This window comes from Cervus elaphus, chromosome 9, assembly GCF_910594005.1.
Source record: "Cervus elaphus chromosome 9, mCerEla1.1, whole genome shotgun sequence".
NCBI lineage: Eukaryota > Metazoa > Chordata > Mammalia > Artiodactyla > Cervidae > Cervus > Cervus elaphus.
In genome coordinates this window covers 99707541-99779629 of record NC_057823.1, presented here as the reverse complement: position 1 = coordinate 99779629, position 72089 = coordinate 99707541, and the positions used below count along the sequence as shown (strand labels likewise).

General features: G+C 37.3%; 1 long non-coding RNA gene and 1 pseudogene across 1 annotated transcript; one reads left to right on the top strand and one right to left on the bottom strand.

The window, feature by feature from the left end:
* The first annotated feature begins 41954 nt into the window (after positions 1 to 41954).
* On the top strand, positions 41955 to 70224 carry LOC122701032. The gene is made up of 3 exons (XR_006342902.1): positions 41955 to 42059; positions 46987 to 47045; positions 70187 to 70224. It is a non-coding gene; the product is annotated as an uncharacterized LOC122701032 (long non-coding RNA).
* Positions 54943 to 55049, bottom strand: LOC122701148 (annotated as a pseudogene).
* Positions 70225 to 72089: the final 1865 nt, after the last annotated feature.

The window sequence follows — 72089 nt, the reverse complement described above, 5'->3', positions numbered from 1 at the left end:
CAGACTGTCCTCTTCTGAAAAATAGCTGATATCACTAATGACTAGCAAAAGAAGCGAAAGACAAAATAAACTACAGCTTTCTTTTGATTTCTAATTTTTAAAGGAATAGAATCTTTGAATTCAATGGAATCTGAAACATGAAACAATGAATACAGCAAAACAGAAACCGATCTATGGATATAAAGGGCAAACAGTGGTTACCAGTGGAGGGTGCAGAAGAGATAAGATAGGGGTAGGGGAAAGAGAGGTGCAAACTATTATGTGTAAAGTAAGCCACGAGAATATATGGCACAGGGAATATAGTCCTTATTTTATAGTACCTTTAAATGGAATATAATCTAGAAAATATTGAAACTCCATGTTGTACACTGAAACTCACCAACTATGTGTGCTAAGCCATTCAGTCGTGCCTGACTCTTTGTGACCCTTGGATTGTAGCTCACTAGCTCCTCTGTCCATGGGATTCTCCAGGCAAGAATACTGGAGTGTGTTGCCATTTTCTTCTCTATGGGGTCTTCCTGATCCAGGGATTGAACTTGAGTCTCCTGCGGCTCCTGCATTGCGGACCAGATTCTTTTACCACTGAGCACCATGGAAGCCAAAAGTTGGGGGCCACTGGTCTACAGGGTGCAAGACTGGATACTCCCTTACCTGTTTTTACTGTTTATTTTTCCTGCCTCATCATGTGGCCTGTGGGATCTTATAGTTCCCCCATCAGGGATTGAACCTGTGCCCCCTGCAATGGAAGTGCGCAGTCCTAACCACTAGACCTCCAGGGAATTCTCAATCAACTATACTTTGACTTTTAAAGACACTGAATGTATTACATTAGATAGCAAGGAATTTATTAACTAAATCAAGGAAAAGAGACAAGTGTGTCAACTTCTGGGTTTGTTTTTTTTTTTAATACTTTCAGCCTTGAAATTCATGAGTAGCCTAGCTGTTGAATCTGCCAAGTGTAGTAGGTAGCAGCAGAGAAGCTTCACTTTGGAGATTTCCAATCATTTTAAAACCAGTGACTGCCAAATCATAATTTGCTAATGGCAAACAAATAAGCTAAAGTGGACCATTAGAATGTGCTACGCATTGATCCATTGATGGGTTACAGACAGTGGTGAAGTCTCCAGAGAAAGTGTGAGGACATTTGAACCGTACTTTTCTACTTATAGCCTACTCAAGCAGGTCTGAGTCAAAGTCAGATTTCGCTTGTATATATACAATTATGACTTTAATAAAGTATTGTTACTAATGCTAATAAAGTACAGAAATTTATAAATGATTTTCATTTTGTAATAAAATATTAAAGCACAATAAATTATCCCTGCAAAATAATGACTTTATTGCCTCCAGTAAGTATTATTTTCCCAGTGACTTAGACTGAGTTAAGGAAAAAATTGGCACAGACCTTTAAAAATGTTGAAACAGAAGTCTTTGGTAAATAATGTTTGCTTTTCCTAGGTAGAGTTTATATATGATTATTTTCTTCATATCTTTCACTTGTTTTGCATCACATACTACATACTGAGGGCATTTTCCTCTTTATATTAATCTATTTTTGGTTGAAGCATAATTTACACTAGGTGAAATTTACATTGCTCAGCTCTTAAGTATAACTTTCAGAGAAGTTTCAACAAATACATATTAGGACACACTATTTCCACCTCATCAGAAAATTTCCTCCTGCCCTTTTCTCCCAAGCAAAAGCTACTACAGATCTTATTTCTATTAGCATTTATTAGTTTTGCATAATCTTGGATTTTATACTAATGGAATCATGTCATTTGGCTGACTCCTTGTATTCAGCATAATATTTTTTAGATTCATCCTATCATTGTGTGTTTCAGTACTTGCTCCTTCTTTTATTATTACTAAGTAGTAATATAACACTATGTTTATCTATTCTTCTATCAATGAATATTGAGATTATTTGTTATTTTTTAGCTATTACCAAAAAAAATAATTCTATGTATATTCCTTCCAAGCCTCCTGAGGACATTTATTTTTATTTATATTAAATAAATACCTCAGAGCAGAATTTCTGGACTACAGGGTATGCTTTCAAACTGTGGTGTTGGAAAAGACCCTTGAGAGTCCCTTGGACTGCAAGGAGAGCCAACCAGTCCATCCTAAAGGAGATCAGTCCTGGGTGTTCATTGGAAGGACTGATGCTGAAGCTGAAACTCCAATACTTTGGCCACCTGATGCTAAGTGCCAACTCATTGGAAAAGACCCTAATCCTGGGAAAGATTGAAGGCAGGAGGAGAAGAGGGCGACAGAGGATGAGATGGTTGGGTGACATCATTGACTCAAGGGACATGAGTTTGAGCAAACTCTGTGAGATAGTGAAGGACAGGGAAGCCTGCTGTGCTGCAGCTCCGGAGTCACAAAGAGCTGGATATGAATGACTGACTGAACAAGAGCAACAACAATGATTTTATATTTTCTTCATAAAGTTCTAGTAAAACAAATTGAAATAGAATGTAAAGCAGTTTTTTTTTTCTCATTAGATTACTCTAAATGGTTTCATTACTTTTGCTAATAAAGAGATTCTGATTTACATGGACTCAGAGACTACACTTTAGTTTGTCCCCCTTTTCCCTGATCTCAGAATGCCAACATAAATATCAATGTGGTATAGAAGTAAGCTTTCCATTCACAATAAATAGCATTTTTCTCTTTTCTCCCTGTCTTTTAGACTGCTGGCATCAAGAAAAAGCATTTAGAATATTGCACGTGGTCAGGAAAGTGTGTAATTTCCTTGGTTCTGTCTTGCCGCAGCAAAGATTTGAAATGGTGGCCCGGAGTTACAGCTCTGTCACAGCTCAGTTTTATTTGGCAAACAAGGGAAAGTACACCCTTGCCTCGAGGCGTGAAGGCGGGCTGACCTCAAAGGAAGGGCCTCGATCTGCCTTGGCTTCCCCCATTTATTCCTTTTCCCCCTCCCCCTGAGCCTGCCCTATGTAAATTGGACTAGCCAGGAGGGCTGTTTGTTTCACCTGAGGTTCTCACTCTGGTCCTTGGGTTTTCTTTTGTTCCATTTTTGCAGGCTTTTCCTTTGTTTTTGAGCCACTGCTATTTTGGACTCCTGTTTCCTATTCTAACTCCCTAACAGAATCCTTCATTTGGGGCTCAATATACACTCTGCACTTCTTAACTGTGCTTTCTGTCTAGGAAGCTGAGCTGTGTAAACTAGATCCTTGTCTTCTGCCTGAGTTCAAACATGATGAGCTCTGCCAGGAACTGCAAGAAGAGATAGTGAAGAGCAAGGTCAGGCCGCTGATTCCTTCAACTCTCCCAGCTTGTTTGCCTTGAGCAGTCTGTTACCTTACAGTGAGGTCTACAGTTCCTTCCACTGTGACCTGCTGCAGTTCTCTTTCCTTTCCCTGTCTAATAACTGTCCTTCCCCAGTCCCTTGATCTTGTATAGTTGCATTTTAAATTATCCCCAAAATCAGTAGTACAGAATAACTTGTTTGGTCCAGACAGGGCAAAGTAAGGTCGAGTTGTCTCTGATTTATGATGCCTGAGACATCTGATGAAAATTAAGAGTCAGGAATAGTAAATAACCAGGGACTGGAATTATCTGAAGGCTTTTATTTCATTCTTATGTCTGCTGTTTGAAACTGAATATCAGCTGGAAATTTGGCTGTGCACTGGAACACCTTCACAGAATTCTCCAAATAGCCTGGACTTCCTTTCATTATGAGTACTAAATTTAAAATGAGAGTGTTCTATTGTGAGATAGAGACAGAGAAGGACAGGGATTGAGAAGAAGGGACAGACAGAGGGAAACTAGACAGAAGCTCTGTCTCTTTTTAGGTTTACTCTGAAAGCCTAGGCCAGGTTTGGCCTCAGAAGTCTTGCAGCATCACTTTCGCCCCGTTTCTTGCTGAAGCAGTTACAAAGTCCTGCCCAGCTTCTAACTCTTTTAACGGGGGAGTGGCAAGATTCCTTAAACATTCATAGGACTCTCAGCTATTACCGTGGACATTTTGAGAGAACTTATTCAGCCACAAACCTAGGGGTGATGAGTGTCTGCCTACTACTAGTCCAAATTTCCAACACTACCCTTTGTGGTTTCAAATCTTCTGTAATAAACACTCTTTGAATCATGCCCAGCATTATTTTCTGTTTCTTGTTGGAACCCTAAATAATACAGTACCTTATTTAAATACTGATTGAAAGAGAAAAAGAACAATTTTTTAGAATATAGAAATAGTCATATTTATAATATACATATCAATGTTATTTTAATAGTTATTAAGTTCAATTATTTTTGTTACTCAGAAACTATATAGAAAGCAAGTAAATCAAAATAACGTATATTTATATGATCATGGAATTCCTAAGGGACAAGATAAAGAAACTGACTATCACAATGTTCTTACAATATTGTTTTACAATTTCTGGCTGATGTGATAGAAAAAAAATTTAGAGGAAAAAGATTACATAGATAAAGTTTTATGCATTTCTTGATGATATAATCAAATATATTCAAGGTCAAATATGCAATTCTAAATTACCTTCAAAAATTAAATACAGAGTTTTATAAGATGTGTCTGTTTTTACAACAATCATTTTTAAAAAGATAATTACCAAATAATACTTTTGTGGTAAACTGAATGTAGCAACCTCTATCAAAAATCTCCTTGTGTGTACTGCTTTGCAAGTTTGACTTTGTAGCCTTTCCCAAGAACAGAACCTGCCATGGTCTCCACTATCTCCCACTCCTTGAATCTGCTCTGTTGTGTGACTTTCACCAAATGAGTCTGGTGAGAAACGGACATTAGCCAGTTTAAATTCTAGGCACTGAGAAGTCTTTTGTGCTTTCATTTCTTATCTTTGAACCCAGCCTCCTTCATGAGAACACAGGCTAATCTCTAAGAGGATGAGAAACTGCACTCCTGGCCATGCTAGTCAACACCAAGGAACAGAGAGAAAACAAAGCAGCCGCTGATGTCAGAGCTATGAGAAAGATCTACTGATACCACAAAAAACAGCTAGACCCAGTCTAAATCGTCAGCTTTTGATTCAAGAATTGATAAAAGGCTTGTTTTTTTTTTAATCAGTTGAACTTTAGGGCAGTGTCAATCAGCAATTCACTGAGGCACCATTTATAAATGTTTCAGAAATATACAATATTTAGCAATAGTTTTAAGAGTATCTGTCAGCTCACACAAAATGTAAAAATATCAAAATATTTATTGTATTTACTATTTTAAATATCTTTATATACATGATGATAAGAATTTCACAGTAGATAGCATATTTAATAGGAAATATATATTTTATATTTAATGTTTATGTATATGGCATATTCAACAGGAGATATATATATATATATGCATTATATATAACATATAAATAAAATGAGGCTTGAAATATTGAAAAGTAATATTTTACTCTTGGATAGGAAAGTCACAAAAATTTCAGTTATTCACAATGTTCTATAATTTACATGCAGCTGCAATCAGAATCCTAAAGGAAATTTTGCTGCTGTGTTTTTACTTTTTATCCTTTTCTCCTTTTGAAATAGTCATATTCTTTTAAACTCATTCCTAAGAATATCCATGAAAAAATTTTAAAAGAACATAATAAAAGTAAAAACTAGTGGGTAGAGTAATCTTGTGCTGAATATTAAATGTTACTATATAATCACTATAATTTAAAAGACTGAATATCACAGAAAAATAAAAATAAATCTGCAAAACATGTGTCCATAAATAAAGTATTTATGAAAACTTAACATACAAATGAAGTAGACTGTCCTTCAATGCAGTGAGAAAAATATAGTTTAATTTTAATAACCAGGAGACTGCATTTGTCTAATTTCTCTAAGAAAAAAATCAAAGGGGAAAACCCCTTATGCTATTCAGTTCAGTTCAGTTCAGTCGCTCAGTCATGTCCAACTCTTTGTGACCCCATGGACTGCAGCACGCCAGGCCTCCCTGTCCATCACCAGCTCCCGGAATTGACTTAAACTCATGTCCATTGAGTCGGTGATGCCATCCAACCATCTTATCCTCTGTCATCCCCTTCTCCTCCTTCCCTCAACATCAGGGTCTTTTCCAATGAATCAGCTCTTCGCATCAGGTGGCCAAAGTATTGGAGCTTCAGCTTCAGCATCAGTCCTTCCAGTGAATATTCAGGACTGATTTCCTTCGGGATGGAATAGATGGCTGGATCTACTTGCAGTCCAAGGGACTCTCAAGAGTCTCCAACATCGCAGTTCAAAAGCATCAATTCTTCAGCACTCAGCTTTCTTTATAGTCCAAAATTCACATCTACATATGACTACTGGAAAAACCATAGCTTTGAATAGATGGACCTTTGTTGGCAAAGTAATGTCTCTGCTTTTTAATATTTTGTCTAGGTTGGTCATAACTTTTCTTCCAAGGAGCAAGCGTCTTTTAATTTCATGGCTGCAGTCACCTATCTGTAGTGATTTCGGAGCTTAAAAATATAAAGTCTGATACTATTTCCACTGTTTCCCCATCTATTTGCCATGAAGTGATGGGACCAGATACCATGATCTTAGTTTTCTGAATACTGAGTTTTAAGCCAACTTTTTCACTCTCCTCTTTCACTTTCAACAAGAGGTTCTTTAGTTCTTCACTTTCTGCCATAAGGGTGGTGTCATCTGCATATCTGAGTTTATTGATATTTCTCCTGGCAATCTTGATTCCAGCTTGTACTTCATCCATTCCAGCATTTATATTACTAACTTGTGCTATATCTAATATAAATCTAGAAAGATGAATAATTAAATTTAAAAATAAGACAATAAAGAGACTAGAGCAAAATATAAGAAAATGTACACCTAAAACTATTTTTGCCTTAAATTTTTAATAATAGTTTTGCTGGATGTAGGCTAATTTAATTTAATTTAATTTAATTTGCTGTACGTAGGCTAATTTAATACCTAACGTCCCTACAGAATGCCCATATTTTCACCAAGGTATCATCCACTTTGCCTGCTGAAATCTGGAAAATCTTCTATTCCTGAATGAGCTATGAAAATCGGCTATCTCATAACTTCCAGGTAGTCCTTTTTAGTTGTTATTTGCCTGGCCTCACAGTTTAGGATTGAGCCAAACATTTAAGTGACCATTATCTAAATTTCTGGGTATCATTCTATGGTCAGCTTCTTTCTCTCTGGCTGTTTGGCCTACAAATTCCAGTCACCTCAATCTCTCCAACCAACCGTTGTCTCTTCAATAGACAAAAATACCAAAATATATTTAGACCAACCTCTTCCATCCCTGGTAGAAAGTCTGTGTGTTCTCAGGCTTTGTATTCCTATTCCCTCTGAGGAATCAGGGCTTCCCAGGTGGCGCTAATGGTAAAGAATCTGCCTGCCAATGCAGGAGATGTCGGAGACTTTCCTGGATAAAGAAGATGCCCCATGGAGTAGGAAATGGCAACCTGCTCCAGTATTCTTGCTTGGAAAATCCCATGGACAGAGGAGCCAGGCAGGCTACAATCCTTGGAGTCATAAAGAGTCGGACATGACTGAGTGACTAGATACACACACATGCTGAGGAATCACGGCTACATGTTGTTGCACAGTTTCCAAAATCATTTTTTGCGACAGTTTGTTCAGTTTTCTAATCGATTTTATACAAAGGGCTTTGAGCAACAGATACTATACCACATCAGTGTCCAATTAATGTTTTTGTATCTGTATAGACACCATATATAATGAAGACAATGGACCAATAATAGACTCAAAAAAACTATTTGCAATATATATATAATAAAAAAGATCCCCAGTAGAATATCCCTAATATGCAAAGAACTCTTAGATCTGGTAAAAAAAAAAGAAAGAAAATGAAGAAAGAATCTGACAAAAAACAGGTAAAATATATATTTGGAAATTCAGAAAAGGGAATATATACACTGTAGAATGAAGTAGAAAATACTGTATTTCATTTGTGGTAAGAAAAATTAAAAAGTGAAAAAAAAAACTTTAAAAATCAGATCAGAAAAAAAAACACAAATATGAATATGAGTGAAAACATCCTACTTTTGAGGATGTTTGAAATAGATACTTGCATATATGGCTGATGGGAATGTATACTCCTATCACCCTTTTTATTAAGAGTAACCTAACTATATATTAACACTAAAACAATATATTCTTTCAGTCAGTGATGGTAACTACATGAGAATCTCTATTTTAGAAGCTGTGCCAACAACGAGGAAAGATACATGTACAGCAATATTTATTTCAAGAATTTTGACACTGGCTAAGATCTTGAAAGAATGTGAATGTACACCACATGGGCCATAGTTGAAGGGATTCTAATGCATGCATAACATATAATTATCTGAAGCTATTTAAATGAAGAAATATCCACTTATAATACTAATAGAGAAATTTGGGTTCAAAGCAATGTGCAAACGATGACAAAATCACCTATTTTGGTGTATAGTTTGTGAGATGGAGAATGATTTGAATTGACAGATACTATACCATGTCAGTGTCCAATTAATGTTTTTGATTTTTGTTACATTAAGAGATCATTAATTAAGTGTGAGTGCCAGGCTATTAATTTTTGAAAACATACTTTTTCTTTGTTTTCACTAGTCAGAATAAACTATCTTTGCAGAATTAAACAGGATCATAAATTCATATACAAATGAAAAATATAATATAAAGTATAAGGAGGAAAACCAGGCAGCAATTGAAAATATCTTGCTATTCTAAAAACAAATACCTCAGAGATCTCCTCTTACCTCAGTATGGTGTGTTAATTCCTCTAAACCTTAAGAGTAGGTTTCTTCTGAAGGTGTCAAATAAGCAGGCTGCATGACCAGGTGGTAAAATGAATGACTATAGATCTGTCCCTTTAAGTTCTAATACCGACTCTAGCACTTGCTAATTAGTTCCGCCTCAGAAATGTAACTTCTTTGAATATAGCATTCCTGATTCTTTGGAACAAACACAAAAATTGCAAAAAATGTGGAGAATGGTAAGAAGCTATTTCTAAGCTTTAAAAAGTACTTTGAATATATCTGAAGATAAATGGAGAAAATATTATAAATTTATGATCATAATGCTTTAGTAATTAGGATTTGAAAGCAAATTTATGTATTATAAAATTTTAATATTGGTAGAATTAATATTCTAATTTTTATATTTTTTCAAGTTCTAGTAATAAAACCTATCCAGTAAATGACCTGAAATTTCATCTTGGTTTATTGGTGCATTTATAGGAAAGCAAAGTGTGAGATGCTAACAGAAAAAGTTATTATTTGGTATTAGAAAGTCTGCACACATATGCATAAATACAAATAGGTTTATGAACATAGGACTAGAAACTTCCATTTCAACAGGTATATCATAAAAAACATACAAAAAAAAAACAGGTATATCATAAACTGCTTAATAAATGATAGTGGAGGGTTGATAATATTTTGCTGCCCTGCTTAACAGGAAAGAGATAAAATTGAAATTTGATAAATGTAATTCCTTTGCTCCTTCTCCTGAGACTCTGTGTGAGTGTTGAGGACATCCAAGGACAGTTATGATTGCTCCAGTGAAGCAGAGCTCCCTACCTTAGCCCCCATCTGAGAAACATTTTATTAAAGAACGGCCCACATATTATAAATCATTATTCCTGTTCATGCTCTGATAGGAAGGAAGAATGACAGTCCGATCAAAATGATACAAAGATCAGTGATTCCCTAAATCACAGTGAGACAACATAGAGTTCTCACAGTGAACTCTGGCCACTTCTCTTGCATTCATCCCTATCATATAATAAGCTGGGACCAGAAAAGTCATTATAGCCCAGAAACCTTTTTAAGTTGCGGCAAAATTGCACAAGTTAAAATATCCTTATTTTTCCAAGTTTTCATGAAGCACTTAAGCATAAAGGAACGCGATTTACTCTTTACCAATATGCTTAAAAAATAACCTCAACAAACATAAGATGCTAAATATCATTTTATATTTAGCAATATATTGTCAATGAAATTTTTATGTAACTTTTTCATACCCTAGGAATAATTACACTTTTGTTTTATATGTTTGTTAAAATAAGGAATTAACAGAAATATTCCTGACATATCAAATAAATTGGTCTCCAATTTTTCCAAATCATGTCATTTAGTTTCTGTTTTTGAGTTCTCTTTTCTCACAACAAAATTACCCAGGATGATACATGGTCTTTGATTATTTAATTCTATGAAAACATAGTAAATAAACCTTTGATTTTGTGAACACTTACAAATTATATAATCATGTTCCTATACCAAATCCCTTTAAAAAGGTGTACACTTTATTACCTTGCACAGATATATTCTAGTGCAATTTTACATATCAAATATATTGAACAAGTATTTATTGAAGAGCTACCATAGCCCAAAGTAAACAATCAGCAAAGATTGCCCTCCTTGGGCTTACTTTTTGGAGTGAATCTGGAGTTTAAGAGAGAGAGGTGGGTATTAATATGAATTTGGATATCATCACCAGATACACATGATATTTAAAGCCATGACACTAAATGAGTTCATAAGGGAAATGGGGCAGATTTTAAAGACAGAGAAAAATTCACAGGGACCAGGAGATGGGAGAAAGGGAAGAACTTTCAAGAAGCTTGGCATATACAAAGGGGTAGGAGGTAGAGTGTGGATTTGTAGTTCTGCAGGGAAATGGGTCAAATGTTAGGAAATAATGAGTGGCTGAGGTTTATAAAATCTATGTGTTGGAGGGCTTGCAGATATTGGTAAAGACAAGGTGTAGTTTATAGCCAGGCCAGTGAGGAGCTCAAATAATTAGACGCTAATATCACTGGAGGAGAGGTGTGGCCATTGGAAAGATGATCAAAATTTATACATTTGATTATCAAGAAGCAAGGTGCGAGAAGTCCTGAAATGAAAGGCAATGATCCAGGAGGTACACTCACTGAGAAATGAGGAAGCATGACTGAATTTTCATAGATGATGACACAAGGAGGGGAAGCAGTGCTCTAGTGCACTGACAAGTTTTAAAACCTGGATTTTTGGTTGGAGAGAAACAGGAGGGTTGGCAGGGGCCAATGAGGAGCCAGAACCACAAATCCTGTCCCTCCAAGCCCAGTGTTCCCAGAGCTGTGAGAAGACTTCAGGGAAAGCAAGGTGCCCAGTGGAGAGTCAATGTTCCCTCGGAGTAGAAAGAGAAAGGAAAAGTTTGGGACAAAGGTAGAAAACGTAGGAGCTTTTTCTGTTTATGGGCAATCATTTCCAGCAGACACAAAGGAAGCATTTGGAAAGCTGGGAACAAACAGAAAAGAGTTCTAAACAGACAGTGTGCTGAGGGTTACCAGTATTAGACCACACAGATGACCAGGTGGTGATCTGAGAGTCTGCAGTTTCTTGTGATGATTGACTATCTGAAACATAATGTCATTGGTCTTCGAGAACTCAAGGTACAGAGTGACAAGTGATAGCAGGGTTATGATTGTTAGGGGTAGGCAGGGCAGCTGCCAGTGAGGTGCAGTGAGGCACTGGTTCTTGTCAAACCTTAACCATGCAGGGCAAACATCATGGACAATGTCTTACATTAATCCCTTCATAGAGATTAGTTTTGATCCCTGCCCATGATGGGTGCATTTATTCCACATATGCAGTATTTCCTTTTTGATGGAGTTGAGAACTTGAAGATCATTTTATTATAAGTTCAGCTCTCACATGCCCCTTTTTGCTGCAAAGTAGATATCTTTAAGGTGAATGAAAAAAATATACACTATTCTCATTTCAAATGATAAGATTTTTTTTCCACATATGAAGGCCAAGTCCAGTTTTCTGACCACCAAAGAGGGGGCAAATATAATTCCTCTTTACTCATTGCTTCACATTTTGTTCACCAGATTACTTTAAGGACCTAATGTCTTTCCCATTAGGCCATTGTCACATGCCGAGACCAGGAATAATTTATTATATTCCCATTTGTGTTGTTCACAGAGGAGCAAGTCCCTCTTGTGGAGTCTTTATGGATTATTCCAACATGGCTGTGGAAATTACACTCAGAAAAGAACATGAAATTAAAACAATTTATTACACTTACATATGGCTTTCCATATGACTCAGTGGTAAAGAATACACCTGTCAATGCAGCACACACAGGTTCAATCCCTGGGTTGGAAGATCCCCTGGAGAAGAAAATGGCAACCCACTCCAGTATTCTTGCCTGGAAAATCCCACGGACAGAGGAGCCTGGTGGGCTACCATCCACAGGGTTGCAAAGAGTAGGACATGACTCAGCAACTGAGCATGAGAATGATCATACTCAGTGGTCCCAGAGGAGGGAGGCATAGCACACCATGCAAGGACCACATGGGAGAAGCATCAAGGGAATGGGAGCAGCCTAGGAGATGGGGAGTCAAGAAAGAGAGTGAGTACTCCTGGCTGAGGGCCTCCCTGGAGCATCAGGATGGAGTGCATAAGCAAACGGCAGGAGGGGATTTCACTGGTGGACCTGGCTGTCACCAGGCCCCAGTCAGAGGAGGGAAAAGAAGGGGGAATTGGGAGAAATCTGATTACATTGGTGCGCCTGATCACCTAGAGGATTGCACACAGCCTGTCTGTTGGCAGGTTCAGGCATCAGGAAAGGTGACTAACTTGTAGGTGGCAGTAAAATATTGTAGAAAAGAATTTCTTATACTTATTTAGTGGATGTGAATGGAGGCTGAGATTCTACCATTTTGCAAAAGCTCCCAGGTAATGCCTATGCCAGTTGTTCCTGGCCACACAAAGAATAGCTAATTCTAAGAAGCTAGGCATATATAAATTAAAGACTAATTATAATAGTTACTATCAGGTATAAAATGGCTACAATTTTGCTTCCTTTTAATCAAGAGAAATAGATTTTTTTTTTTCCATACAGGAGAGTCATCCTTTTTCATGTTAGAATTTTTTGTAAATTACTATTTTAAATAAAACATTTTCATGTTGTGCTACAGGTAAAATTATAGTCCACAGGAGGAAGAATTATCAAAGCAAGTCACAACAATGTATAAAAAGAACAGAGTGTAGGTGACCTGATCTCGAGTAGAATAATGTCCTCTGATCAAATATCCATTGTGATCAAGGGGCAGAGGGTGTCAGATGATCTCATCTAAGATGAATAAATTTTTATCCCTAGTTCATGGAACCCAGGACATCAGACTGGGTAGATACGACAGAAGAGGTTACAGGAGGACTTTAGCTTGGAGTAATAGTTACAATAATCTAACTTCTTGGACATTGTTTATTTAAATTCACAATACTTATCCTCATAAGACCACAGACCAAAAAATCCATTCACTGAATGCGCAGTAGTACTTCTGTGGTTATACTGTAAGGAACCAACCTTTGTGTTTGGAAGATTCTCTGGTAACAACAGCCTATGGACCCATATTCTAGGAGCACCCTGAGGACTGGGGCTTGCCAAGAGTGGGGAAGAAGATCGTTGCAACAGTGAGACCAGTTCTGACCTTAAGCCAAGGCTTGCTTGTAAATATTGTAGATGTTTATAACCTGAATATGGAGGATATACAAAAATAATTTCACTTGCATTAATTTCTTGAACTCAAGAGTCCCCTAATTATTCTGGCGCAAGTTAGAAAGAAGCAGAGGTGCTCAATCGCTCAGTCACCACGGGCTCTTTTGCAACCATGGACTGTAGCCCAGCAGGCTCCTCTATCCATGGATTGCCAAGGCAAGAAGAGTGGAATGGGTTGCCATTTCCTTCTCTTGGGGATCTTCCCAACCCAGGGATGGAACCCGAGTCTCCTGCATTGGCAAGCGGCTCTTTACCACTAAGCCACAAGGAAACCCTTAGAAAGAAGAAATGTCACAATTAAAATGTATAATATACTTGGTTTTTGTTAATGTCCAGGATTCTTTCTGTAGATTTTGAAATTTTATTTAGGGCTACATATAGTCCAGGGCAATAGACTGTAAAAGAAGAAAAATGCATGGACATTGAACTTATGCTTATGCAACATTGGAAGTTATTTAAAAACATTTTACAGAAATATTTATCTGCTGAGACATATGAAGCTATGAGAACTGCACCCAAAAAGGATCATAATACTGAGATTATATCTTTATAACTGTGTAATTATTTAATCATTATATATCCATTAGGATCTTAGGATTGCATATCCTTCATAATTTAATTGTTAAGCACCACAGTGTTTCTAGAGCCTCTTTGGGCTTTCACTTTGTGTTTATATGTCTCATTACAGTTTTACCTTTATTTAACAGAAAAATCTTAAAGCATCAGATATGAAGAAGTCATAAACTGATAATGGAAATCAAAGTTTTCTTTACTCACTTCTCTCAATTAAGTTTGATAGGTGGATTTCATAATCTATTTCATTCTGCAAGACTTCATCCTTTTTCAATATATAGCTTTCAAAATAAAGGTAGCTGTATATTTTATCTGCTCACAGAGAAGCAACTTTATGACAGTTAAGTAATGGCAAGTATTGACCTGGGTAAACTCTTTATAATTTATATTTCTATATTACACAATTTAAAGATATATAATTAAAATATATAAAACAAATTCATATTTAAATGTCTTTCAGTGATATTATTTAATAATACACTGAGGTTTAGTAGATAACACTAATTATAAAAGAAAAGCATGTTTTTACAATTTTTTTACTGTACTGAGGGAAATTGCACAGAAGAGTTATTTCTATATTCTACATAGAAAAATTGAAACAATATTACAGAATAAAATTAAAAATAAGTCTACCTAATATCACTCATCATTGCAAGAGACTTATTTAATATTCATTATCATAGTCATAACCAAACTCACACAATAGCAACACACATTTCATGCCTGTGTTCTCTCTCATGTCCTTCGTTTGTCTGTCTGTGTGTTTCAGTAATTCGAGAAAATGTATGTGGGTGGGGAAATGTTCTTGATGCTTTAGGCAAGAATTGTGCGATGTTCGATGGGCAGGTGGGTGGAAGTGACCAGTTCTCTTTGGAAGCTACATGTCGCTACATGTAGTCATTGATCGTAATGACTATCAACTTTTGATTTACCCAATCTTTGAGGAATGATATAGAAAACCAGTCCTCTTTTTCCAAGAAAATAACCCTATTTGCTCAGCTTCCTCTAGTTCAAATGTCTTCAAATTAGAACATGTGGGCTGAATTCAGTCTACTGCTTGATTTTTTTTTTTTTGGAACACATCAACACTCATTCACTTATATGTCATCTATGACTGCTTTTACTATCTGGGCTTCTATAAAAGAGTTGCTTCACTTCGGTTCTTATCTGTGTCTTGAAATCCAGCTCACCTCCCACTCTGTCCCCAAGCCCAAATCACTATCTTGCATCTGTTTGTTCATATAGAACATCTAGTCATAAATATGTATTCAACATTTGTTGCCTTTTTTTTCTATGTGTTAGTCTCCATCATCTAGCTGTGAATACATGCAGTTAATCTCCCTGTAGGTTGCTGGTAAAATATTGAGGGAATTTGTTAGAATAAGAATGTTAAATTACTTATTTATGGCACACACAAATATAAATAGTATTTCCTCTTCTTACCACTATTCAGTATGCCACATACAATTCTGCTTCATCTGCTCACCAAGTCATTTATATAACATTCCTCTATAATGTCAGGTCCTATACTACTGCATACTGGGACTATGGCATTGGATAAAACGTGTCTGCTTCATGAAGACCTTACAGTAGACAAGAGAGACAAGTGAGTGTATAGAGATTTTAAAGAGTTAATACAGTACGCTATTGACACCTTTACTTTGGCCACCTGATGTGAAGAGCTAACTCGTTGGAAAAGACCCTGATGCTGGGAAAGATTGAAGGCAGGAGGAGAAGGGGACAACAGAGGATGAGATGGTTGGATGGCATCACCGACTCGATGGACGTGAGTTTGAGCAAGCCCCGGGTGTTGGTGAGAGACAGAGAAGCCTGGTGTGCTGCAGTCCACGGGGACGCAAAGAATTGGACACGACTGAGCGACTGAACTGAACTGATTGACGCCCTTAGGAAAAGATGCGTAAATCAAGCTTTGAGCTTCTGATAATGACATATACATCAGAACTTTGTGAATGTAGGAGTCTGTTAAAGTTAACAATATAAAAGGAAATAGAAGAGGAAATGGCACTTTTCAGGCATCTGGGCAGGCCAGGAAGATTGTCAAATAAATAGGGAACTAGTGGTTTTAGCTGCAGCACACAGCGTGAGAGGGTGAGGGTCCAGGGCTTTGCCTGGACATACAGAAATCCGTAGGGTCGCAAAGAGCTGGACCTAGCTGCGTGCCTGAGCAGACGCCGCAGAGAGCCACAGCACAGAGAAGCGCGGCAAGCTGACTGGTCATCTAGCACAGGGTCAGACTGCCCGACTGCTCGGCGACTGAGCAGCCAGCCTGCATTCACCGTCATTAACGTCCCTTAGAAGTTTGTCCCGGACACGGTGGTTAGAACTCAGTGGCAATTTAAATGAAAGGCTCTGGCTGTCATCTGTACACACACAGAGACTCTGAAAATGTGCATTGTTAAAAGAAAAAGAAACACAATAAAGTTGGCTTTAGGAGTCTCTCTCTGTCTCTGGCACAAATACAACACAAGGTATTATACAATGACCTATGTTTAATAAGAATCACAAGGCTTCTAATCCTAGTCAGTCTCTAACTACTCAATGAAATCCAGTGAATCGCGATTTCAAAGCCCTTTTCTACAAAAACTAGAGAAAGAGCTTCCAGCTAAAAAATTTATATCCCCAAAGCACTTTTGCATGTTATTCCAAAATTGAAACTATTTTTGCTACTGATTAAGTTATCTTAATTAATAAGTTAGGAGGTGTTTATAAAGTGCCTACTCTACCATTACTGCTCTTGATTTACCTCTTTCTTTCTAAGCAACTATATAATAAAAAATAAATAAATCCTTGGGATACATGTATGAGAGGGGAAAAAATGGATTATGCTGAGGTACAGGCAAATTTGATTTTATATGTATCACTTTTGGTAACCATTAAGCATTTATATCAAGCCCAGTTTACTTTATCAGTGAGGTTACAGATGACCTTGTTCCCAGAAGATGTGGAAAAATGGTTTCCGTCCATCTGTTCTAGCTGTTGTTTCTTTTCTTGCCTTCCAGGCTTTTCTCCTTTTACACTCTACTAGATTTGGCTACTAAATCATTTCCAGTCTGTTTTCTCATTTACTTCCCGCCATTCTTTGTGAACTGTGTGAGTCACCTAGGAAAGTTCTTTTGACAAAGACAAACTGTCTATATCTCTTACCTAGAAAGCTGCGGCACTGTTTTAGGCAATTGAGTAAAAAACACAATTTATTTCCCTACATATGAAAAAACACTAGTCCTATAATACCATTCTAGTTCTTCATTATTGTACAGCTAGAGACAATAGGAACTTTGTCTCAATTAAGGGATACAGGAAATGGATTTTTCTGGCTCATAGCATCCTCATGTCTTTGGAGAAGGCGACTCCTTAGGTTCTTAGCTAAAACAATTATACATTTGAAAGTAAATTTACATAGGTTAACATCAATCATAAAAGCAACAGCTCATGCTATTGTTTATTAAGTTACAGTGCTTTTTAAGGCATTTTTCATTTATCATTCCATTTAATTTCCACCAGCTCACTTGGCATTTCCCATTACATGCCCCATGGAAAGACAAGTTACCTGACTTGCTCGAGGCTGATGCAAGCAGACCCTAAGCCAACTCCAGGAGACTTGATTTGGACGCATGTTGCTCACAGCACTTCAAATTATTTTTGATCAGTTTCGTGTAAATTTATAAAAAAATAAAAAAGTTAATTTTGCTTTAAAGCAAGTTTTAAAAAAGATAAACTATTTCTTGCCATCCTTTGAGGAAAGTGCAAATGCTTGCAAATTGTAAATGTATAGTAATAACAAATTTACAGACTATGTGACCGAGCTCCATGGTATTTATTCTTTGATTGTTTCCTCTCAGGTAAAGTAGAGGGGAGACCCGACGGGGTAGTGTGTAAATCACATGAACACTTAGGATAGTGCCTGAAACAGGAAGGCTCGCTGAGGTGAAATGTCGCCTTTGTTTTGTTAGACAACTGAACAGTGATGTTGCAAATATGGTCCTTCAAAACAGTGTCAACCAGCATATGTGTAATTTTTAAATATTCATTTAGTCTCATCTTATGAGAAGCTGTAACCTGAAAAAGGATGACCAGTCTTAGTAAGGAATGTTATAGATTGCTTCACAAAAGTAATGAAAACTTATCTCCAGAACAATCAGTTTACTCCTTTAGACATTTAGTGATAAAATTATTACCTGATAAATTACGTTATCTGTATGTGTGATGTTATAAAAACAATTTTAAAATTACAGTTTTATTTAATAACAGTTAAAGGCTAGTATATAGATCCAGTTTGGTCAAAATCATTTAATATTCTCTTGGCATAAAGGATGTTTCCATGTTTATGTTTTTACTATTATCTCTTTCTGCTAAAACTATACTGTGCCACATCCGTTTTAAAAGGGGTGTTCACTGGAACTTCCTAATAATAAGACATAATAAAGAATTGACTAAATTTTTGGTTATAAAGAGAATAACTTTTTATATATTGGCCATTCCCTTCTTCAGGGGATCCTACCAACCCAGGGATCAAACCCAGGTCTCCCATATAGCAGGCAGATTCTTTACCAGCTGAGCTACCAGGGAAGCCCAATACTTTTTGGTTATGTAGAGAATAATTTTTTATATATTTGTAGCCTTTAAATGGTTCTTTAATTGAATTGAAAATGTATTTTCTAATAAACCTTTATTAAAATTTTGAATTTACCATTATTGGTATAAAACCAGTTTTAATATTCAACAGCTGATTGTTCAGGGCATTTATAGAAAGTCCTATTAATAACTTATGTATAGCATATAACTTATGTTTTATACTTCAGAATTTAATGTTATTTTATTAATATATAAAATTAGACACTATGAAAACATCATTCCCAAATAATCACTTCAGAGTACTGGATATTGTACATATTTTTAAAATATTATATCTATCAATAGATATAGTTTATAGATATTAAAATTTCTTATGAAAGGATTTATTTATTCAATGACCTTTTTTACTCTTTACTTACTCAGAATGGAAATGTCTCTAATTTGCGGTGTCAGATATTATGCCTTATAGTTTCTTTTATATTCTGGACTAACAGTGAGTGTCAGCTTATGAAAGCCTGAATGTCTCCATTGTGGGAGATTATCCCGGGTTGGTGATTTGAAAATATGCAAGGATGGGACGATGAGAAGCAGGTAGCAGAGTTATTTCATTTTACTCATTTTTTATATTGCAATTATATCTCTTAGCTTAAGAATAATGTGTCACTTATTTTTGTTATAATCTGTTTATTATGTTTTCTTTATTATCATATTCATCAACAGTACTTCATTTTGGGAAAGCTTTCAGCTTTGCTCTTCATTATCATTTTGCTTCCAATTTTCACAGAGTAAAAGCTGTATTTGACTGACTCCCAGGCAATTTTAATTTTATCTTTGTATTTTTCACTTTTGTTCAGCTCTTTCTATAATTTACTTACTTTTTCACAGCATTCCATTTTCTTTTATCTTAGCCTCAACTTTTCTATGACTTTTTGCTTCCATTTCATAGAGAAGATACTACTTTATGTATTTTAGAAGATACAAAGTATCTTTTTTTAGCATTTCTTGTACCCCTTCCACAATAATGAATCACTTCTGATCTGTTCTTCATAAAACATGCACAATTATTTCCCCTTTTTATTTTTTCCTGTATCTTTTTCCCTTTGTGGTGTCTCATTCTAGAATGAGATGAACTCAGTCCATAAGAGGTATTCATAAAGACAGTGTATGTACCACATCCACTCACTTGTCCTGTGAATATTGACAAAATCCTGTATGAAATAAAGGGAAACCAGTTCTGCAGTCACTGCTCTAATATTTTCTATGGACTGCACGTTCAGGGGGCTTCCCTGGTGGCTCAAGGATAAAGAATCTGCCTGCCAATGCAAGAGACATAGATTCTATCCCTGGGTGGAGAAGATCCTCAGGAGAAGGAAGTGGCAACCCACTCCAGTATTCTAGCCTGAGAAATCCCATGGACAGAGGAGCCTGGGGGTTTACAGTCCGTGGAGTTACAAAAGAGTAGGACATGACTTAGGGACTAAACACCATCACCACCACCACCAACTACACATTCAACTAGAGGAGGTTAGTAAATACACCGGAAGGACACAGTTGTACTGAAATTTGAATCTCGGCTTATTCCTGATCACCACACTCTTAGCCTCTCTCTCTGACCTGTACCTTCATTAGGACACCTTGCTTATTAAAACACTGCTGTAATGAAATGTGCTGTGTCAATTATGAGTCTTCCTAGGCATGGGGGATGATGAGAAAAGGGAAACACTGAAATTATGACAATTATTTGGGGTTATGGAAACAAATTATCATGCATGGCAACAAGCCAGGCAAGATTTCAGCAGAGAAGCAATCAGAAGATTGTCACAAGTCCAGCTTTCCCGTGTGAGTTCAGAAAGGCATGTGAGAAAATTCTCACCTGCTACTGTTCTTATCTTGAAGCAAAGTGCTTTCCTAGAAGTCTTCCTTTAAAAAATATTTGCTAGAAATGTGTCACGTGTTCATCCATTTAATGTACAGGAGTTTGGATCATTGAATATGACAGATAGGAGTGGCTGCCATCCCCAAACTGCAATTCCTTCCCACTGATTCGTTGTGTGCAAAAGTTATTTCTGATGAGTTTGCTCTGTCTCTACCATTTTTTCCCCTTGAGCAAATTATTTTAACATATTTTTCTTCTTGGGCATTTTCTTTTTTGGTACAGGAGAATTCTTTTAAAGTATGTAAAATAATCAACATATAAAAGAAAATTTTCAGATACTGGATATACACTGGGGAGAAATTGGGGAAGGGGAAAATTCAAGGGAATTATTGATGCACTTAAAATCTCACAGGCAGATGCCTGGTTTAACAGATCCGTAGCTTAAACATTGCCATAAATAGAATTTTTACCATTTTGATAAACTAGGTATTGATAGTTGGGCAGTACAATATATAATGCTGGATTCCAAACTGTTAATTCTGCTCTAAACGGGACATTTAGTTCATTTTTAAGCCATTACTACTTCTTGATTTCCTGGAATTTCTGACTCACTAGTCATCACATTCAGATTTTTAATAAATGACTCGTGTCCCTGGAACTAACCATTTAACCACATATTGGCATCAGTCAGTCTAAAAAGCAAGATTTGAAAGTACTTGTAAAAAGGCATTTCATTGTAGAACACATCAGATGTTTCAAGGGCACTATGAAATCAACACACTGTATACACCCAGACCTACACAATGTTTTATCTCAATTACAACTGGATGAAAAAGGAAAAAAACACCCTGATAACCTGTAGTTATAGAACGTCTCTCTTTACCCAGTAATTTGTAAATATTGCTAAATTGCTTCAGTCATGTCCAACTCTTTGTGAATCTATGGACTGTAGCCTGCCAGTCTCCTCTGCCCATGGGGTTCTCCAGGCAAGAATACTGGAGTGATTGCCATTCCCTCCTCCAGGGGATCTTCTTGACCCAGTGTTAAAGAATCTGCCTGCAATGTGGGAATCACCAGGGAAGCCCTTAAGGCCAGAAGAAACTGGACTATGCACTACTTACTGCCAAATTAGTTTGGCAATTGTGTATAGGTATGTGTGGTTTCAATTTGGCTTGAGTTGAAGCCATTCACTCCTTTTTAAAACACTTATGGTAGAAAATATATTAGTATTGATCTATTGGTATTCAATTTCTTTAAAAATCATTAGGTTAATATATATCTGACTGAGATCACTGCTTATTTCACTATAAGCTTATTTTATAATGGGAATATAATAATTATTTTTATAGTCTTAAAAGAATATGCTCCACATGTATGTTACATTCAAATAATTCAGTTTTTACCCTCATGCTAGTAATATTAATAAAGAATAAAAAGATTCCAGACTAGGTGAAGCACAGCCTTAAAGAAAGAAGATTATTATCATGATAGCTAAATAGTTTCACAAATAATGTAGCTTGGAATCTCACATCTTATAGATACTTGTTATAAAATTGTTAACTTGAAAAGTCATGTTCTATTTGGGTTTCATTAATCATGCCCTTCTCTAAACTCTCTCTTTATGGTTTTAATACTTTCAGAGTTAGAAGTTTGGCTGGTTATCAGAAGAAAAAGAAAATGTTCAATAAAGCATTTTTTCAGTGAGTGAATATAGCTTTAATCCACTGCTTCTATTAAAGTTTCAATGTTCAAAGAGTATCACCCACGTAATATAATTACTTAGACCTAGATGACTGTGATTACAAACTAGGTCCACACTTCCTAAAAAATTATCCAAAATTTCTTGCCATATCTTATAGTACCCATAGTGAAATACCGCAACGGACTTTCAGGTTTTTTCACATTTGAATATAGACCGTATGTCCACTCTATTACTGTGCCAGCTGCCACAAGCCAGGAAAGTCATATGATCACAAGAGAACCTTCTAGAATAAAACTCCATTACTTTTAGATGTCTCCACCACCTGGTTTTTTACTGTTTCTAGTTCTCTCCTTTGCGTGTTTTGCTGAATACCATGTGAAAACCACAGCCATCCCATAAAGAAGGCGGTAGCTCCTATCATCAGTTTTTCTGGACCAGAGTCTTCATTTACCATGGTCCCCAAAAGGAAGAGCTTTGGGGTCACCCTGGAAGCCCAATACTAATCATCAAGTGATACTCTCAATCTAGCTAACATCATTCTACCATAATTCCTCCAGGGCATGGGGATTCCTTAATGAATGTTTTTCAATGTCACCATCAGGTGTTCTCATGAAAAAAAAAAAAAAAAAAAGAATTCCTAGTATGGCGGGATTTCATTTCATTAAAACAAGTTAAATTCAATTTTATTTACAGAGTGAGTAAAGCAAAGCAGTTACACTAATTCTGAAAGTATAGGCTTTGAAATAAGACTGTAGAGGTATATGGGGTCATTCTGATGCTTCAGGAAAAAATACTAGAAAAACGAGTATAAGAATGCAAGGAGAATGATAAAGGAGTTCAGTTCTCTTGCTCTTTCTCTTACCTATTCCTCAGAAGATGGCTTGTATTACTACACAAAACCTTGAATGGCTATTCCAAACATCAATACGCAGAATGTATCAGGGAGCTTAAGTTGTGAAATTTATAAATTCACTCAGTTCAGTTCAGTCACTCAGTCGTGTCCGACTCTTTGCGACCCCATGGACCGCAGCACGCCAGGCCTCCCTGTCCATCACCAACTCCCAGAGTTTACTCAAACTCAGGTCCATTGAGTCAGTGATGCCATCCAACCATCTCATCCTCTGTCGTCTCCGTCCCCTCCTGCCCTCAATCTTTCCCAGCATCAGGGTCTTTTCAATTTAGTTAGCTCTTCACATCAGGTATTGGAGTTTCAGCTTCAACACGAGTCTTTCTAATGAATACCAAAAGCAAAATTCACATTGACCTGTTTCCTCTAATCTTAGCAATCAACTATGCAGCGATTTTCATTGTGATGAGTGTTTTCCTTCTGCCTTCCTAATTTCCATTTCATCTTTGACAAAAAGTTTATCACAGTGAGGGAATCATTCTTCCCACTTTGAGTCAAGGGTTCCTTACAAAATTGACAGTGACATTAATTCCAGGTTCAAGAATTGGGATCATGAGTCAGACCTAAGCCAACAGCACATCCTGGGGGTCTGGTTCATGGATTGGTACATGAACCAGTTTGGTCACCCACTGTTAAAGTCCACAGCTTTTAGAAAAGCAAAATCTCTTTTCTGCATGGATGCCTTGAAAAATAAGGTGTAGGTTGGTATTGTGGCAGCCAATGTCCCCTAGAAGTGGTAATCATCTGCCTGTGAATGAAGAAAATACAAAAATAGCCCAACTAGCCTTGAACTTCTCAAATAAAAAAAGAAAATAAACTCCCTTCTGTTTAAGCCAGTTAAGTAGTGTAGTTCTACCGTTTTGCAAATAAAAATTCCATACTAGTACTCTTTAGATAGCTGATATTTATAACTTAACATTTCTATCCTTATTGTGCGCTGTCTTCATCCAACTGATCTTACTTTGACTCTGTTAATTATTGTTTTATGTGAATATTTTCCAAGGGCCCTTATGATACTCTGTTGCTGAGAAATAAAAAAATAATATCCACAAGCACATGCTATATGATCACTGAGAGATTGTCAAGTATTTTAAAACTTATGTGGCCTAGAATATGGTAATGAAACATTTTTTTATATTATATATCTTCAAGAAATAATTATAAATATTTGTTAATGACCAGAAAATAAATTGGTTTGCTGGTAGATTTATGTTTTACAGTTTTAAATCTAATCCAAAGTTTAGCATTCTATTTGAAGAAGTATTCTGAATTCAATTATTTATTCTGAAATATATGAACTTGTTTAATAGTAGGATTTCATTCTTAAGTAGAAGAATACTAAAGGCAAAAATGCATACAATATTTGTGATGAAGTATTAACATAAATACACAGTCTTCAAAGAAAAACCTCCAATTGAGTCTTCCTGCCTTGAAAAATAACACTTTTATTATAGTGTAGCATAAGTTGAGCTATAGCTAATTATATAAAAACTTCCAGCTACAGAGAACATTTATTTAACGCTGAACTTGAAATAGTATCTGAATTCTGCCAAGACAGAATTTTACCCATATTTTAACTGTTATAGCTGTTTCAGCTTCAGAGAGACCATTTCCTAGGCAACCCCCATTTTGGTCATTTCCTAGGTATGGAAAGAAACCAACCCACTAATGGAAGGAATAGTTATAAGTTGTTACCCAGTAGCCTGAGGCTAAAAAAGCCAGTGCTAGACACATTTCTATTACATACACTCTCCAAAAATAAGTATGAAGGCAAAGGATTAGTCATGCTCCTTATTTCAAGATTAAAGAGGCAAAAGTGAAGAAGAAGTAGAGGTCCTTTATGCAGTTTTTAAGACTGAATCATGTCAATAACCTTGAAATACCAAGAAAAATGGAATATAAGTAAAACATTAAGACAACCAACAACAAACAAAAATGTATGCATTATCATAATATGGCTTCCTCGTGCATTAACATAAAGAATAAAGTGAAGTCCCTCAGTCATGTCTGACTCTTTGCGACCCCATGGACTGTAGCTTACCAGGTTCCTCCATCCATGGGATTTTCCATGCAAGAATACTGGATTCTCCAGATCTTCCCAACCCAGGGATTGAACCCGGGCCTCCCGCATTGTAGACAGACACTTTACCATCTGAGATTCCCCGGGGAAGAGCATGGCAGTCCACTGCAGTATTCTTGCCTAAAGAATCCCATGGACAGAGGATCCTGGCAGGCTACAGTCCACAGGGTTGCAAAGAGCTGAACACAACTGAAGCGACTTGGCATGCACACACATGGTTCCAGATACTCTGCATTTATGGGGGTGGAGGAATTGTTACCTGCCCTGAGGAAATCCTTCTGTTCACTTAGAAGTGACTTAGAAGTGACCAAGTCAGCTTCACTGCTGCAATTTTTTACCAACTTTACTTTCAGTCCTAGAAAGACCACATTCTCACACCTTGATGTTCATAGTATATCCTTTAGAATAATGTCTTTTGTATATCAACTGATGAAAGTTAAAATCAATAAATTTGATGATAGGCAACATCATAATGTTGCCTATCAACCACGAGTTTGCCCCAGCAATATCAACGTATTTGTCTTTGAATATATTAAAATGCATTGAACATTTTTGAATAATTATTTATAATGTATATATTTACATAAGTTCATATTTGTAATTGCACAAATAAATATTTGTAATTTGTAAAAAAAAATATGTGTTTTGAAAAAAATATATTCAATACATTCAACACTTTTGGCAGTTTTTTTTTTTTTTTTAATTTTAGAGTGGTTGGTTTGCATTTGAATATTTATTTGCATTTTCTCTTATTTAGTGAAATGGTTGAAGGGGGGAAATAAAATTTATTTGAAAAATTACTGTATTTGAAGAAAGATTTTTAAAAAACTATACATTCAAACAATAGAGATATTTTAACCTCATCCTGAATGTTGAAAAACAAAATCAATGACTTAAATGCATGCTAGAAATATATCTTTCAGGTCTCTAACAAGCACATATATTTGGTGGCTTCATAAAACATTTGCCTCTTGGCTTAACTCCTGTTCTTTTTCAGTTTACTTTTCTATTTTTTATTTTATTTCAATTGCCTTTTTCTTCAAAAGTATGTTTTGTAAGAAAAGGGGAGATCATCATCTGTATATTTAATATTGAGGAAATTCATTCAGTTATTTATGCACTAAAACATTTACTAAAGCATCTGTCTCAGTTTTAGAAGTGGGATATACTATAGTATATATATAGTATACATGTGTACTATATATAGTGTGTGTGTGTATATATATATGTGTGTGTGTATATATATACATATATATAGTATACATGTGTACTATATATATAGTGTGTGTATATATATATGTGTGTGTATATATATATACATATATATAGTATACATGTGTACTATATATAGTGTGTGTGTATATATATATGTGTGTGTGTATATATATACATATATATAGTATACATGTGTACTATATATAGTGTGTGTGTATATATATATGTGTGTGTATATATATATACATATATATAGTATGCATGTGTACTATATATATAGTGTATGTGTGTGTGTATATATATATATATATACATATATATATATAGTATAGTAACAAACCAGAAACAAACACCTCTTGCACACACACAGCTTGCATTCTGATTACGAAAACGTAGCCATTAAGCAATCAATTGACTATCTGTCAGGTGATGATACATGTTAGAAAGAGGAACATAAATTAATAAAGCCACTCTGTGGCGGGTAGAGTCTGTGACGGGAATAGCTTGGATAGAGATCTGAAAGAAGCGCGGGAGGGAAAGTGACGACTGCAGAAAGAAGACCCCAGCACCAACTGCTGCAAAGTGTGCGGGCCAGGGGCTTCCCAGCACCACTGGGAAACAGCCAGGAGGCCAGCGTGGTGGGAGCAGGGTGAATAAGAGGGTGGAGAAGATTTAGAAGCTAGGGAGGAGAGGAGACACGATCACAGAGCAACTGATAGTCCACGGTAAGAACATTGATTTGTATTAGTCAGGAGCAGCGGCCCTGAGGATATACCCCAAGTCCAAGGTAAGAGAAAGCCAAGTAAGACGGTAGGTGCTGAGAGAGGGCGTCAGAGCGCAGACAGACTGAAACCACAATCACAGGCAACTAGCCAATCTGATCACAGGACCACGGTCTTGTCTAACTCAGTGAAACCAGGCCAGGCCGTGTAGGGCCACCCAAGACAGGTCATGGTGGAGAGGTCTGACAGAATGTGGTTCACTGGACAAGGGAATGGCAAACCACTTCAGTATTCTTGCCTTGAGAACCCCATGAACAGTATGAGAAGGCAAAATGATAGGACACTGAAAGAGGAACTCCCCAGGTCGGTAGGTGCCCAATATGTTACTGGAGATCAGTGGAGAAATAACTCCAGAAAGAATGAAGGGATGGAGCCAAAGCAAAAACAACACCCAGTTGTGGATGGGACTGGTGATAGAAGCAAGGTCTGATGCTGTAAAGAGCAATATTGCATAGGAACCTGGAATGTTAGGTCCTTGAATCAAGGCAAATTGGTAGTGGTCAAACAGGAGATGGCAAGAGTGAACATCAACATTCTAGGAAATCAGCAAACTAAGATGGACTGAAATGGGTGAATTTAACTCAGATGAATATTGCATCTACTACTGTGGGCAAGAATCCCTTAGAAGAAATGGAGTAGCCATCATAGTCAACAAAAGAGTTTGAGCAAGCTCCAGGAGTTGGTGATGGACTGGGAGGCCTGGTGTTCTGCAGTCCATGGGGTGGCAAAGAGTCGGACACAACTGAGTGACTGAACTGACTGACTGAACAGACAATATCTATGTTAATATGTAAAGTTGAATTTTTGCATACCATAGTATGCTCTCTTCGATCTAATCCTTCTTATCTTCTCTTTTTTGGATCTGTTACACAAAGATAAATAGGATTACTGCTGATTATTCTACTTCGAATTAGAATGCTTTTTGTAGTGGTTGAGATATAAAGCAACCATAAAGACATAGATGTTGGAATTTTAAAATGTGAGCTTTAAAATATTATCTAGGGTGAAACAGATCACCAGCCCAGGTTGGATGCATGAGACAAGTGCTCCGGCCTGGTGCACTGGGAAGACCCAGAGGGATCGGGTAGAGAGGGAGGTGGGAGGGGGGATTGGGATGGGGAATACATGTAAATCCATGGCTGATTCATGTCAATGTATGACAAAAACCACTACAATATTGTAAAGTAATTAGCCTCCAACTAATAAAGATAAATGGGAAAAAAATAAAAAATAAATAAAAAGAATATTTAAAAATAAATAAATAAATAAAAAGAAAAAAGTATACAAAAATTAATCTATTTTAAAAGGCAACTGTTGAAACTTTAAAGATGTTTAATTGTAAAATGCTAATAGCACATCATGGAATTTGATTGATAGATATAAGCTAACGGAGGCTTACTAGACTGCCATTGTTTTCTAAGTATAGTGGTTTGGTTCACCCATGCACTACTGGTGCAGTAATTCGGGTTATAGTTACTGAAATCGGAAAGTGTCACTCCCACCCTCAAGTTTCCTGATTGCAGTACTTACAGTGGCAGAAATTTTCAAACTCTATTTTGCAAATGTAAACAGTCCTTGGAATTTATTTATCAAATTTCCAAGGATTTCAGCTAAGATGATCAAATTTCAGTGCTCTTCACAGAGGAATAAGGATTCTGAATGAGAACAGCAGACTGGGTTTACAATCATAACTCAGGCTTTGGCACAGCCGATTCTGCACACACACTGATAGTATGCTGACTATCATTCAAGCACTTTCCAGAGAGCTCTGTCTTGTAATGAGCTCTGAAGAAGTAGCTCTAGTTTCTTATCAACACTTCCAAATAAAGTTCACCTTGAACCCAATACAAAGAAAAAAATAATTATTTTCCTCCCTCCAATATTTCTTCCTCTTGATCACTGTCTCATAATAAAAAACCAGTAAACATCCTTGCAATCTTATGCTTAAAAATTTCAGCATCATCTTTGATTTCTCTGTTTCCTGTTGGTACCCTACACATCTTCCCAAAGAATTGATATCATTTGCTTCATTTAACTTATTACTTTTTTAAGTCAAACATTAATTTCAATAGCCTTTTATGTTATTATACAACTATTACATATTCTTTGTAGAGGATTTAGGAATGCAGATAATACAAGAGATAAGTTAATGCTTACTTATACCCTACAAACCAAAGAGTATTAACTTAAAGGTGAGTATCAGTTCATTTAATGTTTATATTTATTTATAAAATTTACAGAATAATTGTTATATATATTTATATATGTTATACACACACACACACTCATTGGTTTAACCTAGTTTTCAGTGTTCTGTAAACATATCCCGCTGCATTAATTACTATTCCAAGGTAGATTCCCTCTTTTTTGCTAAGTTAATGGTAGCCACGCCACTGGAATTGTACCTATTCACACAACTGCAATCTAGTTACAATAAACCCTTTGATTCTTTTCATTCAACTGCATATCTCTGCCTCTTGTTTAAAACATGTCAAGGGTTATGACTCTGGTAAAACACGTGTCTTCTGTGAAATTGCACTGCCCAGGTCTGTGTTCTTTTGGATAACAATTTTGCTCCCCAATCTATGGCATTTAATGCCTTTAATAAACACTTTAGATGAATTTCCATGTAATAAAACTATGGGAGACTGTATCTTCATTCTCTGCATCATGGTTTATAAGATGCCTGGGGCAGCATATATTATACCCATGAATGCATGCCCTCAAATGCCTTGCTCAAAAAGTGATATATATATATATATATATATATATCCAATGATTCATATTATATCAAATGTCTCCTCTGATAAGTACAGCTTTGACCTTGTGGAGTAAAGTTTAGGTATTTGTGATAGATGCAAGATATTACATCAAGAGGTTTCTACACTTCTACAGAATAATATGAATTTTGATAGTGAAGAGCAGAGGAGTATTAAGTGTTTCTGGCACAGCTGAGGGATTTGTGCATCAATGCAGCGGCATGCCACCTAACACTCAACATTTCCCAGCAAGAAATTTCCTTACTGAATCCTGGACAGCATCTTAACAAACAGTGGGCCAACATTTAAATTAGTGAGACTTTCAGTTATCAATCTTTATTTCTTATTCACCTATTTGACCTCTAATACATTTTAAATGCTTGATAAATATAATTGATTTCATAGATATTTAATCATTATATTAAAGATTTAACAGTTCAGAATGCACTGAAATCCCTAACACATTGAAAGTCTATAGAAATGTCAATGATTTATGCAGACAACTAAATACTATATGATACTTCAGATGATATAATATATGATATTTAATTTCTCAAGATTGTACAGTGTTGGGGTCCTTTAATGGACCGGAACCTTGTGGTGCGGAGTCGACAATAAGAAAGTGAAAGAGAGAAAGAGAGAGAGAGAAAGAGAGAGAGAGAGAGAGACAAAAAGACCCGGGGACCTAAGCTCTGATGGAGCAAAGGTGCTTTAATGATTTTTCTATGAGTATATATAGGCTGCAGTACAAGAAACTTCTTTCGGGAATGATAGAGATCAGAAAACCAAATGTACAGCAACCGTTACCACAAGGTCAGGAGACAATCCATATCTCAAGAAAGGGGAAGGAGATTAAGCTGTTTTGTCCTAAGGAGAATGTTTACTAAAGGAGACTCATGCTTGCCTCACACAATGACCTCAGTCCCTGGGAGCAGCGTGCTGTTCCGCTTGAAGAGGGACAAAGGACTCATGAGAGACAGCATGTAGGAATCCTCCCGTCAAACATTCCCTGACAATTCCCCCTTATTTATTTATAATATTTGTAAGAAGAGTTCTGACCATCAGAGTTTGTTTAGTTTTGACAATCTTTGCATGAAGGCAAGGGTAGACAACAAATATAATTGTTAAGACAATCACCAAAATTATGGTTCCAGATCCAATGCTATGAGTAAGACTTTGAAACCATCCACGTGGGTCTAGCCCAGATAATTGATCAGCTAATTGTTTAGCTAAAGTGTCCATATCAATGGAAGAGGGAAGATTATTAGAAAAGGTTTCAAATATTTCTTTTTGTAATAACTGTACATTCAGAGAGGCATTATCATGTATGTTTTGTAAATGATACTTGATTTGTTCCCAGTTGTAGGCACTATTATTAAAATGAACAGGAGTAACACAAAATTGAGTAGAATTCTAGTCACATTTTAGCATCACCTGTTTTTGTACATCTGTTAATTGATCTCCAACCCATTCGATGGCTGTTTTCAGTTCCTGTATTTCTTCTTGAATTTCCTCATCTATCTGAGTCTGAGTGGGCCATATAGTACGGGCATCTTTAGTCCAATTTTGGATAAAATTATGTGTTTGAATTGAGGTTTGTAAAGTAACGCTAGTGATGACAGCAATGGTGCAAATAGTTATTAATCTTATAATGCCAAAAATCAGCCATCCAGTGAATCATTTACATCGCTAGAGCAATTTAGTAAGCAACCAGGAAGCAAGTCCAGCCATGGGACCTTCTTCCCAGGGCCGTTGGAGATTTATTGGTAACCATAGACTACGTCGAGATCGAAGAATTAAAACAGAATCATATCTTAAGGAAATAGAGGAGTTAAGACAAGTACATAATCTGCAATTTATGCAAGTTACAGAACGTATAGTCTTATTGAATTGTAAGTTTCCTATAGCTGTAACAAAAGGGAATGGAACACAGGCTTGTATAAAATATGATTGATTATAGCGAAAGAAATAATTGTTATAGCTATGATTGGTCCCTGTGGAATGTCTGGTCCAAGTCCTAAGTTCTTCGGTGTTCGCAGCAAGTTTCCAGATGTCCCATTGTTTAGGCCCAATCTGTTTATCAAAGATGATTCGAGGACGAGGTGGGGGCCATTCCATCATCAAGCTAGCCAAGAAGTCCTCTGTCATGGTAATGTTCCATTGTAGTATTAGTAACCTTCCATGTTACTTGAGTAATATAATCATACATAGTATTGTTAATATCATCTGAGCAGTTCAATAACCACATACTATGGGTTCCCCAATTGACAATTGTATGATTAGCTATAAACATTAATTTTCCTGGTTTGGCCTGACATTTGTCCCAATGATCAGGAATATATTTAAAGTTCTTATTAGTAAACCCTTGGCATGCTGTTCTTTGTTCTTTCCCTAATTCTTTCCCTAAAGTTTCAGTAGTATAAACATGGTTTACTGACAAAGAAAGGGCAGTAAATAATCCAAGTAGTGTCCGAAAATCCTTTTCTGGAGGCAGGACGAAAGCCCAAGTTTGTCGACTAACGTTTATACATAATTCTGGGGCCCATACATAAAGGAAGGACTTCATAACCTAGAACGATATTAATTAGTTTTTCTTTTTCTTCAGGATGAGAGGGCCCCTCCAGTTCCAAGGAGGGGGCATATGTGTTGACTCATTAGTGGATGTGATTGGTTCTATATCTGTCCATTTTACAACCTACAATAAAAAAGGGGGGTTAGGTATATAAGCCCAGTAAGTGTGATCAATCAGGTCAGCCTGAGCGGGGGAAGCAAAAGCAAGCAAAGCAAGCATAGCGAAGAAAAATATTTTTAGGATTCTGAGGCATTCCCTGTTGAGAAATCAGGTTTTCAGTTTAATTAGTAAGGGTTTTCATCTGTCCCCAAGTAGGGAGATCATAAGGTCGATGACGTCGAGTGCGGCGTTTTTTGGAAATTTTTAATGTCGCCATGGCTTATATTGGAATTCTTTCTTCCTGGGTTTTTTGCTGTTTCATCTCTAGTCTGAATGCTGGGGGCCCCCTTAGGTTGAATCTTCTGAAGAGGAAGTCATGTGAGCTCGTTGGATCTATCTGGAGAAATAGAAGCATATCCTTTCCCTGTAAGATTAGTTTATTAGATTTCTATTGATTAGTTAACCCGTCTTGATATCAAATGGGCAAAGGAAAGGAGGTGTCCTATAATGTTTAAAAACTTCTTTTTTTGTTTGTTTGTTTTTTGCTTTTGTCAAAACATCTCTTTGTGGTAAGTTTAAAAACTTTAAAACAAATAAGGCTATATTAACAATAGTTATAAAAAGAGAGGAAAGCGATAATGATGAAAACATTCTTAGGAAATATTTCAGTCTAAAAGAGAAAAAAAAATCATTCAGAAATCTGTTTGGGACTGGTATTTGGCTGTGGTTTGTGTTATTTGGGGCAAAGGATTAGGAGTAACCATTCAAATATTTTTTCCTAAGTGAAATTATTGAAAAGGTGATGCAGAACAGCTTGACAAATGAAATGTTGCTCACATCCAAATATATTTGACCTTGTCCTTGAAAAAGAAATGCAGCTTAGCAACTGTTGAATCTCACTGTTTAGTGTGTTAAAGAGGATGATTACACTTCCAAGACAGACCTGAAAAGAAGGCAAACATTCCACATTTCTGATATTCTTAGGAACAAATAATCCATTCGGGAAATGGTGTCTTTTTTTTTTTTATGCCGTTTTTGCCCTGCTTTAAGAATCTTACAGATTGGGAACAGAAATAAAGTCACACCAACAATAGTTATAGGCTTAAAGACTACACTACACCAGAATCTAGTAAAGTTTGCTCTGGACAAGGAAGACAAAAGTGTTCCTGTGTATTTTCTCTTATTTAATTTTTTATTTGCAGCTACAGTGTGTAATGTGTTTGTCCAATCATGTCTTGTGTTTGTGGACTATAAGGAATGTCTGCAATCTGTTTAATAGAGAATGAATGTAAAAATTGTTTGAACTGCTTAGAAATATAGGCAGAGTCATTGTCTGTTTTTATAGAATTAGGTGTTCTCATTATCGTGAAGTAAGTTGATAGGTGGGTTATAACATGTTGTGTAGTCTTACCTTAGAGAGGTGTTGCCCCTAGAAAAGAAGAATTTGTATTGATCGAGACATGTAAGAAGGAAGAGGAAGAAAGTTCAGGACAATGAGTTACATCAATTTGCCATAAAATTTTCCTTCATTTGTTATAAGCCTTTTTAAAATTTTAGCACTAAATATCTTTAAAAGTTAAAAGGCCAAAACAAAGTATGATAGCATAATAAACAAATGTAATGTTTATTTCAAATAAACATACCATACTTTGTGGTTTTCATTGTGATCCACCCAAGCATTTCAGCTGTATTTTTTTAATATATTTGTAGTCTGAATGTATCTGTTGACCAAAGTTAATTTTGTTAAATATTGTTTTCTCAGAATTTTTCTCTTGTTTTTAATTTGGTTTAATTTGGAAAAAGAACATTTGCTGTAGCTAGAACGACAATGAAAAACTAGTCTAGTAAAGCTTATGTAAATACCACTTTATTTTATAATGTTTATAATGTTATAATGTTTCAACAATTAAAAAAATATTTTTGTATTCATCATTTTATTTGCCATTTCTTATATCTTTCTATTAAAAGCATATATTTTACTTTTCTATAGCAACCATGAAATGTCTTGTATGTTAGCATTTTATAGACCGTTGAACATATTTCTCAAATCATATTATATTATATATATATCCATTCATATATAAATATATATTTATATTCATTAACAGCTCAAAATCTCTTCAGCTCTTCTGCAAGAAAAACCCCTTTTAAGAGTAAGCCAATGTTCAGCAATTAACGCTTCAAAATCCTACTTCATTTGGAAATGACCCAGCCATTCAACAAACTTCTACTACTTAGTTCAGCACAACTCTAGAAACCCAAGTCACTCCAATCCCAAGAGATGGCTCCAGATTATAGATAATAGATCATTCTATCAAAAATACAATTATTTCTAAGAGCTTATCTAAAAGTTTTTATCTCATCTATATATTTGTGTGTATATATATATATATATATATATATATATATATATATATATAAAGAGTTACCTTTTTGTTGACAAACTTAGTTTACCTTAAACCAAGGCATAATAAAAGTATTATATAATGTTGATGACTCAAGACATGTCCAAACTAGATTAACAAATAATTATATTTAAATCACATTCACATTTAAATAAACATTATACCCAACATTGAACACCCTTCAGTTCATGTAAAGCTGAATCCAAATAGAGCTCATTAATTCCACACTATCCAAAAACAAAGACATACATTGAGACATAGATAATTTTAGATACATAGGCATAGTTCTCTGTTTGAAATTTAAAATATCCTTTTGTTTTATTTATTTTGAGCTCCACCAATTTGTTAATGGCTGGAGTCCTAGATAGAGTGGGCTGTGTATCCCAAGGACATGATAAGAGTTAACTTAAGGTTTTTTCTTAGGCCTATTTTTGTTTCCCAGGCAGAACTGGAGCTCAAAAAAAAATATTTTAACAAGTTAACCTTTTCTTAACTGCACGTGCAAGAAGAACCGGTTTTGCAATTTCAAAAAAGATTTTATTTTCATCAGGTTTCTCCGGAGTCTAAAGAATATCATAGCCATTCAGTGTCAAAAATATCATTTTTCTTTTTTGTAGCTATAGTATATTATTAATGATATATGCATGAGGGAATTGTCACATAGGAAGTAAAGCCTTGGCTACAAAATTCTGACAAACACTAGGACTGTTATGGAGACAGCAATGGCATCCTATTTCAGTACTCTTGTCTGGAGAATCCTAGGGACGGGGGAGCCTGGCGGGCTGACATCCATGGGGTCGCATGGAGTAGGATACGACCGAAGTGACTTAACAGTAGCAGTAGCAGGACTTTTAAGCATACCTTGAGGTAACATAGTCTATTGAAATCTTTTATGAGGCCCGATATGATTAGGATAAGGGAGAGAGAAAGTGAATCTCTCCCGGTCTAAAGGGTGTAAAGGTATATTTAAAAGGCAATCTTGTGAATCAGTAATAATAATGTGCCAATTTTGAGGAATAGTAATAGGTGATGGGATCTCTGGTTGCAATGTACCCATAGGTTTCATAAAAGAATTAACTTTTCTAAACTCTGTTAAGAGACACCATTTGTTATGTTTCCTTTTTATAACAAAAATAGAGTTCCAAAAAGACCAAGATTTTTCAATATGTTTCAATTTTAATTGTGTGTTTATAAGTTTTTTAGTAGCTTGTAATTTTTCTTTCGTAAGGGGCCATTGCTTTGTCTAAATAGGCTCATAATTTTTTTTTAAGTTATTTTAATAATTGTTTTGTTTGTTAAATGAGCAGTGGCCCCTAGGAAAAATGTGGAATATATATCTGAGTTTGCCATTGTATAAGTAAGTTCCTTCCTATTAGATTAAAGGGTACATTTATCACATAAGGTTTTAATGTTGAAGGTTAGCCTTCTGGTCCCTCACATGAGTATATTTGAACACTTTGATAAACTTCTTGTACTTTAGTTTGAGAAATTCTTGCGATTTGGCAAGAGACCTTTTGTACAGGCCAGGATTTGGGCCATAAATGTTTGGAAATAATAGTGATATCAGATCCAGTGTCAAGGAGACCAGAAAATCTTTTACCATTAATTTTGATATTTATATTTGGTTGGGCATACTCAGATACTAATGATGTCCACAAAGATTGTTTTTGATCTGTACTTTCAAACCCATCTGTCCGTACATTATTAGAGGAATTAATAGAAATGTAAGGTAAAAGAAGTAATTGAGCAATTTTGTCCCCCTTTTTGAATTGCCATAGAATCTGAGATGACATCAGAATTTGAATCTCTCCTTTATAATCTGAATCAATTATTCCAGGGTGAACAGTAATTCCTTTAGAAGTCAGACTAGATCGGCCAAGCAAAAAGACCAAAAGTTTGTGGGGGCAGGGGTCCAAAAAGTCTGGTAGGCACTCTAGTAGGGACTGCTTGAGGGTAAAGGAAAAAATCATTTAGGGCTGGTATATCGACGGCAGTACTGCTGGATGTTGAGGGTTTGAGGGAAAAGATAGAATTTGCTCCTGTTTGGAGTTCCCTGAAATAGGTTTTCCATCAATATCAAATTTAAATTTACAACTTTTGGCCCAGTGCATTCTTCTATGGCAGCGAGGGCAAATTTTTTGGTATTTTATTAGCCTTCTTAGGGCACTCCCTTTTTAAATGATTTTCATCTCCACAATTAAAGCATCCTTCATTTCCTTTTCTAAAGGTAGCAGCCATTGCCTCAACCAGCATTTGCATCTTTTGAGTTTCTGATCCTAGATTGCAACAAGCTTTCAAATAATCAATAATAATTTTGGTCTCACAAATTGCAGCTATAGCTCTTTGACATTTCTGATTTGCATTCTCATAAGCAAGTAATTTCTCTAGCTGTTTTTTGGTTTCTTCTCCGATTACAGCATGGGAAATAGCAGCTTCTAATCTAGTTTAAAAATTAGCATAACTTTTCATTAGGTTCCAACAAATGAGAGACTTGGAGTTGCGACTGTTGGCAGAGAAGAAGCATTTGGAGCAGCCGGGGCAGGGCTAATAAGAAAATTTTGAGATATTTTGTATTGTTTTAATTGGGCCTTTTGTAAAGTTTAATCATTTAATTTATATTTATGTAATAAGTGTTCTGTCGCTGAATATTGGAAGGGCTAGAATGTACCTTGAAATGGCAGAATTACAGCTTTAATAAGAGCCCATAGGGGCTAGAGATCAATTGGAATATTTTTTCCTTGTTTGGCTGCTCATTTAACATTTTCTTTGACCTGGAGCCAAATTTCTAAATCAAAACTGCATTTATCAGGAAACTAAGGATTATGTTCAACTACTGTTTAAAGGCAAGCCTCTATTCATTGCCGTGAAGCCAGAAGTCCCTGAAATTTAAACAAATGGTGAAGTAAAGTAGAAAAATAATGGGGCTGGCCAGCCGTTTAACCCATGCCTTAGTACTTACCGACCTCAATAGGTCCCTGAGTCACTCCGCCCGATATGCCACGTACACCAGGTCCCTGTTCCTTGGCGCCATTTGTTGGGGTCCTTTAATGGACCGGAACCTTGTGGTGCGGAGTCGACGATAAGAAAGTGAAAGAGAGAAAGAGAGAGAGAGAAAGAGAGAGAGAGAGAGACAAAAAGACCCGGGGACCTAAGCTCTGATGGAGCAAAGGTGCTTTAATGATTTTTCTATGAGTATATATAGGCTGCAGTACAAGAAACTTCTTTCGGGAATGATAGAGATCAGAAAACCAAATGTACAGCAACCGTTACCAAGGGAACAAGGGGTAATGTTAGTCACAAGGTCAGGAGACAATCCATATCTCAAGAAAGGGGAAGGAGATTAAGCTGTTTTGTCCTAAGGAGAATGTTTACTAAAGGAGACCCATGCTTGCCTCACACAATGACCTCAGTCCCTGGGAGCAGCGTGCTGTTCCGCTTGAAGAGGGACAAAGGACTCATGAGAGACAGCATGTAGGAATCCTCCCATCAAACATTCCCTGACAGTACAGAATTGGATTCTTTCCTGTTATAAACACACTATTATCCTATGACAAAATAAACAGGGTCCATCTTGTGTAGAAACAAATAACTTTTAAGAATATTTGTTTAAATGTCTGTCAGGTCTAATACAGTGATTTCAGCAAAATCAATATAAAAATTTTATCGAATTTCAGAACAGTTACCTGAGCAGGATTGGTTCACAACTTTCAACATGGTTTCTGGTATAAAAATTGTCCCATTATGTTTCTTTGAAAAACTGAAATTTCACTAAATGCAGTTTTCCCATTTGATAGATCAAATGTTTAAAATATATAGAAAGTAAATGTAAAATATATATAAGCCCTGTAACTACTTATTTTTAATACACTGTATATGAGAAAGGTCCATACAAACTATCAGAAGCATATATAGTACTTTTGGTAATAACATATTATTCTTATAATTTTCTTTTCATAGCAACTATCCACCAAAATTAGAATAACAGAACTAATGAAAATTCACCCTTTTAGCCTAGGCTTTTTTTTAATATTCTTCTAAAATATAAGATGCTATTGCCAAGGGAGAAGATATCTGTGATAGCAAAGAATAAAAGGCAGGAGTATAATCTCTGCCTGAAGCTGGAGTGAAAAGTGGTGGTGTTAGGACTCCTCTGACTTCTGTATCTTAGTGGTTCTCAATAGGGAGCATTTTCACCCCCCGGGAGAAATTTGTCAATGTGTGCAGACATATTTAGTTGTCATACGTGGAGGGTGCTACCAGCATCTACAGGATAGAGGCCAATAATGCCCTTAAATCTCCTATGACGCCTGGATAGGTAACCACAGCCACAGTGTCAACAGTGTCACAGAGGAGAGACACTAGTCTAGTGCTTTTCAGTAATAAACCTCTTTTCGTGGATTTCTCCTTCCCCCAATCTTGCTGTAAGTTCTCAGTCCTCATGGTAAAGAAACTTAAAAACATCTATTCAGCTCAGTTCAGTTGCTCAGTCGTGTTTGACTCTTTGCGGCCCCATGAACTGCAGCACACCAGGCCTCCCTGTCCATCACCAACTCTCAGAGCCTACTCAAACTCATGTCCATTGAGTCGGTGATGCCATCCAGCCATCTCATCCTCTGTCGTCCCCTTCTCCTCCTGCCCTCAATCTTTCCCAGCATCAGGGTCTTTTCCAATGAGTCAACACTTCGCATCAGGTAGCCAAAGTATTGGAGTTTCAGCTTCAACATCAGTCCTTCCAATGAACACCCAGGACTGATCTCCTTTAGAATGGACTGGTTGGATCTCCTTGCAGTCCAAGGGACTCTCAAGAGTCTTCTCCAACACCACAGTTCAAAAGCATCAATTCTTTGGTGCTCAGCTTTCTTTATAGTCCAACTCTCACATTCATACATGACTACTGGAAAAACCATAGCCTTGACTAGATGGACCTTTGTTGGCAAAATAATGTCTCTGCTTTTTAATATGCTGTCTAGGTTGGGCTGGATGAAGCATAAACTGGAATCAAGATTGCTGGGAGAAATATCAATAACCTCACATATGCAGATGACACTACCATTATGGCAGAAAGAAAAGAAGAACTAAAGAGCCTCTTGATGAAAGTGAAAGAGGAGAGTGAAAAAGTTGACTTAAAGCTCAACATTCAGGAAACTAAGATCATGGCATCCAGTCCCATCACTTCATGGAAAATAGATGGAGAAACAGTGGAAACAGTTGCTGACTTTATTTTCTTGGGCTCCAAAATCACTGTGGATGGTGACTGCAGCCATGAAATTAAAAGACACTTACTCCTTGGAAGGAAAGTTATGACCAACCTAGCTAGCATATTAAAAAAGACATCTATTAGATCCTTTGAAATCTGAGATACTTCGATTTTTTATCCAAAGTTACTCAAACCTCAGACATACATGGGAAAAAGTAAAAGCAATAATAAGCCATATCTTACTTGTTTTCTCATACACTGATATGTGCTTGCTGTTGCTCAGTCACTAAGTCACGCCCAGCTCTTTGTGACCCCATGGACAGCAGCACACCAGGCCTCCCTGTCCGTCACCAACTCCCGGAGTTTACTCAAACTCATGTCCAGTGAGTCAGTGATTCCATTCAACCATCTCATCCTCTGTTGACCCCCTCTCCTCCTGCCTTCAATCTTTCCCAGCATCAGGGTCTTTTCCAATGAATAGGCTCTTCCCATCAGGTGGCCAAAGTATTGGAATTTCAGCTTCAGCAATCAGTCCTTCCAATGAATATTCAGGACTGACTTCCTTTAGGATTGGTTGGTTTGATCTCCTTGCTGTCCAATGGACTCTCAAGAGTCTTCTCCAGCACTACAATGAAGGTATCAATTCTTCAGCACTCATCCTTCTTTACAATCCAACTCTCACATCTGTACGTGACTACTGGAAAAACCATAGATTTGACTTAACAGACATTTGTCAGCAAAGTGCTGTCTCTGATTTTTAATATGCTATCTAGGTTTTCATAGTTTTCAAAGAGCAAGTGTTGGCTAATTTCATGGCTACAGTCATTGCCCACAGTGATTTGGCAACCCACGAAAATAAAATCTGTCATAGCATCAACTTCTTCCGCTTCTATTTGCCATGAAGCCATGGGACCAGATGCCATGACCTTAACTTTTGTAATGTTGAGTTTGCAGCTAGCTTTTTCACTCCCTTCTTTTACCCTCATCAAGAGGCTTTTTAGTTCTTCCTCACTTTCTGCCATTAGAGTGGTATCATCTGCATATCTGAGGTTGTTGACATTTTTCCCAGCAAACTTAACTCCAGACTGTGATTCATCCAGGCCAGCTTTTCACATGATGTACTCTGCATCATGTTAAATAAGCAAAGAAACAATATAGGACCTTGTACTCCTTTCACAATTTGGAACCAGACAACTCTTCCTTGTCCAGTCAAAACTGTTGCTTCTTGATTGTCATACAGGTTTCTCAGGAAACAGGTAAGGCCGTCTGTACTCCTATTACTTTAAGAATTTTCCACAGTTTGTTATGATCCACAACATCAAAGGCTTTAGTGTAGTCAATGAAACATGTTTTTTTGGAATTCTCTTGCTTTTTATTTGATCTAATGGATGTCGGCAATTTGATCCCTGGTTCTTCTGCCTTTTCTAAATACAATTGGTAAAGCTAGAAGTTCTCAGGTCACATACTGTTGAAGCCTAGTTGGAAAGATTTTGGGCATTACCTTGCTAGCATGTGAAATGAGCACAACTGTATGGTAGTTTGAACACTGTTTGGCATTGCCCTTTTTGGGATTGGAATGAAAACTGACCTTTTCCAGTCCTGTGGCCACTGCTGAAGTTTTTAAATTTGCTGGCATATTGAGCGAAGCACTTTAACAGCATCATCTTTTCAGATTTGAAATAGCTCAGCTGGGATTCCATCACCTCCACTTGTTTGCGATAATACTTCCTAAGGCCCAGTTGACTTCACATTCCAGGATGTCCGGCTCTAGTGTGTGATCACCCATCATAGTTATCTGTGTTATTAAGACCTTTTTTTTTTTTTTTTTTTGGTATATTTCTTCTGTTGTTAAAGTTTAAAATATTTACTCTCTGGTCCTTTACAAAAAAAAGTCAACCCATATTCTACAGTCAAAGTTTGCAAACGTGAAAGTGTGGGTCTTCTGGCCACAGGGAGCCTGAGGATAGAGGTATGGAGCCTGAGTAGTTCTCCCTTACTTACAAGGTCTCTGAGTCTGTCTGCAGAATCTGAGAACAATATTTAGTTTGAAAATTAGTGACTTAGATCTTTTAAGTGCCCACAAAAACTGGTTTTGATGCTCTGTTGACAACAATAAAAAAAGAGATGACAGTCATCAAACCCCACTGACACAGCAACATTTGGATGTAGCTAATGTTCAACAAATGCTATTAATTATATGCCAGCTGTATACTGGAGGAATGTTAACATAATCCTTTCTCTGGAGGTGGACATATTTTTTTTTTTCTTTTTTAAGGATTTGTACTACTTTTGTTGAACTTTTACATATGACAATTAAACATATAGTTTTGACAGGAAATTATCAAAGAAGAGATACTTTTTCATCTCTTGTTGTTCCTTTTAGCTTTAGCATATTTGTACTAAACATAGTATTTTTTAGAAATTCCCTGGTAAGAAGCTTTAAAACCTGTTGGTCTTTGGGGATTTGAGCTGCTCTGTATTACTTTCTTATAATTTACTTGATATTCTTATTATTGAAGTAAAAATGCTAAGTCATAAAATAGATACTTTGAATGATCTCTGTCCCTAGGTATTTCTGAATTTAAGTGGGTGTAGATTGGAGGAGAATAAAAAGAAAACACTCTGTAAATTGAATACAAGAATATATGCAAAGTTACAGGGAAACAGAAACAAAATTTTTTCTATTAAGACGTCTTTCTTCTGATATACAATGGGGTGATCTCTGACAAAAGGAGATGGATGTTTAAGTCCAAGCTCTCAACTGTATACCCATCTCCCAAACTGTCTGCTAACACCTCTACTCAAGAGTTTTAAACTCAGCAAATAGAAACCACATTTATCCAGTTGCTTAGGACAAAAAGTTTGGCAGCATCTTGAACTCTTTCCCTCACTTTCAACACCTAATTGATCTTCAGTCCTATCAGCTAAACTTCTGAACAATTCCCCACTGCTAGCTCTCTGCCCCACGCATTTCTGCGGTGCTAATTTCCAATTGCTTCCTTGTTTGCACACTTGCCCTCATATGATCTGCTTTATACAAAGCAGAGTAATTTTTAAAATACAAATTATACAGCCCACTCCACTCTTTAATACCTCTCCCCACCTTCGCTTTATTTTGGAATAAAATCCAAGCTCTTACTCTGACTTACAGAGCCGTGACTGAAGAGTCTTTGGCTCTTTCTATGACCTTGTCTCCTATGTCTTTTCCTTTTGCCCACAGAGATGCTGGTCCTCCTTCTCTTTTTGCAGGATAATTTGGTCATTTCTCCATCTCCATTCTTTCTTCCGGGGACGTGATTTCTCCCAAACCATGTTGTAAGTGTTCCTTCTAGAGGGTTTAAATGGCGATGGAGGAATTTTAACCTGAATCTTGCTGTGGAGGTAGCAATAAGTTTAGCATTCATACTATGCCATTGGCTTTCTATATATACTTTAAATATATCATTTTCTCAGAGATGTCTTCCTCTTCAGTCCCCCTTTCTTTACAGAATGTTTTATACTTTCTTAAGCATGCTCCATTGATGTGTAATGTTTATTCAATTATAAGCATTCTTTTCAGTAAATTTTGGCAAATATATACAAGCAGGTAAACAACTCTTCAGTCAAGATATAGAACAGTTCCATCACTCTTAAAACTCACTTTGGGGACCTTTGTTGCTAATAAACTACCTTTACCTTGAGCCCATGGTAGTCATTGGTCTGTCTTCAAATGTGATGTGTGTGAAAGTCGCTCAGTCATGTCCGACTCTTTGCGACCCCATGGAGAATTCTCCAGTCCAGAATACTGGCGTGAGTAGCCTTTCCCTTCTACAGGGGATCTTCCCAATACAGGGATTGAACCCAGGTTTCCCTCATTGCAGGCGGATTCTTTACCAGCTGAGCCACAAGGGAAGCCCAAATAAGTGAAATCAAACCGTATGCAGTCTTTTGTGTCTGTTCCCTTTCACATATGATTATTTTTTGCAGTCTCATTCATTTCATTGAATGAATTTGGAATCCATTTCCTTTTCTTGCTCCTTATCCACTGTATAAATGCACCACCAATTTTATTTTTATACATTCACCAGGAGAAGGACTTTGAGGTGTTTCCTGCTTTGTGCTATTATGACTTCAGCTGGAGTGAACGTTTTTTTTAAATGTTTATTTATTAGGTGTCAGTGGGTCTTAGTTGTAGAACCACAGTTCTTAGTTGTAACACGTAGGATCTTAGTTCCCTGATCAGGGATCAAACACACGTCCCCTGTGTTGGGAACAAGGAGTCTTAACCACTGGATCATCAGGGAAGTCCTGCTACAAATATCTGAGTCATTTTCATATGACAAAAGTCATCTCTAAAAGAGAAATTGCTGAGTTGTACAATGAAGTGTATATATAACCTTGAAAAAATCTTCCAAAGTGTTATATACAGTTGACTTCATGGTCAATTTTGTGCATTATATGTATGTATGGATCCATTTTTCCCATACAGGTGTAGAAATTCCATATATTAATATGAAAATATTGTCATTTTTCCATTGAATTACCCTAGTACTGTTGCAAAAAAAAAAATCATATATGTGAGAGGCTACACATGTAATGTTTAGGTTGATTTCTGAATTCTCTATTCTGTCCATTAATCTGTAAGTTTATCTTCACTTTATTAATGTACTTTAATAATAAGACTTAAAATTACATATTCTGAGTCATTAATTTAGTCATTTTCTAAAATTGTTTTGGCTGTTCTAGACCTGTTTTGGTTATTCTAGACCCTTTATACTTCCAAACAAATTTTTGAATCAGCTATTATTTTTCTTAGAGAATATGCTCTTGGGATTTTTGATCAAGATTTTACTAAACCTGTAACTCAAGTTGAATGAAATTTATATCTTAGCAATACTGAGCTTTCTGACTTGTGAACACAGTATATATCTTCATTTATAGGTTTTGAAACATCTATTAAAAGTTTCTATTAAAACTTCTTCTATTTTATTTCTTTGCTATTTAAAAAATTTCTTCTATTAAAACTTCTTTAAAATAATGCTATCATAGCTTTAAGTGTATAAGTCTTAAGAAAAATTTTCTTAAATCTATTCTTAAGAGTCTCGTATTTTGAAGCTATCCTAAATGGCGTTTTAAATTTTCAATCGGCATGTTTTGATTCTTAGTATAAATCTTTCCACCAGTTGTTATTTCTCTTTGATGTTCTTCAGTTGCTCAGTTGTGTCCGACTCTTTGCCACCCCAAGGACTGCAGCACACCAAGCTTCACTGTCCTTCACCATCTCCCAGAGCTTGTTCAAAGTCATGTCTATTGAGCTGGTGATGCCACCCAACCATCTCATTCTCTGTCAGCCCCTTCTCCTCCTGCCTTCAATGGTTCCCAGCAGCAGGACCTTTTTTTAATGAGTCAGCTCTTCACATCAGGTGATCAAAGTACTGAGCTTCAACTTCAGCATCAGTCCTTCCAATGAACACCCAGGACTGATCTCCTTTAGGATGGACTGGTTGGATCTCCTTGCAGTCCAAGGGACTCTCAAGAGTCTTCTCCAACACCACAGTTCAAAAGCATCAATTCTTCGGCTCTCAGCCTTCTTTATGGTCCAACTCTCACGTCCATACATGACTAATGGAAAAACCATAGCTTTGACCATATGAGCTATAGTTGGCGAAGTAATGTCTCTCCTTTTTAATATGCTATCTAGGTTTGTCAAAGCTTTTCTTTCAAGGAAAAAATGTTTTTTAATTTCATGGCTGCAGTTACCATCTGCAGTGGTTTTGGAGCCCAAGCAAATAAAGTCTACTACTGTTTCCATTTCTTTCCCATCTGTTTGACATGAAGTGAAGGGATCGGATGCCTTAGTTTTTTGAATGTTGAGTTTTAAGCCAGCTTTTTCACTCTCCTCTTTCACCTTCAACAAGAGGCTCTTTTGTTCCTCTTCACTTTCTGCCATAAGGGTGGTGACATCTGCATATCTGAGGTTGTTGATATTTCTCCTGGGAATCTGGATTCCAGCTCATACTTCATCTAGCCTGGCATTTCTCATGATGTATTTGCATATAAGTTAAATAAGCAGGGTGACAATACACAGCCTTGACATACTCTTTTCCCAATTTTGAACCAGTCCATTGTTCCATGTCCAGTTTAAATGTTTCATCTTGACCTGCATATAGATTTCACAAGAGGCAGGTCAGGTGGTCTGGTATCCCCATCTCTTGAAGAATTTTCCATGGTTTGTTGTGATATACACAGTCAATGACTTCAGCGTAGTCAATGAAGCAGAACTAGATGTTTTTCTGGAACTCTCTTGCTTTTACTATGATCCAACGGATGTTGGCAATTTGTTCTCTGGCCTTTTTCTGCCTTCTCTAAATCCATCTTGAACATCTGGGAGTTCTCAGTTATATGCACTGTAGAAGCCTAACTTGGAGAATTTTGAGCATTACTTTGTTAGCTTGTGAAAAAAGTACAATTGTGTGGTAGTTTGAACATTCTTTAGCATTGCCCTTCTTTGGGATTGGAGTGAAATGTGACCTTTTCCAGTCCTGTGGCCACTGGTGAGTTTTCCATATTTTCTGGCAGGCTGAATGCAGCACTTTCACAGCATCATCTTTCAGGATTTGAAATAGCTCAGCTGGAATTCCACCACCTCCACTAGCTTTGTTCATAGTGATGCTTCCTAAGGCCCACTTGACTTCACATTCCAGGATGTGTGACTCTAAGTGAGTGATCACACCATCATGGTTTTTTGGGTCATTAAGATCTTTTTTGTAAAGTTCTATGTAGTCTTGCCACCTCTTCTTAAGATCTTCTGCTTCTATTAAGTACACACTGTTTCTGTTCCTTATTGTGCCTGTCTTTGTATGAAATGTTCCCTTGGCATTTCTAATTTTCTTGAAAAAATCCCTAGTCTTTCCCATTCTATTGTTTTCCTCTATTTCTTTGCACTGATCACTTATGAAGGCTTTCTTATTTCTCCTTGCTATTCTTTGGAACTCTGCATTCAGATGGGTATATTATTCCTTTTCCTCACAGCCAGTCCCTCTCATCAGGACCATTCCACAAGCCTCTTATCCTCATCCATCAGTGGGCAGAAAGAATGAAAAACACAATCACAGGAAACTAACAAAGCTGATCACATGACCACAGCCTTGTCTAACTCATTGAAACTATGAGCCATACCTTGTAGGACCACCCAAGATGGACAGATCATGGAGAAGAGTTCTGACAAAACATGGTCCACTGGAGAAGGGAACGGCAAACAACTTCAGTGTTCTTGCCGTGAAAACTTTATGAACAGTATGAAAAGTCAGAAAGATATGACTTTGAGAGATGAACTCTCCGGGTCAGTAGGTGTCCAGTATGCTACTGGAGAAGAGTGGAGAAATACTGCAGAAAGAAGAAGAGGCTGAGCCAAAGCAGAAATAATGTCCAGTTATGTATGTGTCTGGTGGTGAAAGTAAAGTCCAATGCTGTGAAGAACAATATTGAATAGGAATCTGGAATGTTAGGTCCATGAATCAAGGTAAACTAGAAGTGATCAAACAGGAGATGGCAAAAGTAAACATCAATAGTTTAGGAATCAATGAACTAAAATGGACCAGAATGGGCAAATTGAATTCAGATGACCACTATAACTACTACTGTGGGCAAGAATCTCTTAAAAGAAATGGTGTAGCCCTCATTGTCAACGGAAGAGTCCTAAATGCAGAACTTGGGTGCATTAAAATGACAGAGTGGTCTAGGTGTATTTCCAATGTATACCATTCAATATCACAGTAATTCATGTCTAGGCCCCAACCACTAATGCCAAGGAAGTTGAAGTTGAACTTCTATGAAGTAGGTTCTATGAAGTTGAAGTAGGTTCTATGAAGGCCTGCAAGACTTTCTAGAACACGAACAAAACAAATAAACAAAAAACGGATGTCCTTTTTATCATAGGAGATTGGAATGCAAATGTAGGAAATCAAGAGATAACCTAGAGTAACAGGCGAGTTTGGTGTTTTGAATACACAATGAAGCAGGGTGAAGGCTAACAGAATCTTGCCAAGAGAACACACTGGTCATAGCAAACACCCTCTTCCAACAACAAAAGAGATGACTCTACACATGGACATCACCAGATAGTCAATACCAAAATCAGATTGATTATATTCTTTGCAGCCGAAGGTGGAGAAGCTCTATACAGTCAGTGAAAAACAAGACTGGGAGCTGACTGTGACTTAGATCATGAACTGCTGCTGCTGCTAAGTCGCTTCAGTCTCTGTGCGACCCCATGGACTGCAGCCCACCAGGCTCCTCCATCCATGGGATTTTCCAGGCAAGAGTACTGGAGTGGGTTGCCATTGTCTTCTCCGAGATCATGAACTGCTTATTGCAAAATTCAGACTTCATAGAAGAAAGTAGGGAAAACCACTAGGCCATTCATGTATGATCTAAATAAAATTCCTTACTATTATATAGTAGAGACATGACAGACAGACTCAAGGAATTAGATCTAACATAGTGCCTGAAGAACTATGGATGGAGGTGCCACCAGGGGATCCCACAACATTGTACAGAAGGTGGTTATTTCTCTGTTGGATTTTTAAAAACTTACTTACATTGCTTTTTTCCTGCTAAAAAGTAAGATTCTTTACAAGTGCCTATTCATCTTGATACACCACCTCTCCTGTCCCTTAAAATTACTGGAGCATTGAAATAATCTAAGTAAGTATTCATCAATGAATGAAAAGATAAAGGATTTATGAGGTATGTGTATATACATATACATACGCTCAGTCATTTCCATTCTGTTGTACTCTTTGCAACCCCATGGACTGTAGACTTTTAGGCTCCTCTGTCCATTGGATTCTCCAGGCAAGAATACTGGAGTGGGTTGCCATGCCCTCCACCAGGGGATCTTCCCGACCCAGGGATATTTAGCCATTTGTGACAACATGGATGGACCTTGAGAGTATTATGCCTAGTGAAATAAGTCAAACGGAAAAAGACAAATTCCACATACCATATGATCTCTCCTATATGTGGCAGGTCAAAAACAAAGAAACAAAACAAATAAAAACATTCTCAAAGATACAGAGAACACATTGCTTGTTGCCAGAAGGGGGATACGGGGTGAGAATAATTGGCAAATTTTATTTATTTATTTTTAGTTTAAACCAATTGGATATTTTTTAAAAGTACTAGTGCACATTAATTTCTCAGTAATTATTCCTCAATGAATATATCTGTGACACTGAGAAAGTTTAATTTCTCTATGTTCCCTTGTATATAGATACTGAAATATTTATATGTATAAGTACATCTACATTACTTTTTAATATAATTTAATATTATTTAATTTATTTTTAATTGGACGATAATTTCTTTACAACATTATGCAGACTTCTGCCATACAACGTGAGTCTGTACACATGCGTTGTAAGTATACATGCGTCCCTCGTCTCTTGAACCTCCTCCCACCCACCACCCCACCCCACCCTCTAGGTTTTCACAGAGCACCAGATTGGGCTCCCTGTGTCAGGGAGCAACTTTCCAACCTGTCTCTCTTTTGCGTGTGGTGTGATTAATTCTTGATCAGTTGTTTCATTGTTTGCAATTATTTTCTCCCATTCTGAGGGTTGTCTTTTTATCTTGTTCATAGTTTTCCTTTCTATGCAAAAGCTTTTAAGTTTAATTAGGTCCAACTTGTTTATTTTTGCTTTTATTTTCATTACTCTAGGAAGTCAGTCAAAGAGGATATTGCTCTGATTTATGTCAAAGAATGTTATGCCTATGTTTTCCTCTAAGAGTTTTACAGCTTCTAGGCTTAAATTTAGGTCTTTAATCCATTTTGAGTTTACTTCTGTGTATGGTGTTAGGAAGTGTTCTAATTTCATGTGTCTACACATAGCTGTCCAGTTTTCCCAGTACCACTTATTGAAGAGACTGTCTTTTCTTCATTGTATATTCTTGCCTCCGTTGTCAAAGATGAGGTACCCATAGGTGCATGGATTTATATCTGGACTTTCTGTCTGGTTTTATTGATCTATATTTCTGTTTTTATTCCAGTACCATAATGTTTTGATTATTGTAGCTTTGTAGTATGTGCTGGAGTCAGGAAGGTTTGTTCCTCCAGCTCCATTCTTCTTTCTTAAAATTGCTTTGGCTATTTGGTGTCTTTTGTGTTTCATGCAAATTGTGAAATTTTTTGTTCTAGTGCTGTGAGAAATGCCATTGGTAGTTTGATAGGAATTGCACTGATCTGTAGATTCTATATATTATAAACTATAAGACAATAGTACTTACCCTCCCTGAGATTTATAATTATTAAATCATAACATTTTATAAAAACTTTAACCAGCCTAATAGATAATAACTATTCTCCATTTCATAATATTTTTCTATAAAGAAAGACACATCAATATTGCCATGATTGGCTGGCTAATAGATAGAACAGATTTGTTTTACTTTAGTCCTTTCTCCAAGGAAATGTTGTCTACATAACATTGCTCTCTATTACATTAGTTCTCAGCTAAACTAGGTTCCATAAATTAAATGAGAGAATGACATATGAAAAAACGTTCTGAAATTGCTCCTTGAAAATTTTAGAACTTTTAGAGTATCAATTCACTCAATCACTAGTATCTACCTCCAGTCCTTGTCTTAAATATATAAAAAGAAAAAAAACTATTTTCAAGTATTTTTTCATTGTAGTTGTGGGACTGATTTTCTGGGGCTCTTGGTCTTAAAATCAATGTCTTACTAATTTTTCATTTTGTAAAGATGACTCATCTCTTTAAAAAAATCATTTGACTTAGTAATTTCAGAAAGATAGGTCTTGGACAGCTCTGGCTGCTCTTCTCAGTGATTAAGATACATCTAGTAATCGTTCTGCAACTACCCTGTTCTCAGGTTTAATGATTCTCCTTTTAGTGTAGGAGGTGGGTGGAGGGTGGGCTTACATTGACACGAATATAAAAGCAGATCCTTATATGTTTACTTTACTTAGCTTTTAGCAAGACTTGAACTTCATGAGTTATTAAAAGTGGCTGGGGTTTAATTGCATTTAGAAAACTCTCAAACAAAACTGTAAAACTGTCTCTACTCTTGGGAGCAGTGACGCTAACAGTCTTATTACTCAGCCATGCCCTGTGTAAATGTCAAACAATCAGATATCTCAACTGTAAGACACAGGACCAGATTTCATTTTCTTGTTCTTCATAATACAGTGTTATGAACATTCTGAGCCCTTTGTTCCTTTGGTTTTGTCTCCAGACTGCTGGATTTGGGGGGAGATTATGTTAATGGTCCAAGTTACTGATCCGTTTTACTTTCTTTCCAGTAAGTCTGGTGAATGACTCTCAAGTGGAATGGCACGCAGCCAGGTTCCACACACCCCAGCATGAACCAGCACAAATGCCATTGTCTGGTATTTCTTTTTATGTCACTTTGCCTTTTACTAGTAAAACTATGTTTTGTTTTTGCCAGTACAACACATATTCTAGGAATTCCTCCTTCCTCTTTAGCTCTAAGCAATACTCTTGACTCTTACCTCAATTCATTCATACCTCTCCAAATATCAGACCTTATATATTCTCATCACATTTCCCCAATAACACCCTGTCTTTGACACTGGTGAATCATTATTCACCAGTTGCTGTGGTCAGCATGATCTCATAAATACTCTTTTTTTCAGTGCCTAGTATTATATCATCACTATGTTAAATGCTGTGGCAAAAAAGTTCAACTAAGAACTTCTTCCGTGAAGAAGCGGATATTGAAGTTGATGGCAGGTTATGTCAATATAAAGGAGGAGGGATAATGTGGAGCTCACATTAGACTAACCTATGAAGCTCTAAAATTCTCCACACCAAGTTTTCATCCCAGACCAAGTGAACAAAAGTCTCTGAGGGAAAATAGAGGTATGAGAAAATGTCTCACTATCCAGATAACTACAATTTACGGTCAAGACTTAGGACCACTGAGGGTCAGGCATATGAGGTGGCATAAGATTTGATGAAGCCTTTGCCTTTGAGCTAAGACATGAGGAAGTGATGGGAGCTATCTAGGCCACAGGGTGGTCATGGGACATAGGATGTCTGGTCCAGACATAGAAAATACTGAGAGAGGCATGATCCACAAACCCAGCACCTTATCTTAAATTTGAATTTTTTTTTTTAATAAATGAGGTTTGCAAATAATGTATGTGCTATTTGCTTGGTATTTTTGCAGCATGGGTCTCTAGATATTAGTAAACAGAAAGGTAAGAGCTATTTAAATGATATGGTATAGTAAGCAATAGATACTATGAAAATTCCACTTAGTGCACAGACTTGAACACACTAAAACTATTTCTTAAAAATAGTTTGAGATTATTGAAACTAGGGCTATGAAACAGTTCTTGTTGTTGTTCAGTCACTCAGTCCTGTATGACTCTTTGCAACCCCAAGGACGGCAGCATGCCAGGCTTCCCTGTTCATCATAACTCCAGGAGCTTGCTCAAACTCATGTCAGTTGAATGGGTGATCCATCCAACCATCTCATCCTCTGTTATCACCTTCTCCTCCTGTCTTCAATCTTTCTCAGCATCAGGGTCTTTTCCAATGAGTTGACTCTTCGTATCAGGTGACCAAAGAATTGGAGCTTCAGCTTTAGCATCAGTCCTTCCAACGAACATTCAGGACTGACTTCCTTTAGGATTGACTGGTTTCATCTCCTTGTAGTCCAAGGGACTCTCAAGGGTCTCCTTGAATACCACAATTTCAAAAACATCAGTTCTTCGGTGCTCAGCCTTCTTTATGGTCCAACTCTCACATTCATACACGACTACCAGAAAAACCATAGCTTTGACTAGACGAACCTTTGTCAGCAATGTCTCTGCTTTTTAATATGCTGTCTAGGTTTTCCTCTAAGGAGCAAGTGTCTTTTAATTTCATGGCTACAGTCATCTGCAGTTATTTTGGAGCCCAAGAAAATAAAGTCTACCACTGCTTCCATTGTTTCCCCATCCATTTGCCATGAAGTGATGTGATCGGATGCCATGATCTTTGTCTTTTGAATGTTGAGTTTTAAACCAGCTTTTTCACTCTCCTCTTTCACCTTCATCAAGAGGCTCTTTAGTTCCTCTTCAGTTTCTGCCATAACGGTGTCATCTACATATCTGAGGTTATTGATATTTCTCCAGGCAATCTTGATTCCCAGCTTGTGCTTCCTCCAGCCCTGTGTTTCTCATGATGTACTCTGCATATAAGTTAAATAAGCTGGGTGACAATATACAGCCTTAATGTACTCCTTTCCCAATTTAGAACCAGTTCTTTGTTCCATGTCTGGTTCTAACTGTTACTTGTTGACCTGCATACAGGTTTCACAGGAAGCAGGTAAAGTGGTCTGTTATTTCCATCTCTTGAAGAATTTTCCATAGTTTGTTGTGATCCACATTGTCAAAGGTTTTAGTGTAGTCAATGAAGCAGAAGTAGATGTTTTTCTGGAACACTCTTGCTTTTTCAGTGATCCAACAGATGTTGGCAATTTGGTCTCTGGTTTGTCTGCCTTTTCTAAATTCTCTAAGTTCTCTGTTCATGTACTGTTGAAGCCTGGCTTGGAGAATTTTGAGCATTACTTTCGTAGCATGTGAAATGAGTGCAATTATGAAGTAGTTTGAACATTCTTTGGCATTGTCTTCCTTTGGGATTGGAATGAAAACTGATCTTTTCCAGTCCTGTGGCCACTGCTGAGTTTTTCAAATTTGCTGGCATATTGAGTGTAGCACTTTCACAGCATCATCTTTCAGGATTTGAAATAGCTCAACTGGAATTCCATCACCTCTGCTAGCTTTGTTTGTATTGATGCTTCCTGAGGCCCACTTGGCTTCACATTCTAGGATGTCTGGGTCTAGGTTAGTGATCACACCATCATGATCATCTGGGTCATTAAGATCTTTTGTACTTTATGCAAATATGTGATATATTTAATTATTAATTGGTTGTCAATATGGAGCCAAAAGGAATATAAATTATCTCCACAGGCTGATATTTTTACTTAGTGTATATCTGGAAATCACGAATTGGGCTTTTAATATTTAAATTTTCTGTATACACATGGATGGCTGGTTGATACCCCAATAAAGATAATGTTTTTTTCCCCCCGTGAGGAACAGAGAATGTATTTTTAAAGTTAAAACTTTGCTCCTTTTGCTAATGGACTGTATGTCCATATTTTGATGCACCTAGATTTCAACAGAGAAAAACAAGGCCAAGGCCTTTTTTTTCTGTTCAGAAAGAAGAAAATAAATGATTTTGGAATAAAATTTCCCATAATAAATCCTTTGTGTGGACAAAACTCTGCATATGTTATAAACTTAGAACTACATATTATTTTACAGACTATAAAGTTTTGTATGCCTCTTTCCATATGATTTTTTTTAGCATCAAAAAGCAGTAATTCAGTAATTGACAAAATGTCTAACCACTTATCTTACAAACCAAACTCTGACTGTATCCTACAAATGCAAATGTACACCTTATTTTTTTTTTTTTAATTTTTACAACTCATTTAATGGCAACTGGTAATTATTAAACTAGCAATGGTTATCTTCAAAAATTATCCCACTAGCTGTGCTACCATTTCTCAAGGTTGATCAGATACCTAGAGTCACAGACAATTCCCACACAAGATACGTCATATAAATCAGACTTGGTTTATCACCAGCATTTATAAAACCAGACCTAGGCAAAGAACTAGGTCTGGGGACATATGCATGGTCTTAATCAAATGTACATCTTAAAAAAAAGAATTGCTCTTTTATTTGGGAATTGAGTTTGAGAAGGTGTGGTCTGACAGAAATTTAAATAAAACCACTAGATGGAGCCCTGCATCCTGAACGTATCAGAAATGTCAGAAACTTAAGGAGAATGACATTTTCAAACTGGTGTTACCATGGTGACCTGTGTGGCTTGTTCTGGTTGCTTTTCCCTGGGCCATTTTCCCTCTGTTCTAAATACATGAATTTTTCTTTTATGAACATGGTTATACACTGTACCAATGGAAAAATAAATAAGAAATGAACCAACTACCTTTAGAATCACTTCTATATATAATGCCCTATGCTAGTAGTGTCTAATGGGAATTAAAGAGGAAATTTGAATTGTAGCATTTGTCATTACAGAATTTATAATCTAGATTAAGCACAATAGGTGCAGATTAAAAAAATAATAACTAAAATAGCAACAGTAGGAAGTACGTGATTGTGTATAAAATAGAGGTCATTCTTGGTAAGTATGGTTGGATTTAGAGACCTCTGTGTAATGAATTGGGCTTCCCTAATAGCTCAGTTGGTAAAGAATTTGCCTGCAATGCAGGAGACCCCGATTTGATTCCTGGGTCAGGAAGATCCACTGGAGAAGGGAAAGGCTATCCACTCCAGTAGTCTGGCCTGTAAAATTCCATGCTCTGTATAGTTCATGGGGTCACAGAGTCAGACAGGACTGAGCGACTTTCACTCATATGTAATGAATCAGAGGATATGACTCTTGACTCAGTTGTGTCATTAATTTGCTGTGTTTTTGAGACTTTCTTAAACTCATATTTTCAGTTTTTTTTTCTTTTTCTTTTTAAAATATGTGACTTGGACAAAGCAATCTCTAGTCTTACTCAATTTTAATATGCTATGATTTTCCTAAGGTTATAGGAATAATGTGAAGGATACCTTGGCCATGTTAGTCACGAAAGTGTATCCATATGTCTGGACATGTATTCCCCATTTGAAAATGTAAAATTCTGAAGAATAGTATCTGGAGAGGAGAAAAGAAAGAAGGAAGTCAGTCAAAATTATCCATATGACTGGGCACAAGCACATTTATATCACTGTGTTTTTTCAGTTCAAAGCGTTTCAAGTGTTCACAAGAAAAATACACTAAAAACACAGGAAGGACAGTGACATGTCCCTGATACTGTAACAAAGGTTATGACCCCAAGAGTTACTCTAATGAAATAAAAATATTAGAGTTAACACTGATTCTTGGGACTTCTCTTGACTTTCCAGTGGTTAACACTCCATGCTTCTGCAGCAGGTGGGCACACAGGTTCAATTCCTGGTCAGGAACTGATATTCCACATGCTGTGTGGTGTGACCAAAGAATAGAATAGAAAAAAAAAAAAATCCACTGATTTTCTATAGGAACGCCTCTAATTTTTGTTGTTGTTCAGTTGCACAGTCATGTGTGACTCTTTGCAAAGCCAAGGTAGTCCTTGGTGCAACACACCAGGTTATCCTGTCCTTCACTATCTCCCAGAGTTTGCTCAAACTTATGTCCATTGAGTCAATGATGCCTTCCAACCATCTCATCCTCTGTCACAATCTTCTCTTCCTACCTTCAGTCTTTCCAGTGAGTCAACTCTTCGCATCACGTGGCCTAGGTATTGGAGTGTCAGTTTCAGCATTGATTCTTCCAATGGATATTCAGGGTTGTTTCCTTTAGGACTGACTTGTTTGATTATCTCACAGTTCAAGGGACTCTTGAGAGTCTTCTCCAACACAACAGTTAAAGAGCATCAATTCTTCAGTGATCAGCCTTCTTTATGGTCCAATTCTCACATCCGTACATGACTAATGGAAAAACCACAGCTTAGACTTTAGGGACCTTTGTCAGCAAAGCCATGTCTCTGCTTTTCATACACTGTCTAGGTTGGTCATAGCTTTTCTTCCATGGAGCAAGCGTTTTTGTTTTTTTTTTAATTTCATGGCTGCAGTCACCATATGTAGTGATTTTGAAGCCCCGGTATTAAATTCTGCCAATGTTTCCATTTCTTTCCCTCATATTGCCATGAAGTGAAGGAACTGGATTAGTGAAGTGAAGCCATGAAATCAAAAGACACTTGCTTCTTGCAAGAAAAGTTATGATGAACCTAGACAGCATATTAAAAAGCAGAGACATTACTTTGCCAACAAAGGTCCATTTAGTCAAGGCTATGGTTTTCCCAGTAGTCATGTATGGATATGAGAGTTGGACTATAAAGAAAACTGAGTGCTAAAGAATTGATGCTTTTGAACTGTGGTGTTGGAGAAGACTCTTGAGAGTCCCTTGGACTGCAAGGAGGTCCAACCAGTCCATCCTAAAGGAGATCAGTCCTGGGTGTTCATTGGAAGGACTGATGCTGAAGCTGAAACTCCAATACTTTGGCCACCTGATGAGAAGAGCTGACTCATTTGAAAAGATCCTGATGCTGGGAAAGATTGAGGGCAGGAGCAGAAGGGGACGACAGAGGATGAGATGGTTGGATGGCATCACCGACTCAATGGACATGGGTTTGAGTAAACTCCGGGAGTTGATGATGGATAGGGAGACCTGGCGTGCTGTGGTTCAAGGGGTCGCAAAGAGTCGGACACGACTGAGCGACTGAACTGAACTGGACTGAACTGAAGGAACTGGATACCATGATCTTAGCTTTTTGGATACTGAGTTTTAAGCCAGCTTTTTCACTTTCCTTATTCACCTTCATCAAGAGACTCTACAGTTCCTTTTTGCTTTCTTCCATAGGGGTGGTGTCATCTGCATATCTGAGGTTACTGATATTTCTACCAGCAATCTTGATTCCAGCTTGTGCTTCATCCAGTCTGGCATTTTGCATGATGTGCTCTGAATATAAGTTAAATAAGCAGGGTGACAATATACAGCCTTGACGTACTCCTTTCCCAATTTGGAACCAGTCCATTGTTTCATGTCTAGTTTTAACTGTTGCTTCTTGACCTGCATACAGGTTTCTCAGAAGGCAGATAAGGTGGTCTGGTGTTCCCATCTCTTTAAGAATCTTCTGCAGTTCGTTGGGATCTACACAGAGACTTTCGCATAGTCAATGAAGCAGAAGCAGATGTTATTTTCTGGAATTCCCTTGTGTTTTCTTTGATCCAGCAGATGTTGGTGATCTGAACTCTGGTTCTTCTGCCTTTTCTAAATCCAGTCTGAGCATCTGGAAGTTCTTAGTTTATATACTTTTCAAGCTTAGCTTGAAGCATTTTGAGCATTACCTTGTTAGCTTGTGAGATGAGTGCAATTATGGGGTTGTTTGAACATTCTTTGGCATTGACCTTCTCTGGAATTGGGATGAAAAGTGATCTTTTTCCAGTCCTATGGACACATCTCAGTTTTCCAAATTTGCTGGTATGTTGAGTGCAGCACTATCACAGCATCATCTTTGAGGATTTGAAATATCTCAGCTGGAATTCTATCACCTCCACTAGCTTTGTTCATAGTAATGCTTCCTAAAGCCCACTTGACTTCACACAGCAGGATGTCTGGAGTAATCACACCATCGGGATCAGCTGGGTCATTAAGATCTTTTTTTTGTACGGTTCTTCTGTGTATTTGTCCCACCTCTTCTTAATATCTTCTGCAGATCCATACCGTTTCTGTCTTTCATTGTGCCCATCTTTGCAAGAAGTATTCCCTGATATCTCTAATTTTCTTGAAGAGATCTCTAGTCTTTCCTATTGTATTGTTTTCCTCTATTTCTTTGCATCGTTCACTTATGATGGCTTCTTATCTCTTCTCTTGTTCTCTAGAACCTTGCATTCAGAGGGGTATATCTTTTTTTTTTCTCCGTTGCCTTTTGCTTCTCTTCTTTTCTCAGTTATTTGTAAGGCTTCCTCAGACAACCATTTGCCTTTCTTTTTCCTACGGCGGATGGCTTTTATCCCTGACTCCTGTATGATGTTACAAACCTCTGCCCATAGTTTTTCAGGCAGTCTGTCTATCAGATGTAATCCTTGAATCTATTTGTCCCTGTCACTGTACAGTCATAACAGATTTGAGTTTGGTCATACCTGAATGGCCTTGTGGTTTACCCTGTGTGTGTTAGTCACTCAGCTGCGTCCAACTCTTTGTGACCCCAGAAGCTGTAGCCCTCCATGATTCTCTGTGGGATTCTCTAGGCAGGAATACTGGAGTGGATTGCCATTCCTTTCTCCAGAGGATCTTCTCAACCCAGGGATTGAACCCTGGTCTCCTCATTGCAGGCAGATTCTTTACCTTTGGAGGTACAGGAATACTTTCTTTAGTTTAAGTCTGAATTTTGCAATAATGTGTTCTAAATTTTAGGTGTCTTGTAAGTGAAAACAGAAGAGAAAAAAAATCAACAAATCTAATTATTGCATGTATTATTAAAAAAAAAACAAAAAAGGAATAGCTGTTTTTTCAGTGTAATGTATGGAAATCCTCTATGAGACTCAACTTGGAGATGTGTTAGAACTGGAGATTACAGGCCTTTGCCTGAAACCTTGTACTACACTGTAAGTTTTCAGTTTTTAGTTTTTTGAAACTCTAACTTTTGAAAGAAAAAAATAAATGGGTGAGTAAATAAGGAGGAAGCAACACATGAGAAAATAGTAGCAATATGTCTTTGAGTAAAAAAGTGGGTAACGCCATGACAGCCCAGCAGAGTAACTATTTTAGAGATGAGGAGATCTGCGTATCTGCATGTTCTTTTCACACGGTATCACATGACTGTTCAATGTTGGGTTTGTTCAGTTTTGTAATCTCAAATCTTAAGCCCTCAGAGATCCCTCAAAAGACAACCTACTTTAACTCACTGTAATTGCCCCACATCTCCCATCTCCCTGCTTACCCCTGTCTCTCTCACTTACCTGCGTGTTTCTTTACGCAGTGTTGGCCTCCTCACTAGAGGACTGTGCTCCTGACAGACAGCACCCAGAGATTTCCCTTGTGTTTGTGTTTCCACCAATGAGGGTGGAACTGGAACTTCTAGGTTTTGCTTCCCAAGTAAAAATAAAGTGACTCTACACACTGCCCCTGCAAAACGTCCCCAGCAATGTAATAACCCTAGGGAATAAATAACCATTAATATCTATAAAGTATATTAATTTTTTTTGAGTTTACTTATTTATCCATAGATATTTATAGTTACTTTTTAATCACTTATCCATAGCATTTTAAAAACAAGGTACAATAAGATTACAGAAGAAAATACACTCCAGGTCAAAACTGATGGTGTTTTACGTTTTCTTAGATTGTTCCCTAGAGCTCTTTTTCATTCAGCGCTCCCTCAGAAGTAAAGATTACTTTGACTTCTATAACCACAGATTAATTTGCATTGATTTTTATTTTTATTAATCAAGTTATAAAGTACATACTCATTTGAGTATAGCTTCTTTTGTTGAAGGTAGTATTTTTGAGATCCCATTTAGATTATTTAGTGCACTGTGGTCCATGCTTTTATAGCAGAGTAATATTTCATCTTAGGAATTAGCCCATTTTGTTTACACACTCTATGTTGATAAACTTATATGTTTTCTAGCTTAGCACTCTTTTGGGTAAAGATACTATGGACATTAGTGTACGTGCTTTCAGATCTACATAATTTTTATATTTTCTCTACATGTTTTGTTTTTTAGACATATATATTATATCTTTTGGCAAAGTCACATATTTCTCTTCCAATCTGCCCTTTTCCACACTTTGTTTATCGCCTATTTGAACTGAAGAGTTTGCATATCTTCTACTTACCTGTCTTGGAAATTACCAATGATGTTTGCTGCTCCATCTAGGTTACCAGTGAACCTACCCATTGAGTTCTTAATTGCATTTTGCAGCTCTGAAGTGTCCATTCATTTCTTTTTTTGACAGAATTAGATTCTCCTTTGAATTCTTTGGTTTTCAGTGGACCACTCATTGTAGTTTTGAGGCCTTATCTATATTTCCAAATATAGACCATCTCTGGGTCTTCCCCTCTTTCCTTTTTCATCTTATATCAACTACTTTACTGCCTGTTTTCATGTTTCACAACTTTATATTTTTCCCCTTAAAGATAACCAGATACTGGAATTCGAAAAGATCATATCAACACTTAGGAATGTTAAAAATCTTTTCATGAAGCAAAATTACTGGTAGTTCATCCGGATTCTGTTACAGCTTTGGTTATAGGTTTTGTTATAGAGGGTCTAGAGGAGCTTTGTTCTTATTTCTAAAGTGTGGCTCTTATCTTGAAGGAGTACCCCCCTTGCATAGGCTAGGGCCTCTCTGGAGTCTCATCTGAAAGCCAGTTGTGTCCAGAAAGCTTTCTCCACTCTGAGTTGGAACTTCAACATCTCCTCACCACTCTGAGAAATTTCTGTTTTCAGCCACTCAGCACTTTTCTATGCTACGCCTTCCAGAGATGTGTTTAATGTATGTGAAGTTTTGAAGTTGGCCCAGCAGCCAAGGTGAGCTTTTGTCCAGATTTTTGGTTTCAGGTGTTCCTTCTCTGTATCTCTCCCCTTGTAAGAATTCAACCCTAAATCCCAGTAGCTTTGCTAACCCATACAAATACAGAAAGATACAGAAATATCTTTCTTCTCCTGCTGTTTCTTGATTGGGCTCTATTTTCCTGACTTACAGTTTGGAAAACCTCTTTAAAGAGACAGCAACAGAGAATGAAATTCCTTGCATTGTGTGCCATCCAATCAGTACAAAGAACTGCTAACTATATTTTTCCATATTTTGTAAGTTTTTTATTGGAGAGTAAATTTAATAGATGATAGTCTGTCTCAATTGGAATTAGAAGTTCTCTAAGGGATCTTAATTTGTGAGTTATAAGGAAATACATTGTGCCTCTTTTTTCATTGTTTGTTCACTAATTTTTGAATAAATATAAATGTAGCACCTATTATTTGCAAGTACTAAGCCCTGAGGATACAGATGTACAAAAACAAACATGGATCATGCCTTCGTGGAGCTTTGAAAAGAAAATAATCATTAAATAATTAAACATGCAGAAAAAATAATTAGTCCACATCTTATGAATGGAACAGAGTTAGAAATAGAAGTTGCTAGGAGAATGTATAATACACAGGCTATCCAGATCAGCGCATTATGAAATCAATTTAGTATTGTTGTTTTTTACATTTACTGTTGAAGCCCATGTATCTACAATGTTTTTGGCAGCAGTCATTTAAATAAAGTGGGAGCAACATGTTTCTACAAATACTAAGAATACTTTAAAAAAAATGTTTGGGACACATTTTCCTCTTTGTAATGTAAAATACCAGCACAGGAGCAGAAAGAAAAATATCCCCCTAAAATATTATGCTTTCTGCAAAGACTATGAGTTCAGCTTATTCATTTGGAAGAAGCAAGTAATATATTTAGGTGAAATGTTGCCTATGGGGACCAAGTGAGACATGTGAGTTTCCAACTGAACATCAGCTTCTCTTGGGGAAAAAACAGTTTTGTGTAAACAATCTTTTGGCAGATGTTTTCTTTTAAATGTCTGTTGTTCACTGAAAAGTGAATTTTATTATATAAAAATGATAAACATTTCCCAGAACAACTGAGCACAAAGCCATTTTCCCACAACCTCATCTGTCACTATTGTCAAAAATAGATATTTGATACAAGGTTTGCAGGAAGGTCAGGAGATAATTTATTTAATTTAATGACTCAAATTGAATGTTTTAAAGAGGCTTTGAGCCTTGCTCCATTTAGGTATTACTAAATGAAGCCACTGTGTCTTCAATCACTCTACTACCATTAATGACCAAGCCTTTATTGAGTTTTTTAAGACCAGTACTGAGCTCAGGTTAGATGAATACAGTACAACCAAAGTTATGAGTTCAACTTCCAAGAATAGCAGTATTTTGAAAACAATAAGAATTCATGAAATTAAGAGTACTTATGAGTTGCTAACTAATAGGTGTCATTTTCATCATAGAGGACTGGAATGCAAAATTAGGAAGTCCAGAGATACCTAAAGTAACAGGCAAATTTGGTCTTGGAGTAGAAAACGAAGCAGGGCAAAGGTTAACGGAGTTTTCCCAAGAGAACACACTGGTCATAGCAAACACACTCTTCCAATATCACAAGAGACCACTCTATACATGGACATCAGATGGTCAATACTGATATGATTGATTATATTCTTTGCAGCTAAAGATGGAGAAGCTCTAACGAGTCAGCAAAAATAAGACCTTGAACTGACAGTAACTCTGATCATGAACTCCTTATTGCCAATTTCAAACTTAATTGAAGAAAGCAGGGAAAACCACTAGACCTTTCAGGTATGGCCTAAATCAAATTCCTTACGATTATACAGTGGAAGTTGGAAACAGATTCAAGGGATTAGATCTGATAGGCAGAGTGCCTGAAGAATTAAGGACAGAAGTTCATGAAATGCTACAGGAGGCACTGGTCAAGACCATCACCAAGGAAAAGAAATGCAAAACGGCAAAATGGTTGTCTGAGGAGGCCTTACAAATAGCTGAGAAAAGAAGAGAAGCTAAAGGCAAAGGAGAAAAGGAAAGCTATATCCATCTGAATGCAGAGTTCCAAAGAACAGCAAGGAGAGATAAGAAAACCTTCCTCAGCGATCAATGCAAAGAAATAGAGGAAGACAACAGAATGGGAAAGACTAGAGATCTCTTCAAGAAAATTAGAGAAACCAAGGGAACGTTTCATGCAAAGATGGGCACAATAAAGAACAGAAAGTGTATGGACCTAACAGAAGCAAAAGATCATGAAGAGGTGGGAAGAATACACAGAAGAACTGTACAAAAAAGATCTTCATGACCCAGATAATCACAATGGTATGCTCACTCACTTAGAGCCAGATATCCCAGAGTCTGAAGTCAAGTGGGCCTTAGGAAGCATCACTACGAACAAAGCTAGAGGAGGTGATGGAATTCCAGTTGAGCTATTTCAAGTTCTAAAGATGATGCTATGGAAGTGCTGCATTCAGTATGTCACCAAATTTGGAAAACTCAGCAGTGGCTACAGGACTGGAAAAGATCAGTTTTCATTCCATTCCCAAAGAAAGGCAATGCCAAAGACTGCTCAAACTATTGCACAACTGCACTCATCTCACACACTAGCAAAGTAATGCTTAAAATTCTCCAAGTGAGGCTTCAACAGTATGTGAACCAAGAACTCCAAGATGTTCAAGCTGGATTTATAAAAGGCAGCGGAACAAGAGATTAGATTACCAAATCAGTTGGATCACAGAGAAATCAAGAGCATTCCAGAAAAACATATACTTCTGCTTTACTGACTATCGCAAAGCCTTTGACTGTGTGGATCACAACAAACCGTGGAAAATTCTTCAAGAGATGGGAATACCAGACCACCTGACCTGCTTCCTGAGAAATGTGTATGCAGGTCAAGAAGCAACAGAACTGGACATGGAACAAGGGACTGCTTCCAAACTGGGAAAGGAGTAGATCAAGTCTGTATTTTGTCACCCTGCTTATTTAACTGTTATGCAGAGTACATCATGTTAAATGTCAGACTGGATGAAGCACAAACTAGAATCAGATTATTGAGAGAAATATCAATAACATCACATATGTCAATGACACCACCCTTATGGCAGAAAGCAAAGAGTAACTGAAGAGCCTCTTGATGAACATAAAGAGGAGAGTGAAAATCATGGTTTAAAATTCAATATTCAAAAAACAAAGATCATGGCATCTGATCCCATCACTTCAGGAAAAATAGATGGGGAAACAACAGAAACAGTGATAGACTTTATTTTCTTGGGCTCCAAAATCACTGCAGGTGGTGACTGCAGCCATGAAATTAAAAGACGCTTGCTCCTTGGAAGAAATGCTATGACTAACCTTGACAGCATATTAAAAAGCAGAGACATTACTTTGCCGACAAAAGTCCATCTAGTCAAAGCCATGGTTTTTCCAGTAGTCATGTATGGATGTGAGAGTTGGACCATAAAGAAAGCTGAATGCTGAAGAATTGATGCTTTTGAACTGTGGTGTTGGAGAAGACTCTTGAGAGTCCTTTGGACTGCAAGGAGATCCAACCAGTCCATCCTAAAGGAGATCAGTCCTGGGTGTTCATTGGAAGGACGGATGCTGAAGCTGCATCTTAGGCCAATACTTTGGCCATCTGATGCGATGAACTGACTCATTGGAAAAGACTCTCTGATGCCAGGAAAGATTGAAGGCAGGGAGAGAAGGGGACGACAGAGGATGAGATGGTTGGATGGCATCACCGACACAATAGACATGAGTTTGAGCAATCTCCAAGAGTTGGTGATAGACAGGGAAGCCTGGTGTGTTGCAGTCCATGGGGTCCTAAAGAGTTGGACACGACTGAGTGACTGAACTGAACTGATGAGTTGCTAACTTTTGTGACACAGGCAGTAAGCTTAAGCTCAAAGAATGAAGAATGAAATGAAGCTTCTATGACTTAGAACTGTAGTAAAAGGTTTGGTTAAGAAGGAAGGAGCAGAGATGGTTCTAAGTCACATAACAACCTAGTGGAGGTTGAAATAAGAGAATGACGCAGGGAACGGTTAAGCCCTTAAGCTCTGGTCTGGAAGGACCTAAGTGATCCTTGTCATGGAGCAGAGAGTATCCTGGATATGTGCTCTGCATTCTCAGCCTACAAAGTGCTCAGGAGACAGTCCTTTCAGGACTCATGTGTTGTACATGTCACATCTTCATGTGTTTTGGAACATCACAGATGAGGCTAATTCCAAAGCTTTCAGGAGATACTGGGCTAGCAAATGACATTTGTGGCTTCCCTGGTGGCTCAGTGGTAAAGAATCTGCCCACCAATTCAGAAGACTCAGGTTCAATCTCTGGGTCAGGAAGACTCCCAGCAGAAGGAGATGGCAACCCACTCGTTTTCTTGCCTGGGAAAACCCATGGACAGAGTAGACTGGTGGGTTACTGTCCAGGGGTCACAGAGTTGGACATTGACTTAGTGACCAGAGACAATAACCATAACAGATGACATTTACTTATAATAGCTTAATTTCCCCCTGCCAAGTATAACTGAGATTCCAGTGAGGGATGTTTGTGACTATGGAAATAAGAATTGTAATCTCAACCTTAACTATCTCTAGAGACTTGAAAATATTTTTTGTGGTTCTTAAAAAGGAACATACAGAATAGAATTGGATGTTCTTATTGATGCCTCTGTAAAGAAAGAAAAACAAACAAAAGAGGAAATGTTTCCAAAAAACCATAAGCAAAATGATTTATAAATATGTTGTGAATTGTTCAGACTTTACCCAGCCTCTGGGTAAAGTTAACTTATTTGGGTAATGTAATAGGTGAACTCTGAAAAAGTTCTATTTATATTTCCTCTCATAGATTAATAAAAATCCCTTTAACCATAGGGGATTGAACATAGTATAAAACAGCCAACACACCTTCACATACAACTTAGGAAATTGAATAACAAAAGTAAGAAGCTCAGACTCTCAGAATGATTCTTTTTCTGGTTTTTGATACACAATGTCTGTGGACAGAAGGAGAGAGGCATGCTGAGAGAGGGAAGGGAAAATCAAGCTGCCTGCAGAACAAGACGCTTGAGCGCTTCATGGAAGAGGGAAGATTAAACCTCCAGCTTTCTCATGGGTGACAAGAGCTGACAATCGCCCCATCACCCACTGCCCAGTGTTGTCTGGGGGCTGATAACAGGCAGAATAAAACCAAAGTGGAGCCTTTTCTTATTGCTCACAGAGCCCAGCATGACCAAACAGCACAGCGAGCTGGCAATAAGGCTGCACCACTTGGAGCTTGCTTTCTCTTGTTACTTTTCTTTAAATCTCCGTTGTCAGCAAAGCAAACCTTTGACTGAGGGAAGCGATCCGTTGAACGTGCAGGAATCAGGATAGACAAGCAGGCTTTCAGTAATATTTTGGAAGAGAGGAAAATATCCCAAACCCTCATTTTGAGGCCTCACACCCATTAGCAGAATCGCTGGTAGTCATAAATTTTCCAGGATTAAGATTTGCCTCTCTGCAAATATCAAGAATCCTTCGATTTATACACCCAGATGGAATTCCACCCTGAACACTTCATTCAAATGGCTACTGTATGATTTTCTTAAATTATCTAAAATATTTCCAAAATGTAATGAACACACACAGACACACAGACACAGACACAGACACAGACACACACACACACAGACACACACACACACACACATAACACAAAATTAAAACTATACTGAATGGGGGACTTCCCTGGCAGTCCCCATGGTTAAGATGTTGTGCTTTGGCTGCTGCAGGCGCTGCAGGTTCGATCCATGGTCTGGGAACTAAGATCTCACATGCCGCAGAGCAAAGCCAAATTAAATAAAAAATAAAGTTCTCTACCATGCCAAGGTGAAAGTGTTAGTCATTCAGTCATGTCCGACTCTTTGCGATCCCATGGACTATAGCCCGCCAGGCTCCTCTGTCCATGGAAATCTCCAGGCAAGAATCCTGGAGTGGGTCACCAGTTCCTTCTCCAGGAGATCTTCCTGACCCAGGGATTGAACCCAGGTCTCCCGCATTGCAGATTCTTTTCCGTTTGAGCTACCTGGGAAGTCTCCCTACCATGCCCAAGGTAATGCAAATAAAATATTAAATTAAAATTTTAATTTAATTAAAACATAATTAAAGGTCTAGTAAAATATATCTCTCCCTATCTTGTCTCCTAACCCCTCCTCTTTCATAACTACTTGCATTAAAGTAATTATCCTGCAAGAATAGTCTATGCGTGTGCAAATATCACCTTGTTACACAACTTGGCACACACAAGCACAGTAACAGGGCTTCCCTGGTGGCTGAGTGGTAAAGAGTCTGCCTGCAGTGCAGGAGATGCAGGCAACAAGGGGTCAAGGGTTGTATCCCTGGGTCGGAAGATCCCCTGGAGGAGGAAATGGCAACCCACTCCATTATTTTTGCCGGAGAATTCCATGGACAGAGGAGCCTGGTGGGCTACAGTCCATGGGGTTGCAAAGAATCAGACATGACTGAGGGACTGAGCACACACATTAATAGCCTCCCACACACACCTTCTGTCTTCACTTAACAATGAACCTTAAAACTAATTGTGTCAGTATATACAAAATAACCTCAAACCTTTTAATAATGGCACAATATTTTGTATCAATATATCATGATTTTTTCCAACTGGTCCCATATGAATGGATAATTGGATAACTTAGGTTGCTTCTGGCCCTTTGCTTTCATTCCTAGTTATTTCATTAAGTGAATATATGTAATCATACGTGATTATATCTGTCATATAAATTTATCAGGCTTAATTCCAAAGAAGATATGGTTAATTTATACTCTCCCCAGTGAACATGCAAAACAAGACTCCCCATAAGTTCTCTCCTTTGATTTTTAATTACATGTTCCCGCATAACACCAAATTTCATCTATTTTAATTGTTTCACTTAGATACTTTTGCTCTGACTACCAACTCTGCCTCAGAATTAGATCCCTTGATCTTGGTCAAATACACTGTTATCTTAACACTTCCTCCCCTAACCCGCACCATTATCGGATCGTCACTGATACTTCAGGAAGTTTAAGTGGAAAAACTTGAAAGTATTTCTCTACTTGTTTTATTTTGCTTGATCAGTTCAGTCACTCAGTCGTGTCCGACTTTTTCTGACCCCTTGAATCGCAGCACACCAGGCCTCCCTGTCTATCACCAACTCCAGGAGTCTACCCAAACCCATGTATATTGAGTTGGTGATGCCATCCAGCCATCTCATCCTCTGTCGTCCCCTTCTCCTCCTGCCTTCAATCATTTCCAGCATCAGGGTCTTTTTAAATGAGTCAGTTCTTCACATCAGGTGGCCAAAATATTGGAGTTTCAGCTTCAACATCAGTCCTTCCAATGAACACCCAGGACTGATTTCCTCTAGGATGGACTGGTTGGATCTTCCTGCAATCAAAGGGACTCTCAAGAGTCTTCTCCAACACCACAGTTCAAAAGCATCAATTCTTCGGCACTCAGCTTTCTTTATGGTCCAACTCTCACATCCATACATGACCACTGGAAAAACCATAGCCTTGACTAGTCGGACCTTTGTTGGCAAAGTAATGTTGCTGCTTTTAAATATGCTATCTAGGTTGGTCATAACTTTCCTTCCAAGGAGTAAGTGTCTTTTAATTTCATGACTACAATCACCATCTGCAGTGATTTTGGAGCCCAAAAACGTAAAGTCAGCCACTGTTTCCACTGTTTCCCCATCTATTTGCCATGAAATGATGGGACCAGATGCCATGATCTTAGTTTTCTGACTGTTGAGCTTTAAGCCAACTTTTTCACTTTCCTCCTTCACTTTCATCAAGAGGCTCTTTAGTTCCTCTTCACTTTCTGCCATAAGGGTGGTGTCATCTGCATATCTGAGGTTATTGATATTTCTCCCAGCAATCTTGATTCCAGCTTGTGTTTCATCCAGCCCAGTGTTTCTTATGATGTACTCTGCATATAAGTTAAATAAGCAGGGTAACATTATAGAGCCTTGAGATACTTCTTTTCCTATTTGAAACAGTCTACTGTTCCATGTCCATTTCTAACTGTTTCTTCCTGACCTGCATACAGGTTTCTCAAGAGACTGGTTAGATGGTATGATATTTCCATCTCTTTAAGCATTTTCCACAGTTTACTGTGATCCACACAGTCAAAAGCTTTGGCATAGTCAATAAAGTAGAAACAGATGTTTTTCTGGAACTCTCTTGCTTTTCCCATGATCCAGCGGATGCTGGCAATTTGGTCTCTGGTTCCTCTGCCTTTTCTAAAACCAGCTTGAACATCTGGGAGTTCAGGGTTCACATATTGCTGAAGTCTGGCTTGCAGAATTTTGAGCATTACTTTACTAATGTTTGAGATGAGTGCAATTGTGCGGTAGTTTGAGCATTCTTTGGCATTGCCTTTCTTTAGAATTGGAATGAAAACTGACCTTTTCCAGTCCTGTGGCCACTGCTGAGTTTTCCAACTTTGCTGGCATATTGAGTGCAGCATTTTCACAGCATCATCTTTCAGGATTTGAAATAGCTCAACTGGAATTCCATCACCTCCACTAGCTTTGTTCGTAGTGATGCTTTCTAAGGCCCACTTGACTTCACATTCCAGGATGTCTTGCCTTAGGTGAGTGATCACACCTTCGTGATTATCTGGGTCATACAGATCCATTTTGTACAGTTCTTCTGTGTATTCTTGCCACCTCTTCTTAATATCTTCTGCTTCTGTTAGGTCCATACCATTTCTGTCCTTTATTGAGCCCATCTTTGCATGAAATGTTCCCTTGGTATCTCTAATTTTCTTGAAGAGATCTCTAGTTTTTCCCATTCTGTTATTTTCCTCTATTTCTTTGCAATGATCACTAAGGAAGGCTTTCTTATCTCTCCTTGCTATTCTTTGGAACTCTGCATTCAGATGGAAATATCTTTCCTTTTCTCCTTTGCTTTTCACTTCTCTTCTTTTCACAGCTATTTGTAAGGCCTCCTCAGACAGCCATTTTGCTTTTTTGCATTTGTTTTCCATGGGGATGGTCTTAATCCCTGTCTCCTGTACAATGTCACGAACCTCCATCCATAGTTCATCAGGCATCTGTCTATCAGATCTAGTAACTTAAATCTATTTCTCACTTCCACTGTATAGTCATAAGGGATTTGATTTAGGTCATATCTGAATGGTCCAGTGGTTTTCCCTACTTTCTTCAATTTAAGTCTGAATTTGGCAATAGGAGTTCATGATCTGAGCCACAGTCAGCTCCTGGTCTTGTTTTTGCTGACTGAATAGAATTTCTCCATCTTTGGCTGCAAAGAATATAATCAATCTGATTTCAGTGTTTGCCACCTGGTGATGTCCATGTGTAGTCTTCTCTTTTGTTGTTGGAAGAGGGTGTTTGCTATGACCAGTGCATTCTCTTGGCAAAACTCTATGAGCCTTTGCCCTGCTTCATTCTGTACTCCAACGCCAAATATGTCTGTTACTCCAGGTGTTTCCTGACTACCTACTTTGCATTCCAGTCCCCTATAATGAAAAAGACATCTTTTTTGGGTGTTCATTCTAAAAGGTCTTGTAGGTCTGTTGGGAGCCAATGGGATATGCCCAGTCCGTGACAAGGTCATGGGATGAGAGACGAACCTGCAAGGCAGCTCTTCCTCATATGGGGCTGCCCCAGGGGCCCAATATGTCCCCTCTGGAGCTGCTGGGACGAGAAAGGAACCTGCAAGGCAGCTCTTCCCCTTGAGGTTGTCCCAGGGGCCTGGTATGTCCCTTTCTCCTTCTGTCTTACTGTTGTTGGGCTTTCTATTAATTTTTGGAAATATAATATATAGTAATAAGGCCTCGATGGAAAGTCCAAGCCTTTTTGGAAATGCTCATGATTGCTCTGGCTCAGGACATGACCACAAACATCAAGTCAAAAAAGAAAAAAACAGAGGTATAGTTTGGCTGCTTGCTTAAAAGATTATAATGTTCTAGAATAGAAAAGAGTAGAGGCATTTAGGTTTAGAAGTAGATATACTGCTTTAGTTTACTTGCTCCTTGGTTGAAAGGGTTTTCACTATTGCTATTTCCTTGCTACTATTTATTCATTGTTTCCCTTTCTTTAAACAACATGGGATATAATGGGTATTTTTGTAAAATTAGAAAATGGGGCACATAGGATTTCAATAGAAGATTTATATTAACCAGCTTCACTGCCATTATCTTACTATTAATAGAGGTGTTTTGCTGCTTTAGAGGTATTTTTGCTGTTTAATAGTTAATCATTGTAAATTGAGATTTTGTGGCTTCAGGTAAAAAAAAAATCAGGTTTTTATCATGGTACTATTCTCAGAAATGTCAAACATGTTACTGTGACCCTTCCCATGTATTGTTTTATTGTCCAAAGAATTTAAACTGTACCTCCGATTTGTGGAGCATTGTTTTTGTTAGAGTGAGAATGTTAGGCCATTGAGGCAATAAGACTATGTACAGGACATTTAAGAATAAACCCCATAATTGGAAACGTTCTAGATGAATGCATAGGGGAAAAATATGGGGAAAAAAATATTGACGGAAGCACAAACCAATATCTGATGTAATATGTGGTGAC